This window comes from Oncorhynchus mykiss, chromosome 10 (genome assembly GCF_057628025.1).
Source record: "Oncorhynchus mykiss isolate SJ-2025 chromosome 10, ASM5762802v1, whole genome shotgun sequence".
NCBI classification, from domain to species: domain Eukaryota; kingdom Metazoa; phylum Chordata; class Actinopteri; order Salmoniformes; family Salmonidae; genus Oncorhynchus; species Oncorhynchus mykiss.
In genome coordinates, this window is record NC_143031.1 from 26,162,703 (window position 1) to 26,233,838 (window position 71,136).

A 71,136-nucleotide genomic window follows, 5' to 3' on the forward strand; every position below is an offset into this window, starting at 1 on the left:
ACAAACACTGAGATTGAAGTTGAAAATGATGTAGTAATTAGAAGAGACCGCAATCGCAAAGGCGGGGGAGTTTTTATGTAAGATCAGATATTGGGTTCAACTATAGATCAGATTTAAACCATGATGAGATTGAAGCTGTGTGGTTGGACATTTTATTACCAAAATGTAAACCTATTATAGTTGGAACCTGTTATAGGCCACCAGACCAGTACAAGTTTTATGAATTGTTGGAGGAGACTTGCTCCAACTGTACAGACTTTGGTAAATCAGAGGTTATTGTTACTGGTGATTTTTATACAGATATGCTCAAAAAGGGCCATGCTACTTTTAAAGCACTTTAAAAAAATGTGTAATCTGTTTGCCTTATACCAGCTGATTAATGAGCCCACCAGGGTCTGTCCTTCTACCAAAACCATCATTGACCTTGTGTTGGTGTCAGATAGATCAAGGATATCAAACAGCAGACTATAAATTATGGGCTCAGTGATCCTTCCATCATTTTCTGTAGTAGGAAGATTCAGAAAACAGCTTTTAATTGACAACCATGGAAATATGATATGAATATGAACATTTTCAACTCAATTAAGCGTAGAAATTAATGTTTTCTGGAGTTTAGGAAATCCAGGGCAGATTATATATTTATAGACTATAAGAAATTAAGAAATGAGGTCAACATTTCTTAAATACAGAAGGTCAAGGAAGAATATTTTAATGACAAAATAGTTTAAAATAGGAACAATCCAAGTAAATTATGGAAGTGTCTGAAGCTGTTAGGTAAAAGTAACAGATTAAAGACCAAAGCTCTCAATCTTAGCTTGGACATTGGAGGAAAGGTTACGTCAGATAAGACCATGGTTGCAGACAGTCTGAATAGCTATTTAAAACTATAGCTAATATATATCCCTATAGCTAATACATTAGTTAGCAAGTTACCTAGTCAATCAGGTTGCTATGGGGAGAGTCATTTCCAGCAGTTTTACTCACAGCAGGGAATTCAAGTAGATGATTTTTCATTTGAAAAGGTGTCTGAGTCAACTATGCTAGAGAAGCTGAAAGAACTTGACCATTCCAAAGCAACTGGCCTTGACAACATTCCTGCCAGATTTCTAAAGGATGCTGCAGTAATTATCACCCCACATGTAACTCACATTGTAAATCTCTCTATTGAGCTAGGGTGTTTCCGCAGTGAACTTAAACTTGCAAGGGCCATTTCTTTATACAAAAAAGGGAATAAGTTAGATCATGGAAACTATCAGCATGTATGAATCCCCTGTGCTTTATCGAAGGTCATGGAAAAGATTATGTTCAAGCAGATTTACAGTTATATTTCCTTGCATAACCTATTCTATGAGCTCCAATCTGGCTTCAGGAAATCCCATTCCACTGACAACTGCCTACTATATCTGACTGAACACATAAGGAAGGAAGAAGACGGATGGAAATTTTGTGGTAAGGTTATGTTAGATCTCCAAAAGGAGTTCGATACAGTGGATCATGAGATTCTGTTAATCAAACTAAGACCCATGGGCTTTAAAAACTTAGCAGTAAAATGGGTCAGCTCTTACCTGCAAGGAAGAAAACAGATGGTGGATGTGGAGGGAACCCTGTCTAAACCCAAAATGTTGAACTGCGGAGTACCCCAAGGGAGTGTGCCGGGTCCACTTTTATTTCTATTGTATATAAATGATCTGAAATCTGCATGTGCATGTGATCTTTTCTTATATGCAGATGATTCTGCAAAAATGTGGTTGAGATAGCCCTCAGTGCTGAACTTCTGAATGTCAGTAAATGGCTATATGACAATAAGCTGTCACTTCATCTTGGAAAAACAGAGTCCATCTTGTTCGGGTCCAAAGTGAAACTGAGGAAATCCACAGATTTTAAGGTGGTAGTAGGTGACATAGTAGTCACAGCAAAAGACTCTGTTAATTATCTTGGATGTGTGCTAGATAACCATCTGACAGGGGAGAGCATGGCACAAAATGTTATCTCCGAAGTGAACCATAAAATTAGGTTTCTGGCTAGAATCTCCAAATATCTGGATAAGAATGCAATGGGAACATTGGCAGGGGCTCTTGTTCAGTGCTACTTCGACTATGTGTAACAGTTTTTCTTCCATCCCTCTCCTCACCCCTACCTGGTCTCGAACCAGGGACCCTCTGCACATATCACCAACTGCCTCCCACGAAGCATCGTTACCCATAGCTCCACAAAGTGCTTCGTGGGTGACTGTTGTTGATGGGTGCAGAGGGTCCCTGGTTCGAGCCCAGGTAGGGGTGAGGAGAGGGACGGAAGCTATACTGTTACATTGATGCTGTTGACCCGGATCACTGGTTGCTGTGAAAAAGGAGGAGATCAAAAGGGGGGTGAGTGTAACCGGTGTGAAATGGCTAGTTTGTTAGCGGGGTTAATAGCGCTTCAATCGGTGACGTCACTCGCTCTGAGACCTTGAAAAAGTTGTTCCCCTTGCTCTGCAAGGGCTGTGGCTTTTGTGGAGTGATGGGTAACGATGCTTCATGGGAGGCAGTTGTTGATGTGTGCAGAGGGTCCCTGGTTTTAGCCCAGGTAGGGGCGAAGAGAGGGACGGAAGCAAAACTGTTACATATGCATGCTCTTCCTGGTACAATAGTGCCCCCAAGATATATATATAAAAAAAATTGCAGACATCTCAGAACAAATTAGTCAGGATTATTCTTAAACTTCCAGCACTTACGCATCTTGACTATTCCCACTGTCACGACTTCTACCGAAGTCGAAGCCTCTCCTTGTTCGGGCGGTGCTCGATGTCACCGGTCTTCTAGCCATCATTGATCCATTTTTCATTTTCCATTGGTTTTGTCTTGTCTTCCTACACACCTGGTTTCAATCCCATTTATTACCTGTACACACGACTCTGACACCCACTTTGAAAGTCTTAAATGGCTTAAAGTGGAGGAGAGAGTCGCTCAGATAAAATTGTGTCTTGTGCATAAGATTGTCCACAGTATGGTCCCCAGATACTTATGTAACTACTTTAACTTAGTAAGGGATAACCATAACTGTTCAACTAAAAGGAGTGAAATTACGTTGTTCCTTTTAGATTTAAAAGTGGTAGGGGAAAGAAACATTTTTATACTCAGCTGCCATTCTTTGAATAATCTTCCAAAGAATTTGAAACTTATAACCTCCCTAAGTAGTTTCAAGTTCTCACTGAAAAAATGCCTAAATAGTAGCATGTCTCAAAAGTGAGTGGCAATATTAAAGTACAGTACCTTGCAAAAGTATTCATCCCCCTTGGCGTTTGTCCTATTTTGTTGCATTACAACCTGTAATTTAAAATTATTTTTATTTGGATTTCATGAAATGGACATACACAAAATAGTCCAAATTGGTGAGGTGAAATTAAAAAAATTATTTAAAAAAATTTAAACGGAAAAGTGTTGCGTGCATATGTATTCATCCCCTTTGCTATGAAGCTCCTAAATCGATCTGGTGCAAACAATTACCTTCACCAATTACCTTCACATAATTAGTTAAATAAAGTCTACATGTGTGCAATCTAAGTGTCACATGATCTGTCACATGATCTCAGTATATATACACCTGTTCTGAAAGGCCCCAGAGTCTGCAACACCACTAAGCAAGGTGCACCACCAAGCAAGCGGCACCATGAAGACCAAAGAGCTCTCCAAACAAGGTCAGGGACAAAGTTGTGGAGAAGTACAGATCGGGGTTGGGTTATAAAAAATATCAGAAACTTTGAACATCCCACGGAGCTCCATTAAATGCATTATTAAAACAATTGAAAGAATATGGCACCACAACAAATCTGCCAAGAGAGGACCGCCCACCAAAACTCACAGACCAGGCAAGGAGGGCATTAATCAGAGAGGCAACAAAGAGATCAAAGATAATCTTGAAGGAGCTGCAAAGCTCCTCAGCGGAGAATGGGGTATCTGTCCATAGTGCCACCAAAAAAATACATTGCTTAAAGAAGAAATAAGTAAACACGTTTGATGTTTGCCAAAAGGCATGTGGGAGACTCCCCAAACATATAGAAGAAGGTACTCTGGTCAGATGAAACTAAAATTGAGATTTTTGGCCATCAAGGAAAACGCCATGTCTGGCACAAACCCAACACCTCTCATCACCCCGAGAACACCATCCCCACAGTGAAGCATGGTGATGCAGCATCATGCTGTGGGATGTTTTTCATCAGCAGGGACTGGGAAACTGGTCAGAATTGAAGGAATGATGGATGGCGCTGAATACAGGGAAATTCTTGAGGGAAACCTGTTTCAGTCTTCCAGAGATTTGAGACTGGAACGGAGGTTCACATTCCAGCAGGACAATGACCCTAAGCATACTGCTAAAGCAACACTCGAGTGGTTTAAGGGGAAACATTTAAATGTCTTGGAATGGCCTAGTCAAAGCCCAGACCTCAATCGAATTGAGAATCTGTGGTATGACTTAAAGATTGCTGTACACCAGTGGAACGCATCCAACTTGAAGGAGCCGGAGCAGGTTTGCCTTGAAGAATGGGCAAAAGTCCCAGTGGCTAGATGTGCCAAGCGTATAGATACATACCCGAAGAGACTTGCAGCTGTAATTGTTGCAAAACGTGGCTCTGCAAATATTGACTTTCGGGGGGGTGAATAGTTCTGTACGCTCAAGCTTATTTCTTGCTTTTTCACCCCCCAAAATATTTTGCATCTTCAAAGTGGTAGGCATGTTGTGTAAATCAAATGATACAACCCCCCAAAGAATCCATTTTAATTCCAGGTTGTAAGGCAACAAAATAGGAAAAATGCCAAGGGGGGTGAATACTTTTGCAAGCCACTGTAGGTGGTGGAGAGGGAAATGCCCGGGATAGCCTATGGTCTGCCTTTTGGTGCCTGTTGTTTATTATAATGTGATTGTCTTGTGTATATATATATATCCCTAATATATATATACATATATATATATATATATATATATATATATATATATATATATATATATATATATACAACATATATAAACTCACCCTCTGTCCCATCCTCTCTCCTGAAGAATGCTTCGAAGCTGAAAGGGTAACTGAAGAAAGCCATGTCGTCCTGAATGCATAATAAAAGCAAGTTCAGATGCTTACCTATGTCTCTCATGAGAACAGAGGTTAATGTGAAGACCTGAATTGTAGACCCACCTTTCGTATGATCTTTGTGCGACAAGTTCGAGTCACCCCAGTGAGAGACTGGAATGGCAGAGTAGACCAATCTATGCAGAACAGGCAGAGTAAAGTTAGTCAAAAACAACTTGTTAAAAATAACCAGCTACAGTGCCTTACAAACGTTTTCAGATCTCTTGGATTTCTTCACGTTATTGTGTTATAAAGTGGGATTAAAATGGATTTAATGGTCATTTTTTATCAACAATCGACACAAAATCCTCTATAATGTGGAAGAAAATATATATTTGCTATTTTCTAAGATAAATTACAAATTCAGAATTAAAATATACTCATTCCATGAGTATTCCCTTTGTTCAGCCTAAATTCGTTCAGGATTAACAAATCACATAATAAATTACATGGACTCGCTCTGTGGGAAATAATAGTGGTTGACATGAGTTTTGAGTGACTAATCCTTCCTCTGTCCCCCATACATACAGTTGAAGTTGGAAGTTTGCATACAGTCATTAAAACTCGTTTTTCAACCACCAAATTTCAAAAGTGCTGAACACATAGTTACAGTTGAAGTCGGAAGTTTACATACACTTCGGTTAGAGTCATTAAAACTTGTTTTTCAACCACTCCACAAATGTCTTGTTAACAAACTATAGTTTGTGTGATTCTGGAGGAAACAGGTACAAAAGTACAGTGGGGCAAAAAAGTATTTAGTCAGCCACCAATTGTGCAAGTTCTCCCACTTAAAAAGATGAGAGAAGCCTGTAATTTTCATCATAGGTACACTTCAACTATAACAGACAAAATGAGAAAAAAAATCCAGAAAATCACATTGTAGGATTTTTAATGAATTTATTTGCAAATTATGGTGGAAAATAAGTATTTGGTCACCTACAAACAAGCAAGATTTCTGGCTCTCACAGGCCTGTAACTTCTTCTTTAAGAGGCTCCTCTGTCCTCCACTCGTTACCTGATTTAATGGCACCTGTTTGAACTTGTTATCAGTATAAAAGACACCTGTCCACAACCTCAAACAGTCTCACTCCAAACTCCACTATGGCCAAGACCAAAGAGCTGTCAAAGGACACCAGAAACAAAATTGTAGACCTGTACCAGGCTGGGAAGACTGAATCTGCAATAGGTAAGCAGCTTGGTTTGAAGAAATCAACTGTGGGAGCAATTATTAGGAAATGGAATACATACAAGACCACTGATAATCTCCCTCGATCTGGGGCTCCACGCAAGATCTCACCCCGTGGGGTCAAAATGATCACAAGAACGGTGAGCAAAAATACCAGAACCACACGGGGGACCTAGTGAATGACCTGCAGAGAGCTGGGACCAAAGTAACAAAGCCTACCATCAGTAACACACTATGCCGACAGGGACTCAAATCCTGCAGTACCAGACGTGTCCCCCTGCTTAAGCCAGTAAATGTCCAGGCCAGTCTGAAGTTTGCTAGAGAGCATTTGGATGATCCAGAAGAAGATTGGGAGAATGTCATATGGTCAGATGTATCCAAAAATATAACTTTTTGGTAAAAACTAAACTTGTCGTGTTTGGAGGACAAAGAATGCTGAGTTGCATCCAAAGAACACCATACTTACTGTGAAGCATGGGGGAGGAAACATCATGCTTTGGGGCTGTTTTTCTGCAAAGGGACCAGGACGACTGATCCGTGTAAAGGAAAGAATGAATGGGGCCATGTATCGTGAGATTTTGAGTGAAAACCTCCTTCCATCAGCAAGGGCATTGAAGATGAAATGTGGCTGGGTCTTTCAGCATGACAATGATCCCAAACACACCGCCCGAAGGAGTGGCTTCGTAAGAAGCATTTCAAGGTCCTGGAGTGGCCTAGCCAGTCTCCAGATCTCAACCCCATAGAAAATCTTTGGAGGGAGTTGAAAGTCTGTGTTGCCCAGCAACAGCCCCAAAACATCACTGCTCTATAGGAGATCAGCATGGAGGAATGGGCCAAAATACCAGCAACAGTGTGTGAAAACCTTGTGAAGATTTACAGAAAACGTTTGACCTCTGTCATTATCAACAAAGGGTATATAACAAAGTATTGAGATAAACTTTTGTTATTGACCAAATACTTGTTTTCCACCATCATTTGCAAATAAATTCATTAAAAATCCTACAATGTGAATTTTTTTCTCATTTTGTCTGTCATAGTTGAAGTGTACCTATGATGAAAATTACAGGCCTCTCTCATCTTTTTAAGTGGGAGAACTTGCACAATTGGTGGCTGACTAAATACTTTTTTGCCCCACTGTATCTATATCCACAGTTGTATTTTTTTTAACCTTTATTTAGCTAGGCAAGTCAGTTAAGAACAAATTCTTATTTACAATGACTGCCTTGTTCCGGGGTTAGAATGGCAGATTTTTTTTTTAACCTTGTCAGCTCAAGGGGATTCAATCTAGCAATCTTTCGGTTCCTGGGCCAACGCTCTAACCACTAGGCTACCTGCCGCCCCAGTAAAACAAGTCCTATATCGACATAACCTGAAAGGCCGCTCAGCAAGGAAGAAGCCACTGCTCCAAAACCGCCATAAAAAAAGCCAGACTATGGTTTGCAACTGCACATAGGGACAAAGATTGTCCCTGGTCTGATGAAACAAAAATAGAACTGTTTGGCCATAATGACCATAATTTTGTTAGGAGGAAAAAGGTGGCGGCTTACAGGCTGAAGAACACCATCCCAACCGTGAAGCACGGGGGTAGCAGCATCATGTTGTGGGGGTGCTTTGCTGCAGGAGGGACTGGTGCACTTCACAAAATAGATGGCATCATGAGGAAGGACAATTATGTGGATATATTGAAGCAACATCTCAAGACAGCAGTTAAAGCTTGGTCGCAAATGGGTCTTCCAAATGGACAATGACCCAAGCATACTTCCAAAGTTGTGGAAAATGTCTTAAGGACAACAAAGTCAAGGTATTGGAGTGGCCATCACAAAGCCCTGACCTCATTCTCATTGAAGTTTTGTGGGCAGAACTGAAAAGGCGTGTGTGCGAGCAAGGAGGCCTACAAACCTGACTCAGTTACACCAGCTCTGTCAGGAGGAATGGGCCAAAATTCACATAAACTTATTGTGGGAAGCTTGTGGAAGGCCACCCGAAACGTTTGACCCAAGTTAAACAATTTAAAGGCAATGCTTTCAAATACTAATTGAGTGTATGTAAACTTCTGACCCAATGGGAATGTGATGAAAGAAATAAAAGCTGAAATAAATCATTCTCTCTACTATTATTCTGACATTTCACATTCTCAAAATAAAGTGGTGATCCTAACTGACTTAAGACAGGGAATTTTTACTAGGATTAAATGTCAGGAATTGTGAAAAACTGAGTTTAAATGTATTCGGCTAAGGTGTATGTAAACTTCCTACTTCAACTGGACATACGTAAGGTCCCTTAGTCAAGTATTGAATGTCAAGCACAGATTAAATTACAAATACCAGGGAGCTTTTTGAAAGTCTCAAAAAGAAGAGCAGTGATTGGTAGATGGGTAACAATAAAAAATCTGACATTTTATGTATCTTTGAGCATGGTCAAGTTAATAATTAGGCTGTGTGTTATGTATTAAACCACCCAGACACATCAAAGATACAATCGTCCTTCTGAACTGAGTTGCAGGACAGGAATGAAACTGCTCTGGGATGTTACCATGAGGCCATTGGTGATTTTAAAACAGCTACAGAGTTCCATGACTGTGATGGGAGAAAACTGAGGATGGATCAACAACATTGTAGTGACTCCACAATAATGACCTAAATGACAGAGTGAAAAGAAGAATACAAATATACAGAATAATAATAAGTAATACATATTCCAAAACATGGATCTTGTATGCAACAAGGCACTAAAGTAATACTGCAAAAAAACACAGCAAAGGAATGCACTTTTTGGCCTAAATGCAAAAAGTGTTATGTTTGGGACAAAACCAACACAACACATCAATGAGTAACTGCCTCCTTATTTTCAAGAATGGTGGTGGCTGCATCATGGTATGGGTATGCTTGACAGCAAATACTGGGGAGGTTTTCAGGATAAAAAGAAACAGGATGGAGCTCAGCACAGGCAAAATCCTAAAGGCAAACTTGCTTCAGTCTGCTTTAAACCAGAGCTACAACAAAAGTCCAAATCTACACTGGAGTTGCTTACCAAGAAGGCAGTGAGTGCGGTTACATGCACACAATAATCAAATTAGATTTTATTAGTCACATGTGCCAAATACAACAGGTGTAGACCTCAATAATGCGATTATTGTGGACAGTCAGATTAATATAATACTTAGATTCAAATGTTTACATGCTTTGCAAGAACGATTTCCCTAGTCATCCTTTTACATGGACACATCTGAAATCAGTCTACCTGATAGCAAACAGGTTATTTTTGGGAAGCATATTTGATTCTGAGTTCAGATATATACATGTACATGTTGTATGTGAAAAGTACTTCTGAAATGCATGCATTGTTGTTCAAACACACTTCACTCGGGCTAAAGAGGGAGGGTCGCTTGGTTGGTCCTAGAACATGCGCAGATCAAATACACTGCTGGAACGCAGATTAAGGTGTTTACATGTCCTAATCATTCAGAAAACGAGGTGTTTTAATCAGCGTATGCTTACTTCGATTTTGACCTTACGCCGATTAATATAAACAGAGTATGGTGTTTACATGACTATTGCATAATCTGCCTACTTCCATAATCAGTTTAATATCGAACTATTGGTGACGAAAGTGAGAGCATACACTTTTAAAATAAAGACCACATGGGATCTAAAATCAGTGTGGGGTGCCCTCTTGTGTATCCTTTTTGTCCATTTGAGGATACTACAGTCACCCCTAGTAGAGGTTCTTGGAACACTGCTATTTAAATAAGAGCGAGGTTGATGAAAACCTTCAAAGGTGGTGGTGCTATGTTGCATCTTATCTTGAATAGCAGGCAGATGTTCGAGTACATAATTAAATGGTGTAAGATAGCGAATCATTGCACCGTAATGCACATATTTAAGAGACTAGATACAAATAGCTAATCCTGGCGACCAATGTTCTAGCATGAATTAATTGAGGCAAGCAGATCAGAGATGTCAAGGTGATGCCCAAGAATATGCTACAGTTTGTGTATAGTGTAAATAACAACTACCAATAGACCGTATAAATTATAAACATTTAGTCAATCAAATAATTACTCTGTAAAAAGAGGAATACAGTTACTCTATTTAACTAATACGATGAAAGAATTGACACTCAAACATGAAATACATTATACATGACAGAATAACACAGAGTATACGACTACCTTCCAATTGACTCCATTCCAGCCATTATTATGAGCTGCCCTCCCCTGACAGCCTCCACTGGTATAGTGTAGGAAGAAAGTGAGAAAGAAAGGATGAAAGGAGGAGAGTGGAAAATGACAGAGAGAGCGAGAAAAACAGCAGTGCAAATGTACTTAGACTTTAGTATTTTAACAACTCTTCTCTTCCTATGGGGAAGGATGGCCAGCCACACAGGAGCATGATATTTACAAAGGAGGAGAAGGAGGCCATGCTGACCGAGATGCCTGCTGGCCATTTCAGAGTGAAGCGCATGATTGCCAAAATCAACATACGCGTTTTTTTGACGGGGAATTGTCGAGGAGGTGGACAGCTGTGCAAGTGAAATAAACTTTTGTTTATCAATCACATTCTATTATATGTGAAATTATTATGATTTCAATTAATGTCATATCAGAGAGCAATTTGTCACTTTTTGCTTATAGGTCAGTACCCTGTTTAGCCTACCAGAAGTTTGAGAGGGTGAAGACTGTGGCACTGGAGTTGAAGCCCATCAAAGTTGTTCACCATGGCACATAAACGGTAAGTGTCCCAATTCAAATTTTGCCCTGATAAGTTGTTTTGTAATGGTTTCTTTATTTGGCCACAGCAGAGTTCAATATTAAAGAATGTGTGTGTGTGTCAGTATCCTTACAAATATGAAAATCTGCATACTATATGACACAGAAATGGGTAAGAATAAAGTATACACAGACAAGTTCTGGCCTGGTTTAGATCTTATCTGTTGGAAAGATAGCAGTTTGTCTCTGTGGATGGTTTGTCCTCTGACAAATCAACTGTACATTTCGGTGTTCCTCTAGGTTCTGTTTTAGGACCTCTATTGTTTTCACTATATATTTTACTTCTTGGTGGTGTCATTCGGAAACAATCTTAACTTTCATTGCTATGCGGACGATACACTGCTGTACATTTCGATGAAACATGGTGAAGCCCCAAATTTGCCCTCCCTGGAAGCCTGTGTTTCTGACATGAGGAAGTGGATGGAGGCAAATGTTTTACTTTTAAACTTGGAGAAAACAGAAATGCTAGTTCTAGGTCCCAAGAAACAAAGAGATCTTCTGTTGGATCTGACAATTAATCTTGATGGTTGTACAGTTGTTTTAAATAAAACTGTGAAGGACCTCTGCTTTACTCTGGACCCTGATCTCTCTTTTGACAAACATATCAAGACTGTTTCAAGGACAGCTTTTTTCCATCTATGTAACATTACAAAAATCCGAAACTTTCTGTCCAAAAATTATGCAGAAAAATTAATCCATGCATTTGTCACTTCTAGATTAGACTACTGCAATGCACTACTTTCCGGCTACCCGGATAAAGCACTGCATAAACTTCAGTTAGTGCTAAACACTGCTGCTAGAATCTTGACTAGAACCAAAACATTTGATCATATTACTCCAGTGCTAGCCTCTCTACACTGGCTTCCCGTTAAGGCTACGGCTGATTTCAAGGTTTTACTGCTAACCTTCAAAGCTTCACATGGGCTTGCTCCTATCTATCTTTCCGATTTGGTCCTGCCGTACATACCTACACGTACGCTACGGTCACAATACGCAGGCCTCCTTATTGTCCCCAGAATTTCTAAGCAAACAGCTGGAGGCAAGGCTTTCTCCTATAGAGCTCAATTGTTATGGAATGGTCTGACTATCCATGTGAGAAGCAGACTCAGTCTCGACCTTTAAGTATTTTCCCCTCTCTCCACTGGGATTCTCTGCCTCTAACCCTATTACCGGGCTGAGTCATTGGCTTACTGGTGCTCTTCCATGCCGTCCCTAGGAGGGGTGCGTCACTTGAGTGGGTTGAGTCTCTGACGTGATCTTCCTGTACGGGTTGGTTCCCCCTTCGGGGTCGTGCCGTAGGGGAGATCTTCATGGGCTATACTCGGCCTTGTCTCAGGATAGTAAGTTGGTGGGGGCTGTACTTTGTCAAAGTGGGTGGGGTTATATCCTGCCTGGTTGGCCCTGTCTCAGCCTCCAGTAATTATGCTGAAATAATTTATGTCAGGGGGCTAGGGTCAGTCTGTTATATCTGGAGTATTTCTCCTGTCTTATCTGGTGTTTTGTGTAAATTTAAGTATGCTCCCTCTAATTCTCTCGCTCTTTCTCGTTCTCTTCTCTCAGAGGACCTGAGCCCTAGGACCAAGCCTCAGGACTAACTGGCCTGATGACTCCTTGCTGTCCCCAGTCCACCTGGTCATGCTGCTGCTCCAGTTTCAACTGTTTTGCCTGCGGCTATGGAACCCTGACCTGTTCACTGGACGTGCTACCTGTCCCAGACCTGATGTGAATGTTTGAACATCTTGGCCATGTACTGTTATATCTTCACCCGGTACAGCCAAAAGAGGACTGGCCACCCCTCAGAGCCTGGTTCCACTCTAGGTTTCTTCCTAGGTTCCTTTCTATGGAGTTTTTCCTAGCAACCGTGCTTCCACATCTGCATTGCTTGCTGTTTGGGGTTTTAGGCTGGGTTTCTGTATAGCACTTTGTGACATCGGCTGATGTAAAAAGGGCTTTATAAATACATTTGATTGAAATCTCTCTAACACTTTAAATGTTAGGAGTGGACCTCATCGAACCCTTCACGAAATCCATGAGTGGCAACAGTTGGTGTCTGACGGCGACTGATCATACCCATAAGGTCAGTAAAGGAAGTGTACGTGCTTAACTCTAAATTCCCTTCTGTAACCATTTAAAAGGGTGGTTGGAACCAAAAAAAGATTTTTGTTTTGTATGATAACCATCAAGGACGAGACTAGCGAGGCCAAGGCAATAGTGGACATCTTCAACACCCACGGTTCTCCTGAGGTCATTTTGAATGACCGAGGTCATGAATGCTGGAACAAGGTAAGTATGTTATAGGTTATATTCTGTCACCAATGGTTTGTTATATTTATTTTTTACAATTTGTTTTTGTTTTTCCATGGTACACAATCAGATATATTTCAATATCTTAAAGTACATTGTCAATAGATATTGCTTTCCTACCCCCTCCTCCAGGTTTGGTGAATGACCAACCAGACCCTCAAGACTGCCATGGGCAAGTCCCTTGATTGGTATCAGGAAGGGTGGGAGAACAACCTGAAGGTAATTCTCTTTGCACACAACAGCAGCATCCAGGCTGAGTATGGACAGGAGCCGCAGCTGTTGACTGAGGTAAACAATGCAATTGTATATACAATTATTGCATATACTGTAGTCTTTCAAAATTGGGATTGACTTAGTGTTTGTCTATTGCTATTTTTGCATAACGTACTTTCAGATCACTGAAACCCCACCTGATGTGGTGGAAGTTGTCGAACCAGATCGGAACGCCTTTGAGTACTACCTTCAGGCACAGACTGAGAAGGACGTGGAGGTTTTTGACCAGGTAAAAATGATTGTCCGCTGTTAATTTATTTTCTGTCCCTCCAAGAGATATGTAAGAAATGTATTTGTAATATGAAATATAATTGCATGTATTCCTGTCATCAATCAAGGTGAGACAGAACATGGACAAGGCGCAGGAGAAACAGAAGGAGAGCTACCGGAGTGTTTACGTCTCTGTCTCCTACCCTGTTCCCTTGAACTCTGCTCCTGTTCTCCAGGAGCTAGGGGTCCTGCCCAACACCCAGACGTGGATCCACCTGATGTTCTCCATTACCAACCACCCTCCAACTTTTCATTACATCATCTACAGCTACTGTTGTCATGTTATCATTATCTGCTAAGAAAGTTCTTGCTCTCTCATACTGGCCCTCTTCACTTCCCTTTGGCCAAAGAAGACCTAAGACCCCAATGCCAGACACTGCCCTGCGGCCGGTGCTGTCCTTCGGATGAGACTGTGCACACAGAGGTCCTCTCTCTCTGTGGTCACTAAGCATCTCATGGCACTTATGACATGAGTAGGGGTGTTGACCCTGCATCTCCTGGCTATATTTCCAAGCCTGATAACTACACGCTATGTAAATCCAACCCATTATCATACGCTACCCTAGTAGGCTGTATGGGAACCAATATAATTATTGGGTCTTTTTTATTGTCTCAAAATATAACAATGAGACCAATATCAATAGTATGTGTGTGTGTGTGTGTGTGTGTGTGTGTGTGTGTGTGTGTGTTGTAGTAGTAGTTGGCCATTATTTCTTCGAACATCTCAGTTTGGGCAGCAGCCACTGGAGAAACCTGTCAATCAAACACAACAGGAGAATAAATAGTAGGTTGCCATTAAACATCAGATAGCTGCTCTTTCTCTGCTACCTCATTCAATTTCTAGATTTCTCTACCTCATTCTATTTCTATAAATTTCTAAAACACCCTTGTTATGTTCCCCTCTTCTATTTCCTCACCTCTTCCTCAGACTCTTCTTTTCCTCTTTCTTGTCCTCCTTACTTTCTCCAACATTTTCCACCTGCTGCATCTTACTGGCCTTCTCTTTCTTCACTTGCTTTTTTCCCTTGGTCTTTTTCCTTTTGACCTTCCCTTCCTGAATATTTTGGACAAGGAGATCAAGTAATATAAGCTTATGGCTATTTTCTAATCTTGAGCTATGATATCTAGAGGTATGATATATTGTAGAAGGAAATATGGCCAATATTCCCTTCCTGTTTCCTCTCACCTGTGGCGTCACTCCTGACATTTTCTGGAGCAGCTTCTTGCCGTTCTCACTCAGGTTGGTGATTGGGGCCAGGCGAGGGCTGCGGTGGTATGGTAAGTACTCCACAGCAGGCAAAGCAACAATGACAGAGACAGGGCTTGGAGGTGTCAGAGGCTTTGGGACATCCTTTTGGGAGGGACGGGCCACAGCAGAGGGCAGGGCTTGTAGGGCTTCAGCCAGGGTCCGGGGTGCTGAGACTAGCGAGGCCAAGGCAATAGTGGACATCTTCAACACCCACGGTTCTCCTGAGGTCATTTTGAATGACCGAGGTCATGAATGCTGGAACAAGGTAAGTATGTTATAGGTTATATTCTGTCACCAATGGTTTGTTATATTTATTTTTTACAATTTGTTTTTGTTTTTCCATGGTACACAATCAGATATATTTCAATATCTTAAAGTACATTGTCAATAGATATTGCTTTCCTACCCCCTCCTCCAGGTTTGGTGAATGACCAACCAGACCCTCAAGACTGCCATGGGCAAGTCCCTTGATTGGTATCAGGAAGGGTGGGAGAACAACCTGAAGGTAATTCTCTTTGCACACAACAGCAGCATCCAGGCTGAGTATGGACAGGAGCCGCAGCTGTTGACTGAGGTAAACAATGCAATTGTATATACAATTATTGCATATACTGTAGTCTTTCAAAATTGGGATTGACTTAGTGTTTGTCTATTGCTATTTTTGCATAACGTACTTTCAGATCACTGAAACCCCACCTGATGTGGTGGAAGTTGTCGAACCAGATCGGAACGCCTTTGAGTACTACCTTCAGGCACAGACTGAGAAGGACGTGGAGGTTTTTGACCAGGTAAAAATGATTGTCCGCTGTTAATTTATTTTCTGTCCCTCCAAGAGATATGTAAGAAATGTATTTGTAATATGAAATATAATTGCATGTATTCCTGTCATCAATCAAGGTGAGACAGAACATGGACAAGGCGCAGGAGAAACAGAAGGAGAGCTACCGGAGTGTTTACGTCTCTGTCTCCTACCCTGTTCCCTTTAACTCTGCTCCTGTTCTCCAGGAGCTAGGGGTCCTGCCCAACACCCAGACGTGGATCCACCTGATGTTCTCCATTACCAACCACCCTCCAACTTTTCATTACATCATCTACAGCTACTGTTGTCATGTTATCATTATCTGCTAAGAAAGTTCTTGCTCTCTCATACTGGCCCACTTCACTTCCCTTTGGCCAAAGAAGACCTAAGACCCCAATGCCAGACACTGCCCTGCGGCCGGTGCTGTCCTTCGGATGAGACTGTGCACACAGAGGTCCTATCTCTCTGTGGTCACTAAACATCTCATGGCACTTATGACATGAGTAGGGGTGTTGACCCTGCATCTCCTGGCTATATTTCCAAGCCTGATAACTACACGCTATGTAAATCCAACCCATTATCATACGCTACCCTAGTAGGCTGTATGGGAACCAATATAATTATTGGGTCTTTTTTTATTTTTTTAATAATGGTGCATGTCTGAAAATATAACAAAGAGACCAATATCATTATGTGTATTTTGCTGTGTGTTGGAGGAGTAAGCAATACTCAAAATCTCTGTGAGTATGTGTGTGTGTGTGTGTGTTGTAGTAGTAGTTGGCCATTATTTCTTCGAACATCTCAGTTTGGGCAGCAGCCACTGGAGAAACCTGTCAATCAAACACAACAGGATAATAAATAGTAGTTTGCCATTAAACATCAGATAGCTGCTCTTTCTCTGCTACCTCATTAAATTTCTAGATTTCTCTACCTCATTCTATTTCTATAAATCTCTAAAACACCCTTGTTATGTTCCCCTCTTCTATTTCCTCACCTCTTCCTCAGACTCTTCTTTTCCTCTTTCTTGTCCTTCTTACTTTCTCCAACATTTTCCACCTGCTGCATCTTACTGGCCTTCTCTTTCTTCACTTGCTTTTTTCCCTTGGTCTTTTTCCTTTTGACCTTCCCTTCCTGAATATTTTGGACAAGGAGATCAAGTAATATAAGCTTATGGCTATTTTCTAATCTTGAGCTATGATATCTAGAGGTATGATATATTGTAGAAGGAAATATGGCCAATATTCCCTTCCTGTTTCCTCTCACCTGTGGCGTCACTCCTGACATTTTCTGGAGCAGCTTCTTGCCGTTCTCACTCAGGTTGGTGATTGGGGCCAGGCGAGGGCTGCGGTGGTATGGTAAGTACTCCACAGCAGGCGAAGCAACAATGACAGAGACAGGGCTTGGAGGTGTCGGAGGCTTTGGGACATCCTTTTGGGAGGGACGGGCCACAGCAGAGGGCAGGGCTTGTAGGGCTTCAGCCAGGGTCCGGGGTGCTGAGGTCACAAGAGGAGAGAGGCCAGACACAGGACCAGAGACTTTCCCTGGGCTCTGTGAGACCAGAAACAACAAACAAACTGTTAGGACAGTGCTATGTTATACAAAATCTGTAGATATACTGTATGACTAATCTATAAATACATTAGATACATGACTACACTCAATAAGTAAGATTCATTTACAAAGCTCTGGACATAGTTATTTTTGTCAGGCTTGAGGAGCCTGCTCTCAGCTATTCTGGTCTGCATTTCTGCCATGCTCTCTACCATTTCGGCCATCTCTCCAGTGCATTTCTTGAAGGCCACTTTCAACCTTTCCAAGTCATTCAGCCAACTGTCCAGGTTTACTGCCTCAAGATCACTTTCATTGCAGTTTCTCTTCATCACTTGGATCAGTGCCCTCACTTCCTCGCCCATCCTCCCTTTGTCTTCCCTATTCACATCTTCATCCCTCAGTCTTTCCTCCTTCCTCCTCCCCATCCACTTCTCAATCCAGGCTCTGAAGCGTCCCTCATTCTCCTGCCTCTCTTGGTTGATGTCCTGACCGTCGTTGACCTTGTTCAGGCCTTCCTCCAGGTCGAGCTCTATGGAGGCCAGTTTTTTTTTAATCCTCCTCAGGCTCTCCTCGTTGGTGTTGGTCCACTGTGTCTTCTTGTCCAGCTGCTCCCTGCAGGGCTGGACAGTAGGGACCAACTCCATCAGGTGTGATGCCTTCTTCAGGGCACTCACAGAGGCAGGGAGAAGGATGTTGGGCTTGGCCACAATAATCTGTACAGACATAGGGTCAAATCATTGAGATGTAACACACACTAGTGATGCATTGACTCATAAGCAGCAGTTCCGCGGTTATATCCACAGGGCGGCGGGTTTAGGGTCATGAAATATTATGTGGGTGGCGGTCGGGTTGAATAAAGAGAAAACAATACATGAAAAAATTCCATAAATGTAACATTCTTGTGTCATTTATATCTATAGGTTATTTAGAATTTGTGCGTAAACCTAAGCTTTAGGGCCTAATTTGGTGCGTGCCAAATAGACTAGACACCAATCACTTTTGGGAAAGGGCAGAAAAAGTTACTGTTGATCCACTGACGCAAAAAGGACAATGTCAGAGTTTAATTCAATAAGAGGAAATCTACGAAATGGAGAGTTGAAAATAAAGAAGGGATGGCCAGAAAAGGAATGTTTGGAAAAGATTTGATGAAGTATTCAAAGAGGATGATGGCAGTGTCTCTATTATGTGTGATGATTGTGAGGCACTATACAAATTTGACAGTCACAAGAGGGGGATTCAAATAGGCCTATGGCACATCAAGGGAACAAACTGTTCAGATGAGTTAAATGGAAACTGAAATCTGGACACTGACTGTAGATCTTTAATTAACCTCTCACAGTCTTAATATTAACTCCTGCAGAATTAAGCATTTATTGCAGTAAAATGATAGGCGGGAACAGGAGTGGAGAAATATGATTTCTTTCAGCATCTTGAGAGAATGTGATTGTGCAGTTAGGGACTGCTTTATCAGCCTCCTAAAAGCTGAGAGTAGTTTCCCTTTTTTATCTTGAGTTTTTGCATTTTCTTCTTGCTCCGCGAAAGAATCAAAGATGACGGAGAACTTTACCGATGTCAACTAGATTGAAGCATTCATTCTACCATTTATAACATTATTCCGGTGAGCAAGGGTTTATTTAGTCTTCTATCTAATTATAGAGTTGACTAACAAATAGCCTGCCAAAATGTCGGAAATGATAAGCAGAAACATATCCATATTAGCCACAACAAAATCCTGCACCCCCTGACAAAAAATCGTTCCGCCTTCTCTGATGGTGTTCTATATTTGTGGACTAGGGTCAGGTTTTCACTTTTTCACATATAGTCGGGCGGTTGCGGATGGGTTATTAGCAATTGCGGGTGGGCTTGGTTGAACAAACAGCTGACCTGCACACCACTAACACACAAATGTAAGAGAATACCAGTCGAGGGTCCTTCAGTGAAGACCCTTTTCTCTGTGGTTCCTTTGAAGACCCTGGACTGTCCTCAGCAGAGGCATCATTGCCATTATCACACTGTGTCAGAGAGCTAGTTGGTCATAGTCCATTCTCCACATTCAGTCAAAGAGTTACTCAAATACATGGTGCAGAACATACCAGAAAGTCTGAATCATCCAAGGAGTGGAGAGACAGATTGTCGTCCTCTACCATTTCCCTCACTTCAAACTTTGTCACCTTTCCATCCTCCTTATCCTTCACTATCAGCGGTGGTGTCCTCCTTTCATGATCCTCATCAGACTGTGTATCAGAGTCAATTAGTCTGAGACTATTCTCTTCACAGTCATATCACTCAACACATCTATGGTGTACAACTCTCTTACCTCAGATTCACAGTCAGTGAAGGAGTAGATAGAGATGTCATCAGAGTTGGAGGATGAGATCACCCCATCATAATTTCTCTCCATCAGCCGAGTCACCCTTCCAGACTGAGGAGACAGACAAAGGCATGTACTTAGGGCAGCCATGGAATTCACTGGCATTGACTGCCATGAAAATGTTGAATACAGTGCCTTGCGAAAGTATTCGGCCCCCTTGAACTTTGCGACCTTTTGCCACATTTCAGGCTTCAAACATAAAGATATAAAACTGTATTTTTTTGTGATAATAATCTGCGATTACAGCTGTAAGTCGCTTGGGGTATGTCTCTATCAGTTTTGCACATCGAGAGACTGAAATTTTTTCCCATTCCTCCTTGCAAAACAGCTCGAGCTCAGTGAGGTTGGATGGAGAGCATTTGTGAACAGCAGTTTTCAGTTCTTTCCACAGATTCTCGATTGGATTCAGGTCTGGACTTTGACTTGGCCATTCTAACACCTGGATATGTTTATTTTTGAGCCATTCCATTGTAGATTTTGCTTTATGTTTTGGATCATTGTCTTGTTGGAAGACAAATCTCCGTCCCAGTCTCAGGTCTTTTGCAGACTCCATCAGGTTTTCTTCCAGAATCGTCCTGTATTTGGCTCCATCCATCTTCCCATCAATTTTAACCATCTTCCCTGTCCCTGCTGAAGAAAAGCAGGCCCAAACCATGATGCTGCCACCACCATGTTTGACAGTGGGGATGGTGTGTTCAGCTGTGTTGCTTTTACGCCAAACATAACGTTTTGCATTGTTGCCAATAAGTTCAATTTTGGTTTCATCTGACCAGAGCACCTTCTTCCACATGTTTGGTGTGTCTCCCAGGTGGCTTGTGGCAAACTTTAAACGACACTTTTTATGGATATCTTTAAGAAATGGCTTTCTTCTTGCCACTCTTCCATAAAGGCCAGATTTGTGCAATATACGACTGATTGTTGTCCTATGGACAGAGTCTCCCACCTCAGCTGTAGATCTCTGCAGTTCATCCAGAGTGATCATGGGCCTCTTGGCTGCATCTCTGATCAGTCTTCTCCTTGTATGAGCTGAAAGTTTAGAGGGACGGCCAGGTCTTGGTAGATTTGCAGTGGTCTGATACTCCTTCCATTTCAATATTATCGCTTGCACAGTGCTCCTTGGGATGTTTAAAGCTTGGGAAATCTTTTTGTATCCAAATCCGGCTTTAAACTTCTTCACAACAGTATCTCGGACCTGCCTGGTGTGTTCCTTGTTCTTCATGATGCTCTCTGCGCTTTTAACGGACCTCTGAGACTATCACAGTGCAGGTGCATTTATACGGAGACTTGATTACACACAGGTGGATTGTATTTATCATCATTAGTCATTTAGGTCAACATTGGATCATTCAGAGATCCTCACTGAACTTCTGGAGAGAGTTTGCTGCACTGAAAGTAAAGGGGCTGAATAATTTTGCACGCCCAATTTTTCAGTTTTTGATTTGTTAAAAAAGTTTGAAATATCCAATAAATGTCGTTCCACTTCATGATTGTGTCCCACTTGTTGTTGATTCCTCAAAAAAATACAGTTTTATATCTTTATGTTTGAAGCCTGAAATGTGGCAAAAGGTCGCAAAGTTCAAGGGGGCCGAATACTTTTGCAAGGCACTGTATTTAGGCAATCCAACATACTTGTACAAGTAGTGAGTAATTCATGGGTAATTGAAAATGCAAGTGTATTGAAATGCAATAAATGCAACTCCCATAGCATTAGGGATGGGACTAAAGACCTTCCATACTGTAGGATTCTTTAGCATTTCCAATTAAGGATTGTCAATTCAACCAAGCCAACCAAAATTGCCATATGAATCAACAGATTGATCTCTATGGGAACAGCAGAGATGTCTGACCTGGCTGAGAGGCTCTGGATTCATGTCCCGTCCATCCCCAGATGTATGTTCCTGCCCCAGCTCTCAATGATTGGCTGTGAACAGTAAAAACTATTTTGCTCATTTTGGCCTTGGAAATAAATGATGTAGCTATCAATAAATCATTTAAGTGGCTACTGTTATGTGGTTGATTTGAATGTGACTTACAGGCCTTTTGTGGATCTGAGGGGTCTGCGCTGAAATAGACTGTCAAGAGAGCATTCAATTTCAAATGAGTTTAGATGGGGAGGGATATCTGCAGTTGCTTTTATTGTGATAACTGCAGTTTGTACATGGAGCATAAGTAATGTTTATGTGTAATTGTTTTCAGGTCAGATTTGACTTACAGGCCTTGGTCTTCTGTGCACCTTACTGGTTGGCCACATCACAGAATCAGGGGAGTTCACCCTCACTGGATTCAACTGTCAACACAACACTCAGTTTAAAATGTGATAACAAAGACAGAACACAAAATAAATAAATAGGTATTTACCACATAAGGGCTCTTTTGATTCTCTCATCACTACGATCCATCTTGACTGGGCACAGGTCAAAAGTACCACACCTCAGGGTGCCATTTGGGACCTCCCCAAAGAATGTAAGAGCCTACCAGACATTCTAAACTCCAAATCACCTTGTGCAGTGCGAACGGGTCTAACCAACCGTTTCCAATCGCAGTATTCTCTGCATAGCATCAGCTAAGGCAGCCTATGCGGCAAAAGATTACCTGAAACAACCTGATTGAAGAAATTGATTGTACTGTTGATATCAAAGCTGAACACAGTTCATGTAGCGAATTGATGCTTATATATGTGTAGCTATCTAACTCAAATGGCTGTTGAGGACTCTTTGATAATCACATTTGAGGCACATGTCAGCAGGTGGCAGTGTCTTCAAATCTATGCAACTTTGATGTTGTGATAATTGAAATGCGGAAGTCCAGTACATGTGTTTTGGCTGAGCTAGCCTGTTCGCATATTTCTACAATTAATCTTCTTAAAATCGGATTTTAAACTTATTCATACTGCTAACCCAATGCCACAACCTTAAAATAAGACCAAAAAGCTTATTTTTTTCATTAATTTTTACCTTAATAGCCAATATTACTTTGTGGCTGTTTTATATATTGGGAACCGCTAGCTAGCTAGCTATACTCTGGCTAAAGGGTACTGCAATTATGTATAAAAGTTGATTGATTATCCAAGTACTAATTTGAAAACTATGCACTGTGCATCAAAATGATCTCCCGAATAGTTTTAAAAGATATGGTTCAGGGGTTCAAGAGTTTTACTCCTGAGTTCATGCTCACGAGTGGGATTGTTTCTGTCATTGTAGTATCATTTGTTTTGTTTACTGTCACTACATTTTTCGGTTTATCAGAGGATGTCTTCAGTCTTGGAACGACAGTTTTTGGCAATGGTCATGGTAAGTTAGCTAGGAGGGGCTGAGTGAATCAACAATTATATGCTCGGTAGCTACTTTGAATGGGAGTGTTGTAACGTTAGCTAGCGTCCTTAAACGTATGGCTAACGTAACCGACGGTGCCAGTAGACTACATCAGCAAGCGACAACACATCACGGCATGTTTATATCTGTCAACTCTATTATGTATGTTTTAAACCTGTTCCTCTTCCTTTCCAGTGCACAAGCTCATCACATACTCCTTCCACCACAAGTCAGTGACCCAGCTACTCCTCAGTATTGGGGTTCTGGGGCCCCTCTGTGGTGGCATTGAGAAGAGTGTGGGCACTGTTCGGTTCCTCTTCATGTTTCTTCTGCTCTCTATCAGCACAGGGGTGTTGTACAGCATACTGGGTCTGCTACTGTTTGGTGCATCTGCCCAGAACCAGGTGGAGGGGTTCATTCCAGTATCCCTCTCCCTTATGGGTATGGCCACAGTGCACTCCCGTATGGTTAAGGGCTTTCTTTTCGGGGTCACTGTACCCATGTTAGCCCTGCCCTGGCTGTTTCTGTTCATCATAACACTTTTGGTCCCACACACTGTCTTCCTTTGCAATGTCATCGCCATCATCGCAGGGGAGATCTGTATCCTTATTCCAACCTCATTGCGGTTCAAAATAAATGTGATACGCTCCTCTGCAGTATGTCACAGCTTTAGAAGTGTGCTTAGTAGTGTAGTTAAGTGTTATTAGGTTATAGGTGTTGTATATGAGTCCTGCTGCTAAACATTATGGCATGTTTGTTTAGAAAAAATCTTGCTTCACACATTCTCCTTAACTTGCACTGGTGAAACAGACGGAAAGGGCTGGCTCTCACTTCTGGACATGTCCGATGCCAGGGCATCAGTGCTGGACAAGAAGATGCCTTTCAGGCTGCTGAGGAACATTGGTGTCCTGTATGTCCCTGCATCGATAGAGGCGAGAAGGAAGACGGTCCACCCACCGTGAGTACTGAGAAAGCACCAGACCCATCATTTATCAGACAAGACAAGAGGTCATTAAATAACAATTGCTGTGTGCAAGCCAGAGCACATGATGTACTACAGTATAACGAGGTGCAGTTCTAATAGATGATCCTCAGCTGTAATTGAATACTTTACATTAGGCACCTAGTGGTCCCCCATGATTAGATAGAGAATCACTGGTATAGAGAAGCTCTCTGAAATCTGTCTATGTTCTCATTGATTGCAGAATCATTCCAACCCCAGGCTCCTACCCAGTCCAAGCCTACGCTCCAATGTCCTCTACCTCCAACCTACAGGCTACTGAGACCACACCAAAGACATTTGAAGGCTGGGCCCACTCCTACTATACACAGGGGAGCCCTGTTCAGCTCTCAGGTTATTACGGACACAACGATGGATATGGCATCAAGGATAGCTTTGGGCCAAGTCACGGACATGGTCACAAGCATGGACACAGCTGCAGCCACAGCCAAGGTCATGGACATAGTCATGAACACAGCTTTGGCCATGGACTCAGTCATGGGCATGCATCTGCCTCTCAAACCAGCAGTCACTGGGCTCCAGTGGCTCAACATCCACATTCTCAACATTCCCACCTCAGTCCACTGTCTGTGTCTGTCAGTGTTCCCCAGAGTTTCACAGCAAACATGCCGGAGTCACTAACAGAATCTGTGATGGTTCATCCAGGAGCACCTGTGTCTTCACTGACAGATTGATGACTTCAATCAGTAACACCAAAACTCGCTATACCTCGATTGAACTTCAAAGGCAATGTTCTCGAAGACCGGAAATGACCTTTACATTTCATGTGCTCTATTTTCAACAATCCTTGTAAAAACGTCAACTCATGGTATAACTAATAACATAAAACGAATTATGTCAGTGTGGTTATAAGCCGCTATAATCTGAACTTCGGCGATACAGATTTAATCGAGCCCATAGTTTTCATTCAATGTGTTTTCTGTCTCATGTTATACATTGAGATGTAATATGCTTGGACAAGTGGTTTGAGACTACTTGAAGGTTCACAGTTTTTGGTTTGAATACACAAGCAGGCTCTGAATGTTCAAGGTCAAATCAATGCAAGAAGGCTTTGATTGTCAGTTGATTGTAAGACCTCCTTTTGGCTTGTGTGTTTTGTACTATGTGTTTTTTACCCATACAGTAGACAAATCTCTTGGTATTCTTGATTTATACAACCTAGATTAAAACAAAGTTTTTCAAAACCCTTAGTAAATAATATCTGTTTTTACTTCAAACGGGTAGGATATTTTAATCACCCTTAACTACACTGAACAAAAATATAAACACAACATGTAAAGTGTTAGTCCCATGTTTCATGAGCTGAAAGCAATTTCAGAAATTTTCCAAATGTACAAAAAGCTTATTTCACAAATTTGATTAAATCCCTGTTATTGGACATTTCTCCTTTGCCAAGATAATCCACCCACCTGACAGGTGTGGCATATCAAGAAGCTGATTCAACACAATGCTCATTACACTGGTGCACCTTGTGCTGGGCAGACTAAAAGGTCACTCTAAAATGTGCAGTTTTGTCACACAACACAATGCTACGTTTTGAGGGAGCTTGCAATTGGCATGCTGACTACAGGAATGTCCACCAGAGCTGTTACCAGAGATTTTAAAGTTAATTTCTCTACCGTAAGCCAACTCCAACGTCGTTTTAGAGAATTTGGCAGTACGTCCAACCGGCCTCACATCCGCAGACCACGTGTAACCATGCCAGCCCAGGACCTCCACAGTTAGCTTCTTCATTGTTTGCTTCTTTATTGTCTGACAGCCACCTTATGAAACTGAGTTTGCACAACCAAATAATTTCTGCACAAACTGCCAGAAACCATCCCAGGGAAGGTCATCTGGTTGCTCGTCATCCTCACTAGGGTCTTGACCTGACTGCATTCAGCGTTGTAACTGACCTCAGTGGACAAATGCTCACCTTCTATGGCCACTGGCATGCTGGAGAAGTGTGCTCTTCATGGTTGAATCCCGGTTTCGGCTGTACCTGGCAGGTTTATGACTGCAAAATGAATTGCCTCTGAGGACAAAGTTTAACTGTGTGGGTGAGCGGTTTGCTGTTGTGAAGGTTGTGAGCAGAGTGCCTAATGGTGGCAGTGGGGTTCTGGTATGGGCAGGCATAAGCTACGGACAACGAACAACAAATTTGCACAGCCGTTGAAGAGGAGTGGGACAACGTTCCACAGGCCACAATCAACAGCCTGATCAACTCTATGCGAAGGAGATGCGTCGCGCTGCTTGAGGCAAATGGTGATCACACCAGATACTGACCGTTTTTTTGATCCACACACCTACCTTTCTTTTTAGGTATCTATGACCGACAGATGCATATCTGTTTTCCCAATCATGTGAAATCCATAGATTAGGGCCTAATGAATTTATTTCAAATGACTGATTTCCTTATATGAACTAACTCCAGTAAAATCTTTGAAATGGTTGCATTTATACTTTTGTTCATTGTACTTAAATTAAAATAGCATCCACTCAGCACTAAATTAGATCCATTACATGCAGTTTGTTTTGCAATGGATCGTTCAAAATGACTGTCAATTCAGAGGCAGGGGACAAGTGGGTGAGATGATCCAGAGAGTGGGCTACAAGGGCAGATTATGAAGTCATCTTTGAAAAATGAACTAGTTGTGCACAGGAAAGAGAAGCCATAACTGACAACCAAGACTAAATAAAGCAAATCAATGATCTCCATTTATTATTTATTTACAAATGCATTCTTTAAACTTATACTGTTCATATACAAATATATATTTTGCATATAAAACTGGATCAAGTGGTAAGAGTCATGTAACACAAGTCATGATGTAACACATTATACGATATCAGTAATGCAAGAGAAAAATGTAAAAAGGCACATTTCTTATTTAAATGACATGTACCATGTCATATTTGATTCTGTATCACTAGAATAGTTGAGGGGTTTTTATATTAAAAGACACACAAAATGACATGCTAAAATGATAGACTGCTGAACATTTGTAATTAAATCAAATTTTATTTGTCACATACACATGGTTAGCAGATGTTAATGCGAGTGTAGCGAAATGCTTGTGAACAAATTATTAGGCTTTCAACCATCAGCATAATAAAATAAAACTACATAAAGTTCTACCAGAATTAGTGATTATCAGAACACACATAAATGACAATAATTAGCCGGCTGGCTAAAACCGGCACTTTTACTGAAATGTTGATTAATGTGCACTGTCCCTGTAAAAAATAAACTCAAACTCAATAGATGTATTCATGTTGACTGCAAGTGCACATACCATACAACACATTTTGCATTGCCTAAATGCCGAGGTAGTGTCCAGCTAAACATAACTAGTAGGCACTAAGCCTTACAGTCGGAGAGGATGAAAAAAAAAAACACCTGGGCATTTTTTACAGTAAACCACCATTTAATCGAATACCTTTTCTGTAATGAACCGATGAAGAACAAGGCTCAATGACTAAACAGTTACTGCAATTTAAATGTATGAATTGTACAGTATGGTACAATATGAATATGCTACTAGTTTGCATATTTGACTAATCTTGCACTGCTCTGTATTTACACATCCTTCGTGCATCTGAATAGTCAGCCATGTTGAACTTGTAAACACATTTAAAGACGGCAAATATAGAATACTTTCAATGCCTTATATATTGTCAATTAACTTATCTGAAATGTCTATGTATATGTTTTCACCTTGTGGGTACTTCACAGCATGATAAACGTCCAGAGGCAATATTTCATATAATCACCTCTGTTTACTCCTAGTTACACTTACAAAAACAATGTGTAACATTCAATGTATAATATCTCCAAACGTTTCTAATCTGATGGGAAACAGTGAAGGTCTGCACTCTGTTTATTTAAAACACAAATTGGTTTATTCCAAAAATGTCCATAACATTAAAAGGAGCGCATGGACCAAATGTACACTGAACAAAAATATGAACGCAACATGCAACCATTTCAAAGATTTTACTGAGTTACAGTTCATAAGGAAATCATTCAATTTAAATAAATAAATTAGGCCCTAATCTATGGATTTCACATGACTAGGAGTACAGATGTGTGTCTGTCAAAAAAAAGTAGGGGCGTGGATCAGGAAACCAGTCAGTATCAAGTGTGACCACCATTTGCATCATGCAGCGTGACATCTCCTTCACATAGTGTTGATCAGGCTGTTGATTGTGGAATGTTGTCCCACTCTTCTTCATTGGCTGTGCGAAGTTGCTGGATATCGGCGGAAACTGGAAAAAACTGTCATACATGTCAATCCAGAGCATCCCAAGCCTGCTCAGTGGGTGACATGTCTGGTGAGTATGGAGGCCATCGAATAACTGGTACATTTTCAGCTTCCAGAAATGGTGTACCGATCCATGTGACATGGGTTCATGCATTATCATGCTGAAACATGGCAGGACAATGGCCCTCAGGACCTCGTCACGGTATCTCTGTGCATTCAAATTGCCATCGATAAAATGCAATTGTGTTCGTTGTCAGTAGCTTATGGTATGGGCAGGCAGGCAGGCATAACTCCACCCCATACACGCTGTCTGCCATCTGCCCGGTACAGTTGAAACTGGGATTAATCCGTGCAGAGCACACTTCTCCAGCATGCCAGTTGTCATCGAAGGTGAGCATTTTCCCACTGAAGTCGGTTACGGTGCCGAAATGCAGTCAAGTCAGACCCTGGTGAGGACGACGAGCACACAGATGAGCTTCCCTGAGATGGTTTCTGACAGTTTGTGCAGAAATTCTTTGGTTGTATAAACCCAGTTTCATCAGCTGTCCGGGTGGTTGGTCTCAAACGATCCTGCAGCTGAAAGAGCCGGATGTGGAGGTCCTGGCCTGGCGTGGTTACACATGGTCTGCGGTTATGAGGTCGGTTGGAATTCTCTAAAATTACGTTGGAGGTGGCTTATGGTAGAGAAATTTAAATTAAATTATCTGGCAACAGTTCTGGTGGACATCCCTGCAGTCAGCATGCCAATTGCACGCTCCCTCAAAATATGAGACATCTGTGGTGGCGTTGTGTTACAAAACTGCACATTTTAGAGTGGCCTTTTATTGTCCCCAGCACAAGGTGCACCTGTGTAATGATCATGCTGTTTAATAAGCATTTTTGATTATCTTGGCAAATGAGAAATGCTCACTAACAGTGAAGTAAACATTTGTGCACAACATTTGAGAGAAATAAGCTTTTTGTGTGTATGGAACATTTCTGTGATCTTTTATTTCAGCTCATGAAACATTGGACCAACACTTTACATGTTGCATTTATATTTTGGTTCTGTGTACATGAAAGGACTGGGGGTTAGGGGTCAATTTGGAGTATGAGACCATTCCCAACAAATCTTGAATGAATTGCACTACCTCTCAGCACGAGTCTCCACAAAATGCTGTCAGTAAGATTACACACCAAAACAATAAGTACAACAAACATTCATCCATACGTCTTTCCATTTAGTGATTATGTGCTGACCTTCTAAAACAGTTCACCGTTACCACTCACCCTCCACCAGAATTAAATAGGTTAACATAGGGATTTGTGAGTGTGTGATGTAACATTAGCTTCATCTTCTTTAGCTCCACACGTCCTGAGAGTAGCAGCCCTTTGTCATCAGCTTCTTGATGTAAGCCACAGCCTGTGTGTGTGAGGCCTCCCACCTCCTCAGCAATGTCATAGAAGGCATTCTGCATGTCCCGCGCCATGTTCCGAGCATCCCTAGGAAAAGACAAGTGGCAGCCATATTTACAGAAGGCACACAATAATGATGGATTTTCCTTTTCAAAAAACCCTCAAAGCATTTACAGTGTCTTCAGAAAGTATTCACACCCACATTTTGTTGTGTTACAGCCTGAATTTAAAATTGAATAAATTGAGATTTTCTGTCACTGGCCTACACACAGTACCCCATAATGTCAAAGTGGAATTATGTTTTTAGAAATATTTAGAAAGCTATAAAGAATGAAAAGCTCAAATCTCTTGAGTCAATAAGTGTTCAACCCCTTTGTTGTGGCAAGCATACATAAGTTCAGGAGTAAAAATGTGCTTAACAACTCACATAATAAGATGTATGGACTCACTGTGTGTGCAATAATGGTGTTGAACATGATTTTTGAATGACTACCTCGTCTTTGTACCCCACACATACAGATCATTGTAAGGTCGCTCAGTCAAGCAGTGAATTTCAAACACAGATTCACCACAAAGACCAGGGAGGTTTTCCAATGCCTCACAAAGAAGGGCACCTATTGGTAGATGGGTAAAAATTAAAAAGCAGACATTGAATATCCCTTTGAGCATGGTGTAGTTATTAATTACACTGTGGATGGTGTATCAATACACCTAGTCACTACAAAGATACAGGTGTCCTTCCTAACTCGGCTGTGACAGGAGAAAACTGAGGATGGATCAACAACATTTTAATTACTCCACAATACTAACCTAAATGACAGAGTAAAGAAGGAAGCCTGTACAGAATACAATGTTTCCAAAACAGGCATTTTGTTTGCAACAAGGCACTAAAGTAAAACTGCAAAAAATGAGGAAAGGAAATGAACTGTCCTGAAAAGAAAGTGTTACATGTTATGTTGGATTTTTCCCAAACATCACTGAGTACCCCTCTTCATATTTTCAAGAATGGTGGTGGTTACATCATGTTATGGGTATGCTTATCTTCGGCAAGGACTAGGGAATTTGGGGGGATAAAAATAAATGGAATAGAGCTAAGCATAGGCAAATCCGAGAGGAAAACCTGGTTCAGTCTGCTTTTCAACAGACACTGGGAGACAAATTCACCTTTCAGTATGACAATAACCTTAAACACAAGGCCAAATATACACTGGAGTTGCTTACCAAGACGACATTGAATGTTCCTGAGTGGCCTAATTACAGTTTTGAAATCGGCTTGAAAATCTATGGCAAGACTTCAAAATGGCTGTCTAGCAAAGATCATCAACCAACTTAACAGAACTTGAAGAATTTTAAAAGGAATAATGTCCAAATATTGTACAATACAGGTGTACAAAGCTCTTAGAGAGTGTAGCGGTATTTATTAGAGAGGGGTAAAGAAAGATTTTGTTCGTGCGCCAGGCAGGTATTAACCATGCCAAAAGGAAAAGAGTAGAATAGAGAGTACCACTACCAGACCCACACACATCAGCAGAAGAGACTGCCTAGAGGGTAGCCTGTTTACCAGATAGCCAGTGGAGAGAAAAAAAGAATACACACCATATACAAGCCACATCACAGCACAGGGGTAACCCAAACAAGAATACCTCATACAATAATAGTAATACTAATAATGGCAGAGCAATTCAACAGCAACTTCATACAAGAACGAACCCAGTCATCAACATAGGATTTGCAATAATCTGTATTATTTTCTAGTGGATGAGTGCAGAGGGTATGAATGTGGGGGGTGTTCATCGACACAACAAAGGCCTTAAAAATGTCCACAGTCTTCTCGGCCACATGTCATTAGTACACCTCAATACAGTTCACATAACAATACACAACTTGCAAGCAACCTCCCTTTTAACTAAAATGTCCAAATACTTCTGGCAGGGCAATAATAGTCCAGCTCTAATGAACTTCAATGGGAAGTGCATTGGAAAAATAGAGAGTCTGTTGCAGGGTAAAGCACTGGAACAATAGAGGGAAGAGAAAAAGAGAAAGAGAACAAGAGATCTTAGCTGTGGTCTTCAGGCGTGCAGGTGTACTGTCTGACTGTCCGATGGTTTGTTGGTTTGTATGTTAAAGCTTCGCAGGAGGTGTTTAGTCCCAGGGTCCTTAGCTTAGTGATGAGCTTCGTGGGCACTATGGTGTTGAACACTGAGCTGTAGTCAATGAACAGCATTCTCACATAGGTGTTCCTTTTGTCCATGTCGGAAAGGGCCGTGTGGAGTGCGATTGACATTGTGTCATCTGTGGATCTGTTGGGGCAGTATGAGAATTGGAGTGGGTCTAGGGTATCTGGGAGGATGCTGTTGATGTGAGCCATGACCAGCCTTGCAAAGCACTTCATGGCTACCAAAGTGAGTGTTATAGGGGCGGTAATCATTTAGGCAGGTTACCTTCGCTTCCTTTGGCACAGGGACTATGGTGGTCTGCTTGAAACATGTAAGTATTACAGACACGGTCAGGGAGAGGTTGAAAATGTCAGTGAAGACACTTGCCAGTTGATCCGCGCATGCTTTGAGTATACGTCCTGGTAATCCGTCTGGATATGGTCAGCCACATACGCTTTTAGTGGGGTTCGCTCTCTGTGATGCAAATGCTATGATGCATGTGCGTATGGTAAAAGGGTTGGATGCCATGCAGAGCAGAGTGAAAAGCCTCAAAGCACAGGGGAGACATTCATGTCAGGCACTATTATGCATGCAAACAGAATTTGAAATGGAAATGTGCCGTTGTTTAACCAAATGTGTTAACCAGGTTTGTTATTTGCAGTTGAAGCTTTGTGGTTGTTTTTCTGAAAACATGCAAACAATGTCAGGGTCTATCAAACATGACTTAATCAATTGTTTACTATATCTGATATGTCCAGGATTCATAGCTGGTGATATTACCAAGATCCCTTGTTCTGTATTGAATTGGAATACAAAGTAAAACATTATGGGCTGGTTTCCCAGACACAGATTAAGTCTAGTCCTGGACTATAAAGCTTTTCAATGGAGAATCTCAATTGAGAATATTTTTTTATCCTGAACTAGGCTTAATTTGTTTCTGGGAAACCAGCCCTCTGGGTCATTAAAAAAAATGTATAAAAGGATGTACATCTGCTCCTAGAGCTCCATAGTAAATATCTCTACTTGGCAACCAGTTTGACCAGGAGAAAGAGGGGGGGTAGCCAACTAGCAATTAACTGGTGTTATCTCCTGTGGCCTCCACCCCAAAGTGTTCACACACAGCAGGCCAGAACTGCTCTTTCCATGATACAGAGTATTCCTCAAGGCTGGGGAAGAGGGTAAGACAGACATAGAACACAGTCATAGGATATTTTGATAAGATAAAAACATACATATTTATGAATATGGATTCATTTATTACTCACGTGCCATCATCGTCTCCCATTCCCAGGTCATAGATCCTCCTGCCACCCAGCTCTTCCAGTTTCTTGTCAGTATACTTTCCCATTGCATTGAAGTGCTCATATGTTTTCTTCCCCAAGCCAAACACCTGCACAGTTCAAAGGCAGATGCTATCAGCTATCATAGTAGATCAAAATGAATTAACTACATATAAATGTAAAGCTTCCATGATATACAGTACCAGTCAAAAGTTTGGACACACCTACTCATTACAGGGTTTTTCTTTATTTTTACTGTTTTCTACATTGTAGAATAATAGTGAAGACATCAAAACTATTAAATAACACATTTGGAATCATGTAGTAACCTAAAAAGTGTTAAACAAATCAAAATATATTACACATTTGAGATTTTTCAAAGTAGCCACCCTTTGCCTTGATGACAGCTTTACATACTATTGGCATTCTCTCAACCAGCTATTATGGCAAGAACAGCTGTCACGCCCTGACCTTAGAGAGACTTTTTATGTCTCTATTTGGTTTGATCAGGGTGTGATTTGGGTGGGCATTCTATGTTCTGTTTTCTATGTTTTTGTATTTCTCTGTTTTGGCCGGGTATGGTTCTCAATCAGGGACATCTGTCTATCGTTGTCTCTGATTGGGAATCATACTTAGGCAGCCTTTTTCCCCTTTTGTCATTGTGGGAAGTTGTCTTTGTTTTGGGTATTATAGCCCTTGTAAGCTTCACGTCGTTTTTGTTGGCGTCATTTTAACAAATAAAAGAAAATGTACACTCACCACGCTGCACCTTGGTCTCATTCCGACGACGGCCGTGACAACAGCTTAAATAAGCAAAGAGCAACGACAGTCCATCATTACTTTAACACATGAAGGTCAGTCAATCAGGAAAATTTCTTTAAGTGCAGTCGCAAAAAACATCAATCGCTATGATGAAACTCTCATGAGGACCGACACAGGAAAAGAAGACCCAGAGTTACCTCTGCTGCAGAGGGTAAGTTCATTCGAGTTACCAGCCTCAGAAATTGCTTCACAGAGTTCAAGTAACAGACACATCTCAAAATAAACTGTACAGAGGAGGTCTTAGTGGTCAAATTGCTGCAAAGAAACCACTACTAAAGGACACCAATTAGAAGAAGAGACTTCCTTGGGCCAAGAAACACGAGCAATGGACATTAGCAATGGACACTGCCCTTCGTTCTGATGAGTCCAAATTTGAGATTTTTGGTTCCAACCTCCATGTCTTTGTGAGATGCAGAATAGGTGAACGGATGATCTCTGCATGTGTGGTTCTCACCGTGAAGTATGGAGGAGGAGGTGTGATGGTGCTTTGCTAGTGACACTGTCAGTGATATATTTAGAATTCAAGGCACACTTAACCAGCATGGCTACCAGAGCATTCTGCAGCGATACGCCATTCCATCTCGTTTGCGCTTAGTGGGACTATAATTTGTTTTTCAACAGGACAACAACCCAACACACCTTCAGGCTGTGTAAGGTCTATTTGACCAAGAAGGAGAGTGATGGAGTGCTGCATCAGATGACCTGGCCTCCACAATCACCTGACCTCAACCCAATTCTGATGATTTTGGGATGAGTTGGACCACAGAGTGAAGGAAAAGCAGCCAACAAGTGCTCAGCATATGTGGGAACTCCTTCAAGACTTGGAAAAGCATTCCAGGTGAGGCTGGTTGAGAGAATCTCAAGAGTGTGCAAAGCTGTCATCAAGGCAAAGGGTGGCTAGTTTGAATAATCTCAAATATTTTGGGATTTGTTAACCACTTTTTTGGTTACCACATGATTCAATGTGTTATTTCATAGTTTTGATGACTTCACTATTATTCTACAATATAGAAAATAGTAAAAAAAATAAAGAAAAACCCTTGAATGAGTAGGTGTGTCCAAACTTTTGACTGGTACTGTAGGTCAGGTAGGGCCTATATCACGATGCAAACCTGAGTTGACTGTAAATGCAGTAATACCCTATCTCCTCTTGTCCAAGCTGTACATTTTGTCACGCCCTGACCTTAGAGATTATTTTATTCTCTATTTTGGTTAGGTCAGGGTGTGACTAGGGTGGGTAGTCTAGTTTTTTCATTTCTATGTTGGCCTGGTATGGTTCCCAATCAGAGGCAGCTGTCTATCGTTGTCTCTGATTGGGGGATCATATTTAGGCAGCCTTTTCCCACAGTTTTTTTGTGGGACCTTGTTTTTTGTGTAGCTGCCTGTGAGCAGCCCAGAACGTCACGTTTCGTTTTCTTCTATATTGTTTTTGGTGAGTTTCATATTCATTAAACATGTGAAACTCTAAGTACGCTGCGCCTTGGTCCATTCATTCAGACGATCGCGACCCATTTACTCAATTACACCATATGGCTCAGATCTGTAATGTTATATACAATTCAATACATTTTACAACACATTAAGCACTCAGGCCACTACTCTACAACACAAAATCCATGTGAATGTACAGTGCATTGCGAAAGTATTCGGCCCCCTTGAACTTTGCGACCTTTTGCCACATTTCAGGCTTCAAACAAAGATATAAAACTGTATTTTTTTGTGAAGAATCAACAACAAGTGGGACACAATCATGAAGTGGAACGACATTTATTGGATATTTCAAACTTTTTTAACAAAACAAAAACTGAAAAATTGGGCGTGCAAAATTATTCAGCCCCTTTACTTTCAGTGCAGCAAACTCTCTCCAGAAGTTCAGTGAGGATCTCTGAATGATCCAATGTTGACCTAAATGACTAATGATGATAAATACAATCCACCTGTGTGTAATCAAGTCTCCGTATAAATGCACCTGCACTGTGATAGTCTCAGAGGTCCGTTAAAAGCGCAGAGAGCATCATGAAGAACAAGGAACAATATATTTCCCAAGCTTTAAACATCCCAAGGAGCACTGTGCAAGCGATAATATTGAAATGGAAGGAGTATCAGACCACTGCAAATCTACCAAGACCTGGCCGTCCCTCTAAACTTTCAGCTCATACAAGGAGAAGACTGATCAGAGATGCAGCCAAGAGGCCCATGATCACTCTGGATGAACTGCAGAGATCTACAGCTGAGGTGGGAGACTCTGTCCATAGGACAACAATCAGTCGTATATTGCACAAATCTGGCCTTTATGGAACAGTGGCAAGAAGAAAGCCATTTCTTAAAGATATCCATAAAAAGTGTTGTTTAAAGTTTGCCACAAGCCACCTGGGAGACACACCAAACATGTGGAAGAAGGTGCTCTGGTCAGATGAAACCAAAATTGAACTTTTTGGCAACAATGCAAACCGTTATGTTTTGCGTAAAAGCAACACAGCTCATCACCCTGAACACACCATCCCCACTGTCAAACATGGTGGTGGCAGCATCATGGTTTGGGCCTGCTTTTCTTCAGCAGGGACAGGGAAGATGGTTAAAATTGATGGGAAGATGGATGGAGCCAAATACAGGACCATTCTGGAAGAAAACCTGATGGAGTCTGCAAAAGACCTGAGACTGGGACGGAGATTTGTCTTCCATCAAGACAATGATCCAAAACATAAAGCAAAATCTACAATGGAATGGTTCAAAAATAAACATTACCAGGTGTTAGAATGGCCAAGTCAAAGTCCAGACCTGAATCCAATCGAGAATCTGTGGAAAGAACTGAAAACTGCTGTTCACAAATGCTCTCCATCCAACCTCACTGAGCTCGAGCTGTTTTGCAAGGAGGAATGGGAAAAAATGTCAGTCTCTCGATGTGCAAAACTGATAGAGACATACCCCAAGCGACTTACAGCTGTAATCGCAGCAAAAGGTGGCGCTACAAAGTATTAACTTAAGGGGGCTGAATAATTTTGCACGCCCAATTTTTCAGTTTTTGATTTGTTAAAGTTTGAAATATCCAATAAATGTCGTTCCACTTCATGATTGTGTCCCACTTGTTGTTGATTCTTCACAAAAAAATACAGTTTTATATCTTTATGTTTGAAGCCTGAAATGTGGCAAAAGGTCGCAAAGTTCAAGGGGGCCGAATACTTTCGCAATGCACTGTATGTGTATAGTCCGTATGTTATTGTGTGTCCGTGTGTGACAGAGCCATGACTACAGATGCACAATGTAGTACTGTGTGCCTCCCATAGTCTATTCTGGACCTGGGGACAGTGAAGAGACCTCTGGTGGCATGTCTTGTGGGGTATACATGGGTGTCCTAGCTGTGTGCTAGTAGTCTAAACAAACAGCTCAGTGCATTCAACATGTCAATACCTCTCACAAATACAAGTAGTGATGAAGTCAATCTGTCCTCCACTTTGAGCCAGGAGAGACTGACATGCATGTTATTAATATTAGCTCTCTATGTACATTTAAGGGCCAGCTGTGCTGCCCTGTTCTGAGCCAATTTTAATGTTCCTAAGTCCCTCTTTGTGGAACCTGACCACACAACTAGACAGCAGTCCAGGTTCGACAAAACAAGGGCCTGTAGGACCTGCCTTGTTGATAGCGTTGTTAAGGCAGAGTAATGCTTTATTATGGACAGATCTCTCCCCATCTTAGCTACTGTTGCATCAATATTTATTGACAATGACCGTTTAAAATCTAGGGTTACTCCAAGCAGTTTAGTCTCCTCAACTGCTCAATTTACACATTATAAGATTTTGTTGAGTTTTAGGGTTTAGTGAATATTTGTCCCAAATAAAATACAATACAATCCCCTTTTAATTTTTTTAATATTTAGGACTAACTTATTTTTTGCCACCCATTCTGAAACTGACTACAGCGCCTTTGTAACAGTACAAATTTAGACCGTCCCCTCGCCCATACCCGGGCGCGAACTAGGGACCTTCTGCACACATCAACAGTCACCCTCGAAGCATCGTTACCCATCGCTCCACAAAAGCCGCGGCCCTTGCAGAGCAAGGGGAACTACTACTTCAAGGTCTCAGAGCAAGTGACGTCACTGATTGAAACGCTATTTAGCGCCCACGCTAACTAAGCTAGCCGTTTCACATCCGTTACACCTTGTCTATAAGTGTATCAGTGTTTTGTTACTTTTCATGTTTTGTGCTGATTATGGACCCCAGGAAATGTAGCTGCTGCTTCTGCAAAAGCTAATATCGCCCATATATACCCTGACTAGAAACCACATGTTTTAATATGACAGTCACCAAAGCAAGTTAAGTGGCATACAGCCTACATATCCATTTACTAAATAAATAGACATAATTTTGTCTAAACTAATTGCTTTCTACATATGACACAGCATTTAGCATAAAGCTACTAACCGTTTTCTTCATTTTTCTCAATGAAGCTAGTTTCTCGCTGTGGGGTGACTCTGGAGAAAAAGACAAAACAGATGTTAAAGGAAAACATCCACATGTTAACTTAGTCATTCAATCTACTAAATGGCTATTACACTGCCTCGTAAATAAGAGGCCATTTGAGGAGTGAGAGTAGAACATTTTTACTTTTTTACTCTGGCATTCTCAACCCCTTCTGACCCCATGGGAGAGATTTTCGTATGAGGCACACCCACTTGCTAACATGTACCACAGTACTGAAATCCCTTCACAAGTCATGGAAAAGCAGAACAGAAATAGCTCAGTTGATCATTGGTAAAAACTTTGAACAAAGACAGTAACTGCGTGTAAAACTCACCAATGAAAATAACATGTCCATTGTCAATTAAATGTGTGCTCCTTAGCAAAGAACATTGGGGGTATCATTTCAAGTTATGCGCTTGCAACATAGAATTATCAAGAGGAAGTCCTTCAAGAAGTGACAATTGTTGCATGTGGTGAAAGTATCTTAAGTAAACAGTTTGGCTACTTGTACTGCACACACCTGTAATTCAGACTATAGCCTTTTTGATGACAGGATATCATAATCATAACATTCTGCAACATTGATTGATTTCTAAAACACTGGTAAGCAGCCTGGGAAGCTGACGTGCAAATGAGCTAATCAAGTCTAATGTTTTGCAACAGTAACACACATTTCCCTGAAGAGCATTAACATGATAGACAGTGAAGAGAGCATAGTTGAACAAGCTGTCACACACACACACACACACACACACACAGAGAGAGAGAGAGCGACTAACCTGGCTGCTGCTACCTGTCTTTCTTTGGGCTGAGGGAACACACATCCCGTGGCTAGAGGCAGTGTTCTCCAGCGCCCCACAGAACACTTGTCTGATCCACAGTGGGACACAATCCAATAAAGCAGTTGCGGAAGAAGCCTCCTCAGGACGGACTAAGGGCTGGCCTCTCCATAGTGAATTATGCCGATGCAGGAGCGAATCTGTCTCTCACTGAACATATCGGGTTTTGGTGGTGCGGAGGGGAGGGGAGCCAGGGGATAACACAGAAGGAGAGAGGCAGATGAGAAAGAGAGAGAGAGTGAGGAGAAAGATCAAGAGGAAAAGGGAGAGAGGAAAGAGAAACCACTCATGACCAATAATTCCTTGAAGTATTTACATTGTATATAACTTACAAGTAACAGCGTAACCATCATCCATGTACATTTAGTTGTTTATTTATTAGCCATTCTCTCTTTTTATTTTTTATAATATTATTTATCCTCATTGCATTGTACTGTATTTACTGAATTGCTGTACCACTATTGCTTTGGCAATAACTACAAAAGAGAGCGAGAGAGAGTTTGAGGTTTAAAAAAACCTTTGGGTCTGGGAACCAACACAATAAACACTCAAATCAACAAAAACATGGTTAAACATAAATTAAAAACAACACCAAATCTTCCTCCACAGTAACTAAACAAAACAACCTCTGAATACCCCATATGCTCATAAACAGCCCAATGTTATTAACCAGTTTGTAATAGGAAAACTCAACCCTCAGTCTCGCTGCCAACATCCCCTCCAACATGCCCACCACGTCCTCAGACCCCTGTCCCCGAATACTGTTATTTCGTGTCTTCCAAATTGCTAATTTACAAAGTTAAGTAAGAGAACTAAACCCCTTCGACTAAACCTGTACTTTGGCCCAAATATAAACTGTTGGGAAGAGAGAACCTCTCCCATGGCTGAGAACCAGCTAGTGATCAGGTCAATCATCCTGACCAACCTGGGACTCACAGGTGGACACCCCTCCCCAACAGTAGGCTCCAGGTGTACCAGATGCATATTGGTGGTTATAGCTCCATGTATTATCCTCCATTGGAGGTCAGCTGTCCTCTTATAAATAAGCAGTTTATAAAACGACCGCCAACAGCCTTTTGGGGAGGCACCTGGACCAAACTGTCAGATGTGTGCGTACTGCTAGTGAAGTCAGGTGCAGGAGAGCAGAGATTTGTGAACAGGCGCACACTTTATTTAGGCAAAAGTGCAAAACACGCAAAACAGTCACAAGAATTATGTTTAACTTCATTGGGATAGGGGGCAGTATTTTCACGTCCGGATGAAAAGCATGTCCAAAGTAAACTGCCTGCTACTCAGGCCCAGAAGCTAAAATATGTATATAAATAAATAAATATGCATTAGTAGATTTGACAATGTAGATTTTTGAGAATTTGACAATTAGTAGATTTGGATAGAAAACACTCAGAAGTTTCTAAAACTGTTTGAATGATGTCTGTGAGTATAACAGAACTTATTTGGCAGGCGAAACCCCGAGGACAAACCATTCAGAATTGTGTTTTTAGGTCACTCTTTTCAATGGGTTTTCATTAGGAATCCAGATTTCTAAGGGACTTGCTTGCAGTTCCTATTGCTTCCACTGGATGTCAAGTCTTTAGAAATTGGTTGAGGTTTTTCCTTTGAGAAATGAAGAAGTAGCACTGTTAAAAACAAGGGTAGAGAGAAGTGTACTCTGTTAGAGGCGTGTGACCTGAAAGCTCGCTACACTTTGTTTTCCTCCGGTATTGAACACAGTTTATCCCGTCTTCAATTTGATCAATTATTTACGTAAAAAAATACCTAAAGTTGTATTAGGAAAGTTGTTTGAAATGTTTGGACAAAGATTACAGGTAACTTATGAGATATTTTGTAGTCATGTTGCGCGAGTTGGAACCGGTGTTTTTCTGGATCAAACACACCAAATAAATGGACATTTTGGATATACACTGCTCAAAAAAATAAAGGGAACACTAAAATAACACATCCTAGATCTGAATGAATGAAATATTCTTATTAAATACTTTTTTCTTTACATAGTTGAATGTGCTGACAACAAAATCACACAAAAATGATCAATGGAAATCAAATTTATCAACCCATGGAGGTCTGGATTTGGAGTCACACTCAAAATTAAAGTGGAAAACCACACTGCAGGCTGATCCAACTTTGATGTAATGTCCTTAAAACAAGTCAAAATGAGGCTCAGTAGTGTGTGTGGCCTCCACGTGCCTGTATGACCTCCCTACAACGCCTGGGAAGGCTCCTGATGAGGTGGCGGATGGTCTCCTGAGGGATCTCCTCCCAGACCTGGACAAAAACATCCGCCAACTCCTGGACAGTCTGTGGTGCAACGTGGCGTTGGTGGATGGAGCGAGACATGATGTCCCAGATGTGCTCAATTGGATTCAGGTCTGGGGAACGGGCGGGCCAGTACATAGCATCAATGCCTTCCTCTTGCAGGAACTGCTGACACACTCCAGCCACATGAGGTCTAGCATTGTCTTGCATTAGGAGGAACCCAGGGCCAACCGCACCAACATATGGTCTGACAAGGGGTCTGAGGATCTCATCTCGGTACCTAATGGCAGTCAGGCTACCTCTGGTGAACACATGGCTGTGCGGCCCCCCAAAGAAATGCCACCCCACACCATGACTGACCCACCGCAAAACCGGTCATGCTGGAGGATGTTGCAGGCAGCAGAACGTTCTCCATGGCATCTCCAGACTGTCACATGTGCTCAGTGTGAACCTGCTTTCATCTGTGAAGAGCACAGGGCGCCAGTGGCGAATTTGCCAATCTTGGTGTTCTCTGGCAAATGAAAAACGTCCTACACGGTGTTGGGCTGTAAGCACAACCCCCACCTGTGGACGTCGGGCCCTCATACCACCCTCATGGAGTCTGTTTCGGACCGTTTGAGCAGACACATGCACATTTGTGGCCTGCTGGAGGTAATTTTGCAGGGCTCTGGTAGTGCTCCTCCTTGCACAAAGGCGGAGGTAGCGGTCCTGCTGCTGGGTTGTTGCCCTCCTACGGCCTCCTCCACGTCTCCTGATGTACTGGCCTGTCTCCTGGTAGCGCCTCCATGCTCTGGACACTACGCTGACAGACACAGCAAACCTTCTTGCCACAGCTCGCATTGATGTGTCATCCTGGATGAGCTGCACTACCTGAGCCACTTGTGTGGGTTGTAGACTCCGTCTCATGCTACCACTAGAGTGAAAGCACCGCCAGCATTAAAAAATGACCAAAATATCAGCCAGGAAGCATTGGAACTGAGAAGTGGTCTGTGGTCACCACCTGAAGAACCACTCCTTTATTGGGGGTGTCTTGCTAATTGCCTATAATTTCCACCTTTTGTCTGCCATTTGCACAACAGCATGTGAAATGTATTGTCAATCAGTGTTGCTTCCGAAGTGGACAGTTTGATTTCACAGAAGTGTGATTGACTTGGAGTTACATTGTGTTGTTTGTGTTCCCTTTATTTTTTTGAGCAGTGTATATCGACGGAATTAATCGAACAAAAAGACCATTTGTGATGTTTATGGGACATTTTGGAGTGCCAACAGAAGAAGCTCGTCAAAGGTAAGGCATGAATTATATCTTTATTTCTGCATTTTGTGTCACGCCTTGCGGGTTGAAATATGATAGTCTGTGTTTGTTTCCTCATGTGCTGTACTCAGTTAATAGCATCGTTTGCTTTCGCCGTAAAGCCTTTTGAAATCTGACACGTTGGCTGGATTTTTGGTGTATTGGTGTAATTTGGTGTATTGCATGTGTGATTTCATGAAAGTTAATATTTCTTGTAATTGATTTGAATTTAGCGCTCTGCATTTTTACTGGATGTTGGCCAGGTGGGACGCTAGCGTCCCACATATCCCAGAGAAGTTAATAATAAACATCTTTGTGAAAAATAACACGGAAAAAACAAGCCAATACACACGTAACACAAACAATCTTCCACAAAGACATGATGAGGAACAGAGGAATAAATACATGTAGATTGATTGGGGAATGAAAACCAGGTGTGCAGGGAACAAGACAATACAAATGGATACATGAAAAATGGAGCGGCGATGGCTAGAAAGCCGGTGACGTCGACCACCGAACGCCGCCCGAACAAGGAGAGGAGCCGTCTTCGGCGGAAGTTGTGACAAACACACCCGCTCACCTCCTCCATTTTACCCCTTCCTGGGAAGAAGCACGGGACACTTTTACACATTATGTACATGGCCTTCTTTCCCACCTCCCAGCTCCGGGGTATGGAAGGAAAGCAGCATCCCCACTTCCTCCTCTAATGCCCTCGCCGCAGCACTAACATTCAGCGCAGGGAACACATAATCCAGTCCCTCCGTCCACCGATCAGAGTTGGAGGTATCAGTCACATACTGCCGATGAAGTACTGGCAAGGAACATCAGACCTCAGCTTCGACCTTCCTCAGTAGGTGAGATAATCGGATTCCCGCTCTTTCTCCCAGCTCCTCCAACGCTCTGCTCCTGCTCCGCATCAGGTGACCCAGCTTGGTATGCCCCACACCTAACATGCATGAACATAGGCTGGCTGAACCCACAGCATGGGACTGGATCAGAGGCTCTTCAAAAAGCCACATCCCTGGTGGCGTGCCAGCCTTACGGGACATATCGGACACTCTCCAAGCCTGCATAACAGACTCATAGAATGGAGTCATGCCAGACAAATCACCCCCCTCTAGTTTTAAGAGGAAAAGGGGCTTGTCTATGCCCAAACAGCCCGCTCTCCTCATCGTGTAGACTGTATCGACCCAGCTAGAACCGTCACTGTACAACAGTCTCTGGGCTGCTTGAAGCCGGAAAGCCATGATCCTAGAAGAAATGTCCACCAGGCCTTGCCCACCCTTGTGCAGTGGCAGGTACAGGGCAGCAACTTTAATCCAATGTTGTCCAGACAAGAAGAAATTGACAAGTGTCCTCTGAACCTTTTGTGGTGGCTGTAAAATCATTAGTCTGTACCACAAGGTAGAGGCGGCTAGGTTATTGGCTAGCAGAACCCTTCACCTGTAAGACAGCTGGGGTAGCTCCCATTTCCACCTAGACGATCTGGCACACACCTTCTCCACTACACCCTCCTAGTTATTTTTCTGAAATACATCAGAGCCTAGAAAAAAAAACAAAGTCTTCATCCCAACTCTGCCACACTGGAGCCCCCCTGGTAACCGTGGAGCGAACCCTATCTGAAGCTGACCTGCCCACAGTGATTCACTCTTTTCCCAATTAACTCTAGCTGAGGAGGCCCCCTCATACACCTTCATAGCGTTTGAGAGAACCTTAACATCCTCACCCCCTGTAATAAAAACTGTCACCATCTGCATACACAGACAGTGCTATCGTAGGTCCCTTCATAACCCCTGGCTCAGAGAAACCAGTAAGCCTCGCTCTTAAAAAACAAAGCATTGGTTCAATTGTCAGACAATATAACTGTCCTGAATTTGGGCATTCCAGCCTGATACCCCTCTGGACAGGGATGGGGCAGCTCAAACCACACCCCCACCTTCACGATACATGAGGCCCCAGCATACAGTAAACTCATCCAAGACAAAAAAACATCCCCAAACCCAAAGGCTTTTCATTGTTTTGAAAAAGTACTGGTGATCCACACGGTCAAAAGCCTTCTCCTGATCCAAAGAAAGAAAACCCACATTCACATCAGACAGTTTACAAATGTCAAAAACATCTCTTATTAGAAATAAGTTATCAACAATAGAGTGGTCAGGTACACAGTAAGACTGGTCCAGATAACAGCCCCAGATATTCTTTTCAACCCGTTTGAGAATCACTTCAATATAATTTGATATTCTGCACACAGGATGCCATTTGTTGGGGGGGGGGGCAACAATGAAAGCACAGCATGTTGACAGGATACAGGAAGAGAACCCTCATTGAAAGATTCACACCGCACTTCATAAAAAAATCCCCCCAATAGACCCCCAAAAGTTATACAACTCAGATGGTAAACCATCAACGCCAGGGGCTCGGCCTGATGAGAGCTGCATAACTGAAATGGAAAGCTCCTGAAGAGTAATGTCAGAGTCCAAAGCAGCTCTCTGCTCAGGGCCCAATTGAGGAAGTCCATGTAACAACCATCCTCCGCCATATAGAGGGACAGAATAGAAATCCACGGCATGTTGGCATATCTCACCGCCATCCGTGGTCATCTTCCTTTTTACTCCATACATTTTCCCTGACACCCAAAAGTACTGTAACGAGCCTGGGTTTATAAGCGCGGAAATCGACCCTGCCGCACGAGCATGCTTTTGCGGCACAGTCGATAGCGCACCGGACCTCGGGCTAGAAGGTCGAGGGTTCGAGACCTGGTCCCTGCTGTTTCATTATAGTACTTGTTACATTTTTAAATGCTTAGCAGGACAGGAAAATTGTCCAATTCACACACTTATCAAGATAACATCCCGGGTCATCCCGGGTCATCCCAACTACCTGATCTGGCAGATTCACTAAACACAAATGCTTTGTTTGTAAATTATGTCTGAGTGTTTGGGTGTGTCCCTGGCTATCCGTAAAATAGAAGAAAAAAAAAATCATGCCATCTGGTTGGCTTAATATAAGGAGTTTGAAATTATTTATACTTTTACTTTTGATACTTAAGTACATTTTATCAATTACATTTACTTTCGATACTTAACTATATTTAAAACCAAATACTTTTAGACTTTTACTCAAGTAGTATTTTACTGGGTGATGTTCACTTTTACTTCGAGTCATTTTCTATTAAGGTATCTTTACTTTTACTCAAGTATGACAATTGGGTATTTTTTCCACGACTGGCTGGGCTGACTGTCAGGGGATACGATTAGGTTAAGGTTAGGAGTTAGATTAAAGGGTTAGAGTTAGGGGAAGGGTTAGCTAACATGCTAAGTAGTTGCAAAGTAGATAAAAAGTAGTAAGTACACTGAACAAAAATATAAACACAACATGCAACAATTTCAAATATTTTACTGAGTTTGTATTTGCATTTATTATGGATCCCCATGATCTTCTCTTAGCTGATGCCTATCAGCTATTTCCTACTCTACTACCACATATCTACAACACAAAACACATGATAACGTATGCCCTATACACACGTACACATGTGTTTGTATGCATGTGTCTGTGCCTATGTTTGTGTTGCTTCACAGTCCCTGTTGTTCCATAAGGTGTATTTTTATCATTTTTTCAAATCAAATTTTACTGCTGCATGAGTTACTTGATGTGGAATAGAGTAACATGTAGCCATGACTCTATGTAGTACTGTGCGCCTCCCATAGTCTGTATTGGACTTGGGGACAGTGAAGAGACTTCTGGTGGCATGTCTTGTGGGGTATACATGGGTGTCCTAGCAGTGTGCCAGTAGTTCAAACAGACAGCTCGGTGCATTCAACATGTCAATACCTCTCACAAATGCAAGTAGTGATGAAGTCAATCTCTCCTCCACTTTGAGCCAGGAGAGATTGACGTGCATATTATTAATGTTAGCTCGCTGCGTACAGCCAAGAGCCAGCTGTGCTTCCCTGTTCTGAGCCAATTGCAATTTTCCTAAGTCCCTCTTTGTGGCACCTGACCACATGACTGAACAGTAGTCCAGGTGTGACAAAACTAGGGCCTGTAGGACCTGCCTTGTTGATAGTGCTGTTAAGAATGCAGAGCAATGCTTTATTATAGACAGACTTCTCCCCATCCTAGCTACGGTTGTATCAATTGGTTTTGACCATGACAATTTACAATCTAGGGTTACTCCAAGCAGTTAAGTCTCCTCAACTTTTTACTTTCAATTCTCTAGCAACAGCTCTGGTGGACATTCCTGCAGTCAGTATGCCAATTGCATGCTCCCTCAACTTGAAACAACTGTGGCATTGTGTTATGTGACAAAACTGCACATTTTAGAGTGGCCTTTTATTTTCCTCAGCACAAGGTGCACCTGTGTAGTGATAATGCTGTTTAATCAGCTTCTTGTTATGCCTGTCAGGTGGGTGGATTATCTTGGCAAAGGATAAATGCTCACTAACAGGGATGTAAACAAATGTGTGCACAAAATGTGAGACAAATACTATTTTTGTGCATATGGAACATATCTGGAATATTTTATTTCAGCTCATGAAACATAGGATTAACACTTTAGAAGGTTTATATTTTTGTTCAGTGTAGTTGCAAAGTTGCGAATTAGCTCAAATGCTAAAGTTGTTCATGATGAGATTAGAACACACAACCTTTGTTGCTAGACATTTATTTTTGCTTTACCAAACTTAATATATCATACTAATTTGAATGTCCTAGGTTTACGTTTACTATGTTACGTCTAATCAATGTAATGTAAGATAAATTAACATATCATACTAAATGAAGTGGCAAGGATTTTTGTTTGTGCAATATGCAGAAATCGCTTCGTTATTTCCTGGTTGCAAAAATTCAAATAGTTTGCCTAATTTCCATTTATTTGACAAAACAAGCAAGTATAGTGTAGGGAATAATTTTACCATCTAAAGCGCTGTGAAATAGATTTTCCATAACCAAAAATATTATATTTTCAGTTGTTTGAAGCTGGTTTACAAAACCAAAAGACGCTAAATGAAACTTAATGGGAAGCATATAGAACAGATCTACCGCGTCTTTCAAGTAATCGACAGATCTATAACTCACATTTCTATGTGAATTTGGTCTGGTCTCCCAAAAAGTTACATATTGGAATATAATAAGTTACATATTTTAAATATAATAAGTTTGCTCTGAGACCAGGCTAAACATTTTGGTTGCTAGAGTTTTGCTTAATATACACACACCCCTTCACCCCAGCCAACAACCCTGTTTTGTTTTTTTTAATCCGCAAGAGGCCTTTTGCTAGGCCGTCATTGTAAATAAGAACTTGTTCTTAACTGACTTGCCTAGTTAAATAAAGGTTCAATTTGACTTAAGCAACCTACTCTCCATACAATATTGTAACATATCATACTTGTGTCCCAGATAAATTTTTTACTATGATACCTCTAGTAAATGTAATATAACCGTACATAAAGTAACATATTATACTAAATGGAATAACACAGATTATTTTCAAATATAACGTTTTATCTCTGAGACCAAGGTTTGTGACTTTGTGGCTGTGGTAACTCCAGATGAGCTTCACATTTATGTACATGGTGCTAAAGGCCTGCAGATGGCGATAATGAGTAATTTCATTTTACCATTCAAAGGGAATGTGTGCAGCCAGCTATACACTCCTATCCCCCTTGAACCAGTTCATACATAAAACATTCTCCATTCAGGCTGGCAAGAACGCGGAAAAAAACGGGGGAAATATGCATACTTTTTTTCTCCTTTAAAAAAAAAAGATTGCAGTCAGAGTGCAGTATAACTGTCACGGTTGTTGTAATGGACGGACCAAGGCGCAGCGTGGGCACCGGCGCAGAAGAGAGCTCCGGCCATGGAGCTGGGTGGGACGCCGTGCCTGGACTGGGCACCGGCGCAGAGGAAGGCTCCTGCCATGAAGCGGGACTGGACGCCGTGCCTGGACTGGGAATCGGCACAGAGGAAGGCTCCTGCCCTGGAGCGGGACTGGACGCCGTGCCTGGACTGGGCACCGGCGCAGAAGAAGGCTCCGGCCTAGGAGCGGGACTGGGGAGGCGCACTGGAGGCCTGGTGCGTGGAGCCGGCACAGGTGGCACCGGACTGGTGACACGCACTTCAGGGAGGGTGCGGGGAGCTGGCACAGGACGTACCAAACTGGGGAGGCGCACTGGAGGCCAGATGCGTGGAGCCGGCACAGACTTCACCAGACTGCTGACAGGCTCTTTATGTCGAATGTTGAGCAGAACACACCTGCACAACAGCTCTCTCCTCTCGCTCTCCCAACTTCTCCATCACCTCCCTGACGGTCTCTGGCTCTTCAGGGTGAGTGCGAGGAGGTGGCACAGATGACACGCTCTTCAGCACGCCTGCGCTGCAGCATACTCCTCACTAACTGTTCTCTCCGGTATCCCTCATTGCACTCCTCCAGCGACTCCCATTCGGGGTCTGGCACTCTCCGCTGCTCAGCCGGCCACTCCATGTGCCCCCCCCCAGAAATCTTGTGGTTTCTGTGGCCGCGGCCCCCGGTGTCGTTGCTGTCCTTCCCAATTACTCTGCGACTCCCGCCAAGGAAGGGTCTCGCAACCTCCCATCATCTCTTCCCAGGTCCAAGCTGCTTGGTCCTTTCGTGGTGGGATATTCTGTCACGGTTGTTGTAATGGACGGCCCAAGGCGCAGTGTGTGTAGAGTTCCACATCTATATTATGGTGAAAACTTCAAACAAAAAAACAATAACTCAACAACAAAAACGTGACATCAGTGGTCCCACAAAGCAGGTGGGAGAAAGGGCTTCCTAAATATGATCCCCAATTAGAGGTAACGATTACCAGCTGCCTCTAATTGGGAACCATACAACCCACCAACATAGAAATAGAATGACTAGAACACCCCCCTAGTCACGCTCTGACCTAAACACCAAAGAGATCCAAGGGCTCTCTATGGTCAGAGCGTGACAATAACTGCATTATGCTGCAAACACTGTGTCCAAAATACGTTTTTTTTCACTGTAGTAATTTTGCAGTATAACTGCAGTACAATGCAGTTATTCTGCAATAACTGCGTCTAAAATACCACTGTCTACCGCAGTTTCAAAACAGAAATCTTTTTTGTAAGGGATGAAACACTATTTTCCATCACCATGTGGCTAATGCTAGTCCTGGATGTTATGTAATGCGTTCAGCCAATAAGGTTGCAGTAGTTGTTTTTTTCACGGTCAGTGCTATCTGGGATCCTTGGGACTTCTCTGCCCTTACCTTAATAATTTTTTTATTTAAACTTTAATGGGGTAGGGACGTCGCAAAGGCCCTGGCTGTGCTGCTGACTACCTGGCGTGCCCTAGAATGATGTCCGACTGCCATGCCCCTTACCATTACACCCACATACATTGAATTCCTAAAACATGCACACTATTCATTATGTGTTTTAGGCTGAACATCTGTAAAACACTTGTTGATGTCAAAAGGGCTTTAGAAAATAAATGTGTTTGAAGTGTGCTGCCTTCCATTTTGTTATACATTATCAGATAAAATTCCCTTATAAGATCCAATTTGTTTTATTGATATTATTTGACTATTTGACTATTTATGAACATATAATTTAATAAACCTCTAAACAAAACTATCATTACATTAATTGCATGTTGCATCTGGGGTGAAAAATACATGTATTTTACTCTTAATCTAATTTTTACTTCATAACTTCACTGCATAAATGTTTAATCTTTCTTATTAAAACTATGAATAATGTTCTGTAAATGAGTTCATGGCAACAAATATAATACATGTAATTTTGAAACTCAGACCAAATATGAAAAAAATGTACTGATACAACCTGATTGGCTGAACGCGTTACGCAACATCCGGGACTAGCATTAGCCACTCTAGCATGGTGGTGGAAAACGGCTTCATAAAGAAAGTATGCATATTTTCAGTTTTTTTTCGCCTTCTCGCCATTTAATCAATTTAAAGTTGAAAAACAGACTCCTTCACAGCCTGAATGAAGAATATTTGATGTACGAACCAGTCCACAGGGGATACGAATGTATAGCCGGCTGCACACATTCCCTTTGGATGGTAAGATGAAACGACTCGATATCGCCATCTGCTGGCCTTTGGGCTATAGTGAAATGTGATAACGCTATGTTCCTGAAAGGTCCGATAATTGAATTAAATAGAACTCACTTTGGTATCAACCATCCTATCAAACCATCGAGAAGAAGACTATCCATCTTCAAAATAGTATCAGCCAAGAAGAAGAAAGTAAAATTGTCAACATATCCCTAACATATCAGTGGTAAGACACATGGCATAGTCTCCTGATGAGACATTTAATGAACAAATCACAGACTCAGTCAGTGGCTTATTATTGCAGTGAGCTCTCTTTTGACACAGCTGAACATGTAGACAGTTTGGTGACAGTCAGTGCAAGGCATGTAATTCTCTTTCACTATAATATCTCCAACCTATTCAGGTAATCTCACACACAATTAAATCATACGATGCTGAAAGTGACAAGCTGCATTTCTCAGAAAAACAAAGAACAATGTGGTTCAACATTTCTATTCAAAACGAAACACATTAGATACAATGGTACAACAGAAAAAAGTACACGTTTACAAGACAAACGCATAAAATAGACATAAAAAGCATATTAGTATAAAACACCTTTTGCACATATTCTTTTGAATAAATCGTTGGGTTCATAACAATATCTAGTTATCTTTCTCTTCAAGTCTTATAGGCTCTTGGACTTGTCTTGGTTGTGGATGTACTTATGGTAGACTACTCCAAGTGTGGTGGAGAAGTTCCCCATGAACAACACAAGGTAGGAGCAGCCACACATGAAGACCTGTAGGGTGGGGAGGGAGGACAGGTTAGGAATACTGTTGCAAATGTTCACTTTAAATTTGACAGTCAACAAAATATATATTAATATAAATTTCATTCATTTCTCTGTGAAATGAAAAGAGCATCTGTGAAATGCACTGACTTGCCACTCTTTACACTCTGGGAGCTGGGCCATCCTGAACAGTGTTAGGCCATTGTAAAGCTGCCAGAACTACAAACACACAGAACATAGTGGTGTCACTCTTTCTCTAAAATCAATACATACAACTGCAGAAACAACAATATCCAGAAATAACTTTGGTACTTTCAATAACCCCCCCCCTGCTGATACTCACATGACCAAAGAACAGGAAGGGCAGAAGGAAGGTCAGGCCTCGCCACATCCACGACTGGAAACCCTCTGAGGTGGTGGAATGTTTGTTTATGTCACTAAATACACTACATGACCAAAGTATGTAGACACCTGCTCATTGAACTGCTCATTCCAAAATCATGGGCATTAATATGGAGGTGGTCCCCCTTTGCTGCTGTAACAGCCTCCACTCTTCTTGGAAGACTAGATGTTGAAACATTGCTTCCAATCATACATAAGAGGATTAGTGAGGTAGGGCAATGATGATGGGCGATTAGGCCTGGCTCGCAGTCAGCGTTCCAATTCATTCCAACGGTCTTAGATAGGGTTGAGGTCAGGGCTCTGTGCAGGCCAGTCAAGTTATTCCACACTGATCTTGACAAACCATTTCTGTATGGACCTCGCTTTGTCCACGGGGGCATTGTCATGCTGAAACAGGAAAGGGCCTTCACCAAACTGTTGCCACAAAGTTGGAAGCCCAGAATCATCTAGATTGTCATTATATGCTGTAGTCTTAAGATTTACCCTCACTGGAACTAATAGCCCTGGACCATTATTCCTCCTCCACCAAACTTTACAGTTGGCACTATGCATTGGGTTCCCACTGATCCAGTGTCCAATGGCGGTGAGCTTTACACCACTCTAGCTGACTCTTGGCATTGTGCATGGTGATCTTAGGCTTGTGTGCGGCTGCTTGGCCATGGAAACCCATTTCAAGAAGCTCCAGACGAACAGTTCTTGTGCTGATGTTGCTTCCAGAGGCAATTTGGAAGTAGCGTTGTAACCGAGAACAGGCGGTTTTTACGCGCTACGCGCTTCACTACTCGCGCCCAGTTCTGTGAGCTTGTGTGGCCTACCACTTCACGGCTGACCTGTTGTTGCTCCTAGACGTTTCCACATCACAATAACAGCACTTAGTTGACCGGAGCAGCTCTACCAGGGCAGAAATTTGACGAACTGACATGTTGAAAAGGTGGTATTCTACGACGGTGCCACGTTGAAAATCACTGAGCTCTTCATTAATGCCATTCTACTGCCAATGTTACTCTATGGAGATTGCATGGCTGTGTGCTCGATTTTATACACCTGTCAGCAACGAGTGTCAAACTAATTTGAAGGGGTGTCCACATACTTTTGTATATATAGTGTATTTGGAATGCATATATAATAACCATACTATACAATACCAGTAAACATGTACGATACAGCTGCAAACTACACTATGTGTTGATGATGATATCAGGTCAATGAGGAGTGATGGAGGAGGATGCGTTTTTGTAATTTTGGTCATGTTACTCTTAAAACACGTGATCAGTGAGTAGTCATGATGACACACAACAATATGTGACTTCTCACTCACCAACTGTCAAGTCCATGTTGTGACTCTCTCCCAGGGCTCGAAGTCTGTACAGACAGCCACTCTGGTAGTAGTACTGGAGAAACTGGACAAAACCTATTTTGCACAAACACAACAGAAGTGTACTGTATTAATATTGACACTGTTCTATTTCGTCCCAGGTTTCAGGTCAATCCCATTTCAAAGGTGAATTAATTGAAATGCCTATTCAAAAGTTGAATGGTGCCATTTGTTTTCAATAATGATAGCTTCATATTAAAAACAACTGTATGTGATTTACTCCATAGTCATTCTATCTCGCACTTAAAGATATTACAGTTGTGTCTTACTTTGGTACAAGCAGTAGGTGAGAAACTGATTCCTGAACATCTGGTAGAGTATGCCTTCCGGCCTGTAGGACGGATAGGGCAGTTAGATAAGTACTATGGTGCAAATTCCCATATATATAATTCCCAATAGCCAATCAGAGGTAAAAAAATAAATAAAATGCATCTGGGTTAAAGGTCAACAAGCTACCTAATCTGTTCTTCTTGTCTTGTGCACTCATAAATATGGTAATAAAAATGGTAACATGGTAACTTACTAAAACTCCAGGCCTCTGGGGCTGCAGTGTTCAGTGTCTCCCTCGTGCTTAATTTGATCACACGCCCAGCCATAGTTAGAGTGATATCATATTGCAGATGTAGAACATTGGGGAGCACTTACCAAGTCAGCATCACTCCGGACAGGAAGCAGAACACATAGTGATGAAACACCCACCAACCCTTGATCCTGAAGGAACAAACAAACAAGTCACACCAAGATCTATGTACAGGCCACAGAGAATAAATAGCTAGAATGGACAGTACATATGAGATATAAATCTAAGTGTATTGTACATGCAGGATTGTACATCAAAGTACAGTAGTTAGTATCAATTCAGGACTGCAGTGTGTGATGTAAAAAGCCTCACAGCATAAAAATCCTAATAAAATTGAATTGTGAGGATTTTTATATCACACACTGTGCAGGTAGGTATACGGAAGACGACAAAGAAAAATAGTATCGTATAGAAGTCAATCTATAGTGCAGGCAAAGTATCCTTATGTTTCACACAAGAGATGGCATATGCTGAGGGGACAAAGCAGCATCAACATGCCTCCATGTAATGAGGCTGACACAAACAAGGTGCTGTTTCATTGGACCACTGTTGTAGCGCAAACACACAGTGGTGCAGTGTCTTCAGTTGAATGCAAACACACACCAGCAGTATGAAGTGCTGACTACTGACCTGGAGCCATTGCTAATGAGGATACTCTCCCGAATGGTCAGTGTGCAGTAGTACCACACCAGCAGGAAGTTGAAGAGAGCGTCTAAGGCTCTGCCAAACAAAGACAGACACAACCACAAACACTAGTTCACCAAGTTCAGAGTCAAAGACAAACAGGAGCAAATGTAATTTATAGGTATTACTGCATAATAACAATATATTACAGCTAATAATACATACAATAGTGGAATGTTTTTAATTAGTTGCTAATTTTATTGTAGCCTAGTGGTTAGAGCGTTGGACTAGTAACTGAAAGGTTGCAAGATCGAATCCCCGAGCTGACAAGGTACAAATCTGTCGTTCTTCCCCTGAACAAGGCAGTTAACCCACTGTTCCTAGGCCGTCATTGAAAATAAGAATGTGTTCTTAACTGACTTGCCTAGTTAAATAAAGGTAAAATAAAAATTCTAAATAAATATGGATTGTCAATAAAATGGTATATGAGAGGTTACTCACCTGTAACTAAATACAAAGCGACATGTGAATGAGAAGACAAGGAGTAAGACGGTGAGGACCAATTTGAATTTCTCATATTCATCTTTGTAGGCAAATCTTGTGGCGAGAGAACAGAGAAAAAGCATCTGTTATGTTCACCAAGAGGCCAACAGTTTGAGTTCAGTTTGAGTATGAGTTCTCATTATCATGTTATGACTTCATTATTACATTGCAATACATTTGTTAAATTACTGAAAAGCTCTTACTTGGAGTGTTTGTTGAGCAATGTTACATTCACGTTCCCAAGAACGAGACTGAGGTATAACCTGTACAGCAAAGGGGAGAGAATTTTATCAAGAAAATAATTGTCTACAAATCTTCTCTAATAGAGAGCCAAACTCACGTTGTCTAGTAGAGAGCCAACCCGTATCAAGCTAAACTGTTTTACACTGACAGTTTGGACTACACACTATGTGCTTAAGGCGTGTTGTAGTAGATAGCTTAATACCGAGACGGTAGCCTGCGAGAAGCTACTGCTATGCAAAAGACGCCTATATTTGTTTTACCCATTCTTCTTTGGCAAGAAAGACTCCATTTCAAAGAAAACATTTGGTCTGTCCTTGATAGATCCCTGGATCCCATTTATTGCATTCATTTCCTCTGGACTCGGTGTTTCTTTGCATCTAAAGAGGAAAAGGACAACATGATTTAGTAATAAGTACAAAGCGGACCAATAGAATTATGAGAATTATGACTACAGTGAGGTCTATTACACTGTGATTACTAGATAATTGAAAAATGTGAGGTTCCATGTGTCCTATTACATCAACTGTGCTTGATACTTACTCTTCCAGCGACACTGTGAGCTCTTTTAATTTCTTCCTCTGTCGCGCTATGGCATTGGAACAGCTGTCTTGTAGCTTGGAGACCTCCTCAAGCTTCTGTTTATACAGACGGTGAGTCTCCTAGAGGAAAATAGAGATGGTAAGAACAATTTTGCATCTCTATGGTGCATATGCAGCACACTATCATCTCAGGTCACTCAGCAATGTGGTTGCACTAGATACAGTGCCTTGCGAAAGTATTCGACCCCCTTGAACTTTGCGACCTTTTGCCACATTTCAGGCTTCAAACATAAAGATATAAAAATGTATTTTTTTTGTGAAGAATCAACAACAAGTGGGACACAATCATGAAGTGGAACGACATTTATTGGATATTTCAAACTTTTTTAACAAATCAAAAACTGAAAAATTGGGCGTGCAAAATTATTCAGCCCCTTTACTTTCAGTGCAGCAAACTCTCTCCAGAAGTTCAGTGAGGATCTCTGAATGATCCAATGTTGACCTAAATGACTAATGATGATAAATACAATCCACCTGTGTTTAATCAAGTCTCCGTATAAATGCACCTGCACTGTGATAGTCTCAGAGGTCCGTTAAAAGCGCAGAGAGCATCATGAAGAACAAGGAACACACCAGGCAGGTCCAAGATACTGTTGTGAAGAAGTTTAAAGCCGGATTTGGATACAAAAATATTTCCCAAGCTTTAAACATCCCAAGGAGCACTGTGCAAGTGATAATATTGAAATGGAAGGAGTATCAGACCACTGCAAATCTACCAAGACCTGGCCGTCCCTCTAAACTTTCAGCTCATACAAGGAGAAGACTGATCAGAGATGCAGCCAAGAGGCCCATGATCACTCTGGATGAACTGCAGAGATCTACAGCTGAGGTGGGAGACTCTGTCCATAGGACAACAATCAGTCGTATATTGCACAAATCTGGCCTTTATGGAAGTGGCAAGAAGAAAGCCATTTCTTAAAGATATCCATAAAAAGTGTTGATTAAAGTTTGCCACAAGCCACCTGGGAGACACACCAAACATGTGGAAGAAGGTGCTCTGGTCAGATGAAACCAAAATTGAACTTTTTGGCAACAATGCAAAACGTTATGTTTGGCGTAAAAGCAACACACCATCCCCACTGTCAAACATGGTGGCGGCAGCATCATGGTTTGGGCCTGCTTTTCTTCAGCAGGGACAGGGAAGATGGTTAAAATTGATGGGAAGATGGATGGAGCCAAATACAGGACCATTCTGGAAGAAAACCTGATGGAGTCTGCAAAAGACCTGAGACTGGGACGGAGATTTGTCTTCCATCAAGACAATGATCCAAAACATAAAGCAAAATCTACAATGGAATGGTTCAAAAATAAACATATCCAGGTGTTAGAATGGCCAAGTCAAAGTCCAGACCTGAATCCAATCGAGAATTTGTGGAAAGAACTGAAAACTGCTGTTCACAAATGCTCTCCATCCAACCTCACTGAGCTCGAGCTGTTTTGCAAGGAGGAATGGGAAAAAATGTCAGTCTCTCGATGTGCAAAACTGATAGAGACATACCCCAAGCGACTTACAGCTGTAATCGCAGCAAAAGGTGGCGCTACAAAGTATTAACTTAAGGGGGCTGAATAATTTTGCACGCCCAATTTTTCAGTTTTTGATTTGTTAAAAAAGTTTGAAATATCCAATAAATGTCATTCCACTTCATGATTGTGTCCCACTTGTTGTTGATTCTTCACAAAAAAATACAGTTTTATGTCTATGTTTGAAGCCTGAAATGTGGCAAAAGGTCGCAAAGTTCAAGGGGGCCGAATACTTTCGCAAGGCACTGTATGATGGGATATTTCACTGACACTTATTGTCATTGCACGTAACCTAAGAATGACCATAAGAGCTGTATTAAAGCTTGCTTGTGCTGAGCCAATTCATTTTGTTTAAGCTAAGTGTTACAATCTACCTTGACATTTGTACAGACTTAACCGGATGTGGCCTAGGTCTCACACTTTGGAAATTATGGAAATCAATTTCAAAATGTTGGTCTAGTTGTACTGCTTGCTTGTGAGGCTTCCAATGCAGCCTTTTTTATCTCAATATCAACAACTTTCGGGATAACAATTAAGTACCTTACTGTGATTGTTTTTAATTAAAATGGTCAAAAAGAAAACAAAAGTAGCTTCTTAGCAAAGAGCAATTTCTCTAGCAAGAATTTTGCTTGGACTGTCTGGGAATCATCTGAGTATGGAGGAGAAAACAGAAAACTTTTATTGACAAAGAGGTTTGGAACTCTTGGTCTATAACTAATTTACCGCCTGGTGATGTCACCTGGCAGGCCAAAACTTCCACCACAACAGGCTAACATTTTAAGTGGTCTTTTCAAACAGCTCTTACACTAAAAGATCATTGTTGTAATTTCACAGTATTATTCCAACCTCATAGTGGAAATATATAAAACAGAGGAAAATCACAGACTGCACTGGGCCTTTAAAAAAGAATAAGAAAAGTGATAGCTACTGATCTGTATGTCCTCCAATGTTATAACTTCTCAAGAGTTTGTCAATTTACAGTAATAAGTTCTATTAGAAATGTTAAATAGTTCCAAATATATTTCATAGCAATAACTTTTGTAGGTAGAAATCAGTTACTCTGGAAGCAGCCTAATATCACCAGGTTGTATACAGAACGTGTTTGATATCATAGTGGAATTTAATATGATATATTTAAGCAATAAGGCCCAAGGAAGTGTGGTATGAAGAACCTTCATTCTTGCATTCTTTCTTGGGTGTGCTAGCTAGCCAGCCAGCTAGGTTGACGGTTTGCCAGAGCAGTGGCAAACTGAGTGTGGACAGCTTGTTTACGAATACCCAATGCCATTAATAATTCCCATGACATTTCGTTAGATTACTATTTCAAGTAACTCGCTAACGTTAGTCAGTTCAGGATTGTAAAATGTACAATCACAGCTAGCTAGCCTACAAATACATGTTTCTGGATTGGCGAGCATTTGCTGCCAACGTTTCCTACCTAGCTAGCTGTCGTAAACACACATTGTGCGGATTAGCTTGTTTATGGGCGACTGGCTGTAGCGAATTGGCGAACCGATAACTTGAAGTCAGCAAGTTTGTAGGAAATATACTTTTATAAAACATGCCCCTTACCTGGACCCGTTGAAAGTCCTTTTCCAGACCCTCCCACTCCTGTAAGCAATCAGCCAAACTAGTTTGGTTGAATAACATTTTATTCCTATGTGGGCAAAGGCAAGAATAAATGTCAGCTGTGCAACAGTTGTAAGACCTATCACTTCGAGGACACCTCATCCAACTGTTTATCCAATGACGTGTCCCGATTCATTTCTTGAAGTTTTCAACGCCCACGCGTGAGCCAATGAAAGCTTTCGAACAATAGAACAGCTGATTGGGTGACTGTTATTACCGTATTTTCTCCGCAAGATCATGGTGTTCTCAGTGGCGGAAAAAGTACTCAATTGTCAAATTTAAGTAAAAGTAAGACACATTAATATAAAAGGACTCAAGTAAAAGTGAAATTCACCCAGTAAAATACTACTTGAGTAAAACTCAAAGTATTTGGTTTTAAATATACGAAAGTAAATGTAATTGCTAAAATATACTTAAGTATCTAAAGTAAAAGTATACATAATTTCAAATTCCTTATATTAAGCAAGCCACCCAACACGATTGTCTCGTTTTTTTTATGAATGGATTGCCAGAGGCACACCAACATAATTTTCAAAATAATAATTTGTGTTTAGTGAGTCTGCCAGATCAGAGGCAGTAGGGATGACCAGGAATGTTATCTTGATAAGGGCGTGAATTGGACAATTTTCCTGTCCTGCTAAGCATTCAAAATGTAAGGAGTACTTTTGGGTGTCAAGGAAAATGTATGGAATAAAAAGTACATTATTTCATTTAGGAATGTAGTAAAGTAAAAGTTGTCAAAAATATAAATAGTAACGTAAAGTACAGATATCCCCCAAAACAACTTTAGTAGTACTTTAAAGTATTTTTACTTAAGTACTTTACACCACTGGGCGTGCCACTGGACCTTATCATTACATTGATTACATAATCCTGACAAGTTGTCATTCAGCATTCTCAGGACCTATGATTCCAGAATATCAGCAGGACAAATGTATTACTATGATTCCAGAATATCAGCAGGACAAATGTATCAATGTACATAAGTTGTTTTAGCTGCATCAATGCCTGGGTCTTCAGAAATAATAATATTGCATTACATATGGAAAATGAATATCTTACAATGAACTGATGATCAGCAAGCCTATGGTTCTCACATACTTATGTGTCTGTGTATGTGTACTATGACCATACTTTAAATATTTGTGAGAAATTGGTGCTCATTGCATACAAATGTCATCAACCACCCAAGAAGGTCAATATAAAGGAGGAAGGGAACTTCATGACAATATCCATGTACTTTTTAAAATTTTCATTGGGTAAATAGTGTTCCAGTGAATTACAGGGCTCTGGTGCCATTAAGGTCTGGACTAATTCAAATGAGCTACTGTCCATATTAATAGCAGGGCACTGCAATATCAGTCATTCGTCTACCCAGTGTGTGCAGCTCCCAGTCAGACAGCTGTTGTACAAACCCTCAGTTTGGCCTCATGTTGGTTTTACATTGTAGGACAAGCTCCCAGGCCTCCTGCAGTGAGAAAATTGCCATCAATATCATAATGGTGTGGCAAGAATAACAGAAAAAAGTGTCACTTACTAAATGCAGCAGCTTACGAGTTAGTTGAGGTAATATGTACATGTAGGTTGGGGTAAAGTGATTATGCATAGATAATAAACAGAGAGTAGCAGCATGTGTGAAAGCATGTGAATGTGTGTGTGTGTCATCAATATGCATGTGCGTGTCTCTGTGTGTGTGTTCTGTGTGTTGGAGTGTCAATGTAGTATGTGTGAGTGTGTGGTTAAAGTCCTGTGAGTGTATGTCAAGCCTGTGCAAGAGAGTCAGTGCAAAAAAATAAGAATAAAATAAGGGGGTCGATGCAAATAGTCCTGGTAGCCATTTGATTAACTGTTCAGAAGTCTTATGGCTTGGAGGTAGAAGCTGTTAAGGAGCCTTTTGGTCCCAGACTTGGCACTCTGGTACTGATTGCCGTGAGGTAGCAGAGAGAACAGTTTATGACTTGGGTGGCTGGAGTCTTTGACCATTTTTAGGGCCTTCCTATACTATAAACACGCAGTATTATCATTACTAAGCCAATCAACATTTCTTCAGATTCCCAAAACAGAAACTGGAACAGCCTGAACTTCACTATTTCTACTACACATTCCAAAGAAGACAGGAAAATATATAAATATAACTTGCCCCTAATGTATATTTCAAGTGGTGCAAAAGAAAAGCCATGGCTGCAGCACTACAGCGGCTTATTCTGTGACTTGAAAAAATCTCAACTGCAGATCCAGTGTTGAGACGAGATCCTAAATGGGGAACATTTGCAACACAATAAGGTCTCATGTTTCATGAGCTGAAATAAAAGATCTTGGAAATTTTCCAAACACACAAAAAGCTTATTTCTCTCAAATGTTGTGCACAAATTTGTTTACATCACTACATTTCTCCTTTGCCAAGATAATCCATCCACCTGACAGGTGTGGCATATTAAGAAGCTGATTAAACAGCATGACCACTACACAGGTGCACCTTGCGCTGGGGACAATAAAAGGCCACTCTAAAATGTGCCACAGATGTCTCAAGTTGAGGGAGCATGCAATTGGCATGCTGACTGCAGGAATGTCCACCAGAGCTGTTGCCAGATAATTTAATGTTAATTTATCTACCATAAACCGCCTCCAACGTTGTTTTAGAGAATTTGGCAGTATGTCCTACCAGCCTCATACCGCAGACCATGTGTAACCACGCCAGCCCTGGAGCTCCACATCCGGCTTCTTCACCTGCAGGATCATCTGGGACCAGCCACCGGGACAGCTGATGAAACTGAGGAGTATTTCTGTATGTAATAAAGCACTTAATAAAAACTCATTCTAATTGGCTGGGCCTGGCTCTCCAGTGGGTGGGCCTGGCCCCCAAGTGGGTGGGCTTACCCACTCATGGCTGCGCCTCTGCCCAGTAATGTGAAATCCATAGATCAGGTCTAATGAATTTATTTCAATTGACTGATTTCCTTAAAAGAACTGTAACTCAGTAAAATCTTTGAAATTGTTGCATGTTGCGTTTATATTTTTGTTCAGTATAAAAAGTGGAAGAAAATACATGCAGCCTACCAATGAAAACACATATCCTCTCAAAACTGGAGTACATCAGTCTCCACAGAATCTGCCACATTAATGTGACGGATGGTGTGGTTTCCTTTTTCCAACCTAATTTCAAAAGAAAAACATTTTATTTAAACAACTATTTAGGACATGCTCCTTTGGCATGTAAATACGAGTCCTCACACACATGACTAGTGTCTTCAGAGACATAAACAAGTGCGCTCAGTTTTAGGTCTTTTAGGACGTGGGGACTGATAGCCTGCTTGTAATCGCCTAGGTAGAGTTGACCTGGCAAGAGCTCTACTTTATAAGGCCTCAAGCTCTCCAATTCCTACATTCACATGAACGAAACAGACAGCAGAACAATCTATGCAAATCACAACTTTGAAAGAGTTATCACCTGAGTATGTTTAGCAATTTCTCAACAGATTCTCACAATATGAAGCAAATGTTTGGAGCAATGGAGGTGTTACCTTTATTGTGTAAAGGATTTTCTGTGTTTTAAAGAAAGGATGCAAGGCTGAGAACCCGATAGCCTCCTTTCAGAATCTGGACAGGATAGCGGTTTGATTTTGTCAGGGCCTTCCATAGCCTAACACACACACACACCATTCTTACATATCTCTCTGATGGGATATCATGGATTTAATATAATTGTCAATCATTGGGGCGGCAGGTAGCCTAGTAGTTAGATCGTTGGACTAGTAACCGAAAGGTTGCAAGATCAAATCCCAGAGTTGATGAGGTAAAAATTTGTGGTTCTTCCCCTGAACAAGGCAGTTAACCCACTGTCCCTAGGCCGTCATTGAAAATAAGAATTTGTTCTTAACTGACTTGCCTAGTTAAATAAAGGAAAAATAAAATTGACAAGCCGTTTCTATTCAATTAAAAACGGTTGAGATTAATTTACTTTAACCTGACACAGAGCTTAATTGAAACTAGTCAAACACATACAAAAAGTATTATTTTTCATTCATCATGTCATAAACCACAATATTCCTCATACTCTCCACCTCCACAAGCATAATGAATTTGCCTTTAGATTCCATCTCAACTATTTTCTATTTTATTAAATTGAACCTTTATTTAACAAGGCAAGTAAGTCAGTTAAGAACAAATTCTTATTTACAATGATGGCCTACTGGGTAACAGTGGGTTAACTGCCTTGATCAGGGGCAGAACGACAGATTTTACATGGTCAGCTCAGGGATTCTATCTTTCGGTTACTGGCCCAACCTGCCGCCCCTATTGAACATTGCAACTTAATTGAAGCAGAGTATTTTGAACCTAAGGTGGGATGAGCTGTTTTGTACTGTGTTAATGACTGATTTGACACTCATACCTATTTTGTATTTCTGGCAGTGATGATATGGCTGGCATTGTACTGTCCTTTAGCACGAGCATCTGAGGAAACAGCACAACCATTTGTCCACTTTTTATAAAAGGCAACTTTGATTGTATTGTTAGACTGAATCGTAGAAATAAGTTATGTTTATCAACACAATGGATTTGTTTAAATCGTGTTGAACCAATATGACAGTCAGACCCCACTGGGCTCTTACCAATCAAACAGAGGTAGTTTAACTTTGGTAGTCTGGACAGGCGAGTGTACTGATTAAGAATGTTGCAAAGCTCAGACACATCGCAAAAGGTTGTTCCAGCCATTATAGGAAGTCTGACAACCTGAAAATAAAAAGTCAGTGTTTTCAAAACCCCGCATTGGACTACTACTAGCTAGTTAGCTAACGTTAGCTTGCTAACATCATGCTTCAAATACTAGCTAACTTGTTTCAGGAACAATATTTGTTCTCAGTATATCAACATCTTTCTGTAGATAACGTTAGCTAGTCGAGTTTTTAAACAAACATCAGATATGGTAGAGCACCCTAGATAGCTAGCTACCTAATTAGCCTAATGTCGGTCTCTGCCATTGACTGTGACGTTAGCCAAGTATGTGTGTTGTTAGCAGAGACCTATCTCATTCGCTGATAATGCTAGTAAAGAAAATGCAGTCAGTTAACGTTACAGGTTAGGGCAGAAACTTACCTGGTTAGGGTGAAAATGACAACTACTTTTCCCGCTCAAGTTAACTAACCAAGGGCACTTAGTTACAACATTTCTGAACTAACCACACAAAATGTAGAGAAAATTACACAGGTTTGTTTAGGTTATGTTGCTAGGTAACACAATAACGGGCATTGCGTTTGGCTGGATAGTAGTCATTTGTGATTGGTCATTCTATCTACTTCTGTATTCAGTAGCCTATCCACGTAAGTCTTCATCCAGCTGTGTGCAATACGTTTCTTGATTTGTTGAAGCGACTGGTTGTACATTTTGAAAATCCTTGTTGAGCAAAGCAAACATTGTACAAATATCCTTTTTAAAAAAAAATCCTCTAGCTAGTTTGAATACGTTTTTTTATGGCTGGATCATGGGTATGTAACGTCAGTTATAAGTTTCACTAACTTGCATGAATAGGTTAAAAAACAGAAAGCTGAACGAAACTAGCGCCACGAATACAGATGTGTGTTAACGTCTATGGTCGGCCGGTGTTAGGTAGCTAACATGTTGTGTTGCAAAAGCGTTGCTGGCAGGCAAAACCTATCTTGTTCGTGCATTCGCTTGGCTATTGAAGCAGTAACGTTTTGCGTTGGCAATTTATATACATTATTTAAAACAGTTTGTAGACCGTAGCTAGCTAGGTATGAAAAGCAGGAAGTCCAGCCTGTTTGTTGTTACGTTAATTGTAATTTAGCTAGCTACAATGACAATGGTAATCAAGATATTAAATGATTGGACCTAGGCCAGGGGTGTTAAATTCATTTTTGCCCGGGGGCCGCATTCGGTTTTCAACGAAAATTGGTCCTTTTTCCTCACCCCCAACATTTGCAAAATAAAATGTCCTCTTCCGATGCTCCCTGACTGTCTAGCTTTCATTTTGGTGATTTTGTAATGTTATAGTCTACACAGTTGCGATTTGGTTTTAGTCATTTGAAGGTATATTCAACCCCCCCCGCCCCCCCTTTAATTTTTAAACATTTTTTTATTATTTATGTTTTACTCAACCCAACCACTGACCTATGCTATGGGCTGCCAATAGAAAACATGGCTGGCTAATTTGTCAAATTGGGTATTGCCCAATTACCATTACTGGTGTGTAAATAACTAACTTTTCTATTAAACCATACATATTTTGAAATGTAACTGAATCTGACTCTCTTCACTGTGCATATAGGGACCAAGCAAAGCCTTCCTGCAACGTAGGAAGAAGAGGGCCAGCAGCAGACGCTGGGCTGTTATGAGTAAAAGGCTTCAAGAAACACCTAAGCCCATCGTCACACCTGTAATCACACAGTGAGTCAATCTATGGCTGTCATCACTGCAACATTTTAGTTCATACAGTAGAGTTGTTATTGACTGGCAACCCTTATTAGTCTAGACTACTGACAGTTGTCCTTCTATTGTTTCCTACAATGTCAACATGAATCCATGGATGGCTGAATGATCGTGCACAGGAGGGAGGACAACGCTTTCCTCAACTCTCTTAACACTTATCATTCTGTGTGTATTTTTAGACTTGGAAATTGTGACCCAATCACCCAAACCAGTCCAGTTCCTTTGCTAGGTGTCAGAGGGTTGCTGCTGGCTTTTGGCAGGGTATGCCAAATCTGGAGGAACTGCCTGAGCCAGGTAGGTTTCTACAGCATGGCTGTTTGTAACAGGGCTGTTTTGGTAGAGGGAAATGTTATGTTAGATTTCATTCCCAAGCACTTACCTATATGATTCACTCTATATGTCAGTGACACTAACCACATTTCCATCCGCAGTTTTTATGCGAGTAAAGTCATACTGTGTAAAAAAAAAATATATATATATATATATATATATATATATATATATATATATATATATATATATATATATATATATATATATATATATTTAAAACCACAACAGCTGTGATGGAAACATGAAGTTGTGGTAAAATTGTATATATACCGCTTAATAATTTGTTCGTTCGACATGGTGGGATCTTTAGTGTTTGTAAAATGAATTATGTGTGAAATTGCGGCAGAAGCGTTTTTTATGCGCATCATATCACGACTCCAAGTTAATAAACTTTGAGTCACGTGATGATATGGTATGTGATCCTCCCACTATGACTTGGGGAAACTATGCAGTTTATTAGGCTATAGATGAAATAATTTATGATGAACTTCACAGGGTGGTGAAAGTGCACAGTGATCTTGATTCTCCTTTCCAATAAATATTGAGGATCCTATTCTGGTGACATGATGATCGATGCTTGACTGCCGTTTGGCAAATAAAAATATATTCTTACTCTTATCCATAATAATCTCATCATATCCGCACAGCCTAACTGCACTGTATCTGTGAGCTGTTGGCTAGAGCGCACATGCCAAGACCAGAGTAAGCTCATTTGCTATTTAGCACAACTATCTGTAGAGTTGAAAATGCAAAGGAAATGCATTGAAATTTCGATTTTTATTCGGTACATGAAATCTTAAGTGAAAAAGTAATTTTTGTGGGCACTGTATTCTCACTGATTTTTATCCACACTAAGTCAGTTTGGTGGAGAAACTACACTGCTGGGAAAATGCACATATTTTCTTTATGCAGATTTTAGAATATTTGCATGAAAATCTGTTACCAATAAAGATGGAGGAATTCAGATATTACGTCATTGTAACGGAGACAAATGTACGGCGAACTTAGCAAACAAGGCATTTATGGTGAGTACATGGGGGCTGCCCTCTTTATGCACCTTCGCCATTGGATGGAAACCTTGCTACAGACCCAATTTCTACTTCCATCTATCTATTGCAGTCATTTTCTGGATTCTTGAAAACATTTTTCTTCTGGTGGGGGTATGCCAAACAATTAGAGACCCTCCAGAATCAAATGGCTGAGCTGCAGAGGGAGATGGATGCCTTGCATTCTGCTCTTCAGGTGAGACACCAACAATTACACTCAACTGAATGTACCTTATGATGTGACAAACAGCCACATGTCACTAAAGCCTGTCTTATTTCAGCAGGGGGGTAGCACTGCATGCCACTGCCATGGGACTGTGGCTGGTGGTTTAGTCCGTCCAATGTTCCCTACTCCTCCCCCTCTTCCGTTGGGCTGTGGGTCCAGTGTAGACCCTCTCCCTGCTCTCACACCATCAGTCCCAGCTCCACCACCACCACCACCACCACCTCCTCCCCCATCTACCACTTTTCTGCAACCCTACGTCCCTAAAAAAAGAGTGGCCTCCAATGCTCAACAGGTAAGAACTTAACTCACCGTTCATTATTTTTAATTTGGTGGTCATAGATCGATTTCAGTCTCATATCTCCTATGATGTGACCTCTGTCTGTCACTTAGAGCTCCAAGGAGAAGCAGGACATACTGGTAGCTGTGACCCTCAGGGATTTACAGACTGTTAAACTGAGAAAGGTCATTGTCAGCAGTGTGAAATCAAAGGTAAGCAAGACATATCCTTAGCCTACTCAAAGTAAATGAGCGCTTCCACCTGTCCAAAATGTAAGATCCACAGGACACTCCCACATAGCATGCAGTATTGTGCCGGCTTCTCTTGCATTTCCAGCATAAACGTGTGCAACAAGGCCATTGTATTACAATGGGTCTGTCTCTATTTCAGAGGACTCCAGAGAAAATACGTGCCCCTCTGGTCACTGTGGCAGACCTGCAGAATGTCCGTCTGAAACGATCCCACTGCCAACTGCTCCCTAAGCTCCCCAAATGCCTTAGCGCTGGCAGGTAAACCTATCCCCTATTTCTTCATCTGCTGCCATTGTTTTGTGACCAGAAGATTATCAGTGTTCTCCATCATGGTCCTGGGGATCCACCACATGTTGTGCAGACTTTTGTTCAAGGCCAATACTGATAATAATTTGAATCATGTTTATCAGGCCTGGAACAAATGCCTGCACACCTGGATGAGAATTAAAATAATTGCTTTTGAAATAATTGTTTTCTTTATTGGATTTGTGTTGTCTTACTGTGGAGATGATCAAATGTTATTTCCCACTCTAGAACACCTTCTAAAAACCCCATGAGTCTGCGTACACAGCTGAAGAGAGTTCAAATCAATAGGTAATGTGTTTCAACACTCAAGTGCTTTAGTCTGGGGTTCTTGTGTTACCTGAAAACAGGAAGTCAAAGGACTATAATCAAGTGAGAGCTCAGTCTGACTTTTTCTCTCTATTCTTTAGGAGTCCTGGTGGTACTCCTCTGTTTGACAAGGAGAATATGGAGGCAGGCACTGGCCTCACCCCCATCATGACTCAGGCTCTGCAACGCAAGTTCCAGGTAGGTCACTCACTCCACTCGGAGCACCACAACTTTAGAGCCCATGTGCATGAATGTATGGTTATAAAGGTGTGTCCCCTTTTTCACTACTTTTGTTTTATTTATTTATTTATTTATTCCCTCAGAGTGCCTTACCACGAGGACCGTCTCCAAAGGCAAAGAATTGCAATGGAAGCTTTGATAATCAAAACTGAGACATTTGTTGATAGATACAATGTCGATCCAGACGAGTTGAAATGTTACAGTGAAAAGCAGCTGCTCTGTTGTATGTGGATGGTATGCAAGCTATGGATGTAACTATTGGCGCAATGCACATTTACTAGCGCATTCTGCTTTCCACTGCTGAATGGGTTACTCCTTTCCTTTGCTGGATGGGTTACATAATGCTTTCCATTGCTGAATGGTTTATTAAGTGCTAGGGAGATTGAGGATGAGAAGAGGAAACACTGTTTTGTCTTGAACCACTTTTAAAATGAACATAAATTCTGAAAGCAAGCATTTTCTGTGAAAGCTGCTTTTTACAGAACAGTCCTGTTAATTCATTGAATGACAGATGAGGACTTGCCTTGACTGCCCCTCTGTATCAGACATATGATTGGTTAATCCCAACACTGCCTTAAAGCCTCATGCTTCTTGGAACAGTGATATTAAGTGAGCCATACTGAGATTTTAAAAGGCAGTAGTTGAGATACTCTGTACATGTTGAGGAAACACAATCTGTGATGAGTTACTTAAACTGAGTGAGATGCATCACATGTTTTTAATGTGAGTTCAGTTAGTAGTCATTTTTATGAGGAAGTAAACATATTTGAGGGACTTTGTTTGGAAATTGCACATTGACTAGGGACCCAATATGTTTGTGAGCTATTGTGTTTTGATCTTTGTTTATATAGCTTTTTTCTAAAATCTTATATCGCATGATATTTTTAATTTGCTACTGTAACCAAATAAAATCTGTTACATTTTTAAAGTTTTTATTTAAGAATGTATTTTTACCAATATTGTGCTTATAAGAATACAATTACATTTGTGAATTCCTAGACATGTTTTAAGTATTATTATAAAACATTTATTTTTTACACTATTTCGGTATCCATAAAAGACCATACCTGGTTTTGGTTGCGGGAACACAAATGTCCCTTGTTTCTACACGGAACATTTTACTTGTGTCCACGGAAAGTGGCCTTGTGCGCATATATTTATCTTCCCCACATTGATTTGGCCAGAAGAAATGGCGTTGCCCATGAGTTTGGGAGTGCTTCTAGAATCAGAAGTAATAGAGGATCCATTGTACAAAGATGACGGTCTCTGTGTACTTGGTTTATTCGGTAAGACTGCGATGCAACCCGGATCGCCAAAAGAGTTTCTAATCAACACGCTCGCGGACAAGCACATCTATGATCTCTTCCGACTGGATGAGACCGACAATCGGAACAGTGGAGGCTTGATTCAGGCATACTACAGCCAAGAAAACCGCGTATTGTATCTGGTGCTTACTTCAGTTTGTGACAACCGACAGCTTTTGCGGGCGTGTGAGTCTTTGAGTGCGGGCATCGGACACTCCGATGCGCATGAATCGTGGAAAGGGGCGGATAAACAGCATTGTTTAGCATTGCTCTATCTCTTCTCCTTGTGCCATGTCCTGCTACTGGTCCATCCTACATGCTGTTTTGATGTCACCTATGACAGATTGTTCCGTGCGGTGGATGCACTTCGTCAGAAAACTCTGCCACTACTACGTGCTGCCATTAAGGATTCCAACATATCCAAAGAATGGAAGGTGAACTGCCGCCCCTGTCCCCCACGCCTCCTATTTGTATTCCAGATGAATGGAACCCTGAGAAGCTGTGGTGGAAATGGTTCAGATCCTTCTGGGGGAAATGCTGACAAGCCCAAGAAACACTCTCCACGAAGACGCCTACAGCATGCATTGGAGGACCAGATATATCGCATTTTCCGGAAAAGTCGGGTCCTCACCAACCAGAGCAGTAATTGCTTGTTCACTGTCCCTGCTAACCAGGCGTTTGTGTATGTGGTGCCAGGGCCAGAGGAGGACCCAGTGGCAGCCGTGCTGGGGCAGCTGCGCTCCAACTGCGCCCTGCAGGAAAATGACACCAACACCTCAGTATCTGGACCCAGGCGCTATCAACAAATGCGTCACTCTGCTAGACATCCATCCTTCAATGTAGAAAGCAGCAGCCTCTCAGGGGGGCAACTAGTGGACTGTAGTCTGAAGGAGTTCCTTTGGCAGCATGTCGAACTGGTGTTGACCAAGAAAGGCTTTGACGACAGCGTCGGTCGCAATCCACAGCCTTCCCATTTTGAGCTTCCAACTTACTCCAAGTGGGCCCAAGTGGCCTACAGCCTGCATCAGGTTATGATAGCCAACACAGATGAGGAAAGTGCTGAGCTATCCGTAAAAGT

The 71,136-nt window shown here is 41.5% G+C and overlaps 5 protein-coding genes and 2 long non-coding RNA genes across 11 annotated transcripts in view; 3 read left to right on the forward strand and 4 right to left on the reverse strand.

Moving 5' to 3' along the window:
• Positions 1 to 14,609: 14,609 nt before the first annotated feature.
• LOC149979974 (uncharacterized) lies at positions 14,610 to 21,743 on the reverse strand. Its single transcript, XM_090188514.1, has 8 exons — positions 21,720 to 21,743; positions 19,819 to 19,923; positions 19,595 to 19,735; positions 17,630 to 18,214; positions 17,214 to 17,498; positions 16,945 to 17,081; positions 15,558 to 15,720; positions 14,610 to 15,397 (listed from the first exon to the last, which is right to left on the reverse strand). Exons 1-8 carry the CDS (start codon positions 21,741 to 21,743, stop codon positions 14,816 to 14,818), a joined length of 2,022 nt encoding a protein of 673 aa, XP_090044640.1. The 3' UTR covers positions 14,610 to 14,815.
• Positions 21,744 to 22,968: 1,225 nt separating this feature from the next.
• Positions 22,969 to 25,388, forward strand: rhbdd2 (rhomboid domain containing 2). Its single transcript, XM_021617866.3, has 4 exons — positions 22,969 to 23,162; positions 23,379 to 23,783; positions 23,994 to 24,141; positions 24,389 to 25,388. The coding sequence occupies exons 1-4, from the start codon at positions 22,976 to 22,978 to the stop codon at positions 24,876 to 24,878; spliced, it is 1,230 nt and encodes a 409-aa protein (XP_021473541.3). The 5' UTR covers positions 22,969 to 22,975; the 3' UTR covers positions 24,879 to 25,388.
• A 6,796-nt stretch (positions 25,389 to 32,184) lies between these two features.
• LOC149979975 (uncharacterized) lies at positions 32,185 to 39,574 on the reverse strand. Its single transcript, XR_016483627.1, has 3 exons — positions 39,344 to 39,574; positions 38,526 to 38,575; positions 32,185 to 33,389 (listed from the first exon to the last, which is right to left on the reverse strand). It is a non-coding gene; the product is annotated as an uncharacterized LOC149979975 (long non-coding RNA).
• Positions 39,575 to 51,329: 11,755 nt separating this feature from the next.
• On the reverse strand, positions 51,330 to 61,578 carry tmem120aa (transmembrane protein 120Aa). Its single transcript, XM_021617869.3, has 12 exons — positions 59,269 to 61,578; positions 56,117 to 56,235; positions 55,837 to 55,953; positions 55,537 to 55,596; positions 55,292 to 55,387; positions 54,797 to 54,886; positions 54,232 to 54,297; positions 53,856 to 53,917; positions 53,530 to 53,622; positions 52,153 to 52,217; positions 51,960 to 52,028; positions 51,330 to 51,818 (listed from the first exon to the last, which is right to left on the reverse strand). Exons 1-12 carry the CDS (start codon positions 59,425 to 59,427, stop codon positions 51,705 to 51,707), a joined length of 1,110 nt encoding a protein of 369 aa, XP_021473544.2. The 5' UTR covers positions 59,428 to 61,578; the 3' UTR covers positions 51,330 to 51,704.
• An 804-nt stretch (positions 61,579 to 62,382) lies between these two features.
• LOC110533545 (uncharacterized) lies at positions 62,383 to 64,594 on the reverse strand. The gene is made up of 3 exons (XR_005053604.2): positions 64,420 to 64,594; positions 63,936 to 64,056; positions 62,383 to 63,777 (listed from the first exon to the last, which is right to left on the reverse strand). It is a non-coding gene; the product is annotated as an uncharacterized LOC110533545 (long non-coding RNA).
• Positions 64,595 to 64,613: 19 nt separating this feature from the next.
• prr11 (proline rich 11) lies at positions 64,614 to 69,682 on the forward strand. 5 transcript variants are annotated; one of them, XM_021617871.3, is made up of 10 exons: positions 64,614 to 64,808; positions 65,609 to 65,727; positions 65,949 to 66,063; positions 67,222 to 67,344; positions 67,430 to 67,666; positions 67,765 to 67,863; positions 68,042 to 68,160; positions 68,437 to 68,496; positions 68,616 to 68,712; positions 68,838 to 69,682. In XM_021617871.3, exons 1-10 carry the CDS (start codon positions 64,794 to 64,796, stop codon positions 68,904 to 68,906), a joined length of 1,053 nt encoding a protein of 350 aa, XP_021473546.3. In that variant the 5' UTR covers positions 64,614 to 64,793; the 3' UTR covers positions 68,907 to 69,682. The 5 variants fall into 5 exon arrangements, with proteins under 5 accessions (XP_021473546.3, XP_021473547.3, XP_090042343.1 ...); XM_021617872.3 differs by having other exon boundaries at positions 64,642 to 64,808; positions 67,433 to 67,666; XM_090186217.1 differs by having other exon boundaries at positions 64,669 to 65,526.
• A 121-nt stretch (positions 69,683 to 69,803) lies between these two features.
• LOC110533546 (nonsense-mediated mRNA decay factor SMG8) overlaps positions 69,804 to 71,136 on the forward strand; it is an 8,894-nt gene continuing 7,561 nt past the window's right edge. The window contains exon 1 of the mRNA XM_021617874.3: positions 69,804 to 71,136. This exon is cut by the window's right edge and continues 326 nt beyond it. Coding sequence (XP_021473549.3) covers positions 69,944 to 71,136 — 1,193 coding nt within the window. The 5' untranslated portion in view covers positions 69,804 to 69,943.

Coding starts and splice junctions, on each gene's coding strand:
- prr11 (XM_021617871.3), top strand. Junction 67,345..67,429: donor CCTTGCATTCTGCTCTTCAG/GTGAGACACCAA, acceptor GTCTTATTTCAG/CAGGGGGGTAGCACTGCATG. Junction 67,667..67,764: donor TGGCCTCCAATGCTCAACAG/GTAAGAACTTAA, acceptor TCTGTCACTTAG/AGCTCCAAGGAGAAGCAGGA.
- LOC149979974 (XM_090188514.1), bottom strand. CDS start 21,743: ATGAATCCAGAGCCTCTCAGCCAG. Junction 19,924..21,719: donor ATCCAGAGCCTCTCAGCCAG/GTCAGACATCTC, acceptor CTGTCTCCTCAG/TCTGGAAGGGTGACTCGGCT. Junction 15,398..15,557: donor CACCAAACCTGGAGGAGGGG/GTAGGAAAGCAA, acceptor CAGCATTCATGA/CCTCGGTCATTCAAAATGAC.
- tmem120aa (XM_021617869.3), bottom strand. CDS start 59,427: ATGAGGTGTCCTCGAAGTGATAGGTCTTACAACTGTTGCACAGCTGAC. Junction 55,954..56,116: donor CTCACAGTGTCGCTGGAAGA/GTAAGTATCAAG, acceptor TTTCCTCTTTAG/ATGCAAAGAAACACCGAGTC. Junction 52,218..53,529: donor CAACATGGACTTGACAGTTG/GTGAGTGAGAAG, acceptor CCACCACCTCAG/AGGGTTTCCAGTCGTGGATG.
- rhbdd2 (XM_021617866.3), top strand. CDS start 22,976: ATGATCTCCCGAATAGTTTTAAAAGATATGGTTCAGGGGTTCAAGAGT. Junction 23,163..23,378: donor AGTTTTTGGCAATGGTCATG/GTAAGTTAGCTA, acceptor CTTCCTTTCCAG/TGCACAAGCTCATCACATAC. Junction 24,142..24,388: donor AGGAAGACGGTCCACCCACC/GTGAGTACTGAG, acceptor CATTGATTGCAG/AATCATTCCAACCCCAGGCT.